Source organism: Amblyomma americanum, chromosome 1, assembly GCF_052857255.1.
Source record: "Amblyomma americanum isolate KBUSLIRL-KWMA chromosome 1, ASM5285725v1, whole genome shotgun sequence".
NCBI classification, from domain to species: Eukaryota; Metazoa; Arthropoda; class Arachnida; order Ixodida; family Ixodidae; genus Amblyomma; species Amblyomma americanum.
Window position 1 is genome coordinate 317,670,882 of NC_135497.1, and position 72,089 is coordinate 317,742,970.

General features: G+C 47.9%; 1 pseudogene across 1 annotated transcript; it reads right to left on the reverse strand.

Annotated features, from left to right (window-relative positions):
* Window positions 1-2,604: 2,604 nt before the first annotated feature.
* On the reverse strand, window positions 2,605-22,664 carry LOC144115383 (glutathione peroxidase-like; annotated as a pseudogene). The gene is made up of 3 exons (XR_013311388.1): window positions 22,329-22,664; window positions 7,649-7,792; window positions 2,605-4,025 (listed from the first exon to the last, which is right to left on the reverse strand). The product of XR_013311388.1 is annotated as a glutathione peroxidase-like (transcript).
* Window positions 22,665-72,089: the final 49,425 nt, after the last annotated feature.

The following is a 72,089-nucleotide window of genomic DNA, read 5'->3' on the forward strand; positions in this document are numbered from 1 at the left end:
TCTGTTTTTCTGCGCTGAATTCATCCCATTACCAGCCCACGGGCTCCTAAGAGCTGACCTTTCATCTGGCACAGAAGGTCCCTCAGCGCTTTCTCCAAGGTACTCGAGACATAGACGAGAACACTTTTGGGATGTTCAGTACCATAACTGTTCGGCCGATTTCAGATTCGCCATGTGTTGAACTTGGATTGCGTGGCTTGCGACCCTCGCCCTGTTCCTGGTTACCGCGCTACGCTGCGGCCAGCCAAGAAACGCATGCTCATGCGTCGCAGGTATTCTTCGCGACTGCACATCTATTATAGCTCGTGCTGTCGGCCGCTTCTGTGGCCTCTGGGGCCCCGTGACGCATAAGTGCAGCGGTTCATCATTTATATGAAACCAAAACCAGTCACCTCGTTCTTGCGTTTCTTGAAACCTTTGCTATCCTTCATGACACCATCCGGCGAGCGCAGCTTCCTGAAATTAAAAGCTGCCACTGGCTGGCCCATTTGGCCTGGAGGAGGAAGGAATGGCACGCTCACGAGCTCGCCTTCCAAAAGGAAGCAATGCTTGGCATAGCGCATATCTATAACTGGCTGGGCGTTGGGAACACTGCATCGAGGAAAAACACTAAGGCGCCCGTGTGCTGTGCGATGTCAGTGCACGTTAAAGATCCCCAGGTGGTCGAAATTATTCCGGAGCCCTCCACTACGGCACCTCTTCTTCCTTTATTTTTCAGTCCCTCCTTTATCCCTTCCCTTACGGCGCGGTTCAGGTGTCCAACGATATATGAGACAGATACTGCGCCATTTCCTTTCCACCAAAAACCAATTAATATTATTATCGCGCCGCGCAGAGCATGGCCCGAAAGTTACCAGTGTGTAATGCCGAGAAGAGGAAAGCCTTAGAGAAGATGGCAGCTATAACGAGAGGTAGTTATGCGCCTCCTCCTAACCCAGCCGTCGGCATTTGCTAAGACATAATGGGTGATTTAAAAAAATGTATTTAGCTCTTTTCGTTTCCGAAACCGTGAGAGATACGTCGGTGCTGTCTGTGCAGGTGGATTCCACAGCAAGGCGGACATTACGTCGTCTAATAATTTTCACGCGTTGCCTAACATGGTATGTGCTTGCTGGTAGTGGACGCTGGTACGCTTTCTCATAAACGAGCAATTATTCTTTATTTCCTATGCACCAGACGTTAATGCAACTGGAACGGAACAGCGTTCTCTGTTTAAGACGATTAATTAGTATACGGGAGGCGCGGGGTTCGATTCCCCAGTGCTTCCGGGTACCCACCGGTGATACAGTGGGCGCAAGCTTTTCCCTGACCTGCTGCTGGGCTTATCTGGGGTTAAATGCTTGGTAAATCGGCCTTTGACCCCCTCTTGTGTAAAGAAAATAACTTGTGTCATCGTGGTCTTTGGCCAAAGCTACCTTTGCGCCATAAAAAATCATCATCGAGTAACTAAAAACATTAATAAACTTTTTTTTTCATTTCTGGTTTTAGGGCGGAACATTTTACCGCGAAATTTAACGCCGTCTACATCGAAGGCGAGCGCAGTTTGCAAATATTCTGAATCGATAGAACGGTTCGAAATATCGAGCGCCAAAAATACGCTTTTGAAAGCTCGTTGAGTTGGCTTTTCCGCGTTACCTGTTTATAAAATGGCGTCGCAATTCGCGATAGTGTCGTCACTTATTCAGAAGTTCTTCTTCTACATAATAAATACGTTGTGTTCGTAAGTGCGCGTGTATTTCTGCGCTAGACATGCGAGCGACCCGAATTTATCAACTTTTTTGTTCACTAATAGTCTTTTATTTGCACTCTATCACGCACATAATGTAGGCTTTGATTTACAATCCACCTGTACATACCATTTGACGTACCTCTGTAGTGGCACGCCTATTTTGAGGTTTCACAACCGTCTGCCCGGTTTTGTTTTTCGAGGACCTGTTTGGGCTTCTATGCTCTCACGGGCATACACCACCTTCCGCTTGCAGTCTTCGGTTCTATCGCGTTCCCGGCACGGACTCTGCAGGGCCCGCCTGTAGGAAGCAATTAGTTTTTTTTTTTCAGTGTTGTCTTGTGCGCAGTCTAAACCCTCCATTGGTTTTGAGGGACGGAAAGGTGCATAACTGGCTCACTGGATAAGTAGACACCTCAATCGCGCTGTGCGGGTGCGGTGGTGTCCTCCCACAAAATGAGGCAGTTATGCGCCTTTCCTTTTCTCAGAACAAACAGAGGGTTTACACTCCGTTGGTTTTGTAGAAGGGAAAGGCGCATAACTGGCTCCCTGAGTCAATGGACACCTCATCGTGTTTTGAGGTACGTGGCGGCAGTGGCCACCTACAAAAACGCACTATGCGTAACGCGCTGGGCGGCTGCCGTTGTAACCCCTAAATTGCTTCTACTAAATGGCTTGTGCAAAGATATTAAAGCTTTCGCTATAAAAGCAGCGAGCGCAGCGCGCTGTCGGTGGCGCGGCCAGGCGCCACACGCCACCGCAGCAGCTGCACAAGGACGGGTCATGCCGCCCGCGGCGGAAGGGCCGAGAAGCCGGTGACCTCTCGGAAGAGGAAAAGTGAGTCGGCAGCGCGACAACACAGAGAAAGGGACGGGGTGTCGTGCCTGCCGTGACAGGCGGCCTTTATTGAAGAGCGCGGCATCCGGACGGCGCGAGGCCGCGCGCTCAGCCGGTGTCCGCCGGTCGCGCACCTCGAATGCACGAAGAGGGGGCGTCGGCGGCGCACCTTCAGGGCTGTCCCGGCGTCCGCTTGAGGGGCAGCTCGTCATATGCTGGCTGCGCGCTGGGGCCCCGCGCCGCGCGGCTGTCGGCAGCCGCAGTCGGCGGCGTCACGTGACGATGGCGAGGTGATGCGGGGTGACGGGGGCGGCGTGCGCATCTCTCCACAGTGATGACGTGGTAGACTGCGGCTAGCACGCAACTGTACAAACCCGGAAGAAAGGAGGAGAGAGCGAGAGAGAGAGAGCGAAAGAAGGACAAAGGCTGTGCAACGGCTTGCGTGTTGGTAGAGGAGAAATTTTGCGCTGCTGAAGGAGATGGCTGTAGCCTCTTTCCTTTTTCCTTACAAGAAACGACGTGGGGTTAGGCGGCGTGACTCTACTGCGGCGAAAAAAGCAGGTACTGAGAAATGCTAGTTAGGCTCTGACTTCGATTATGCGAGGCCACGTATTTTTCCACGCGCGCGTAGAACAAAACGGGACGAGAAAGCCAATCGAAGCCTAGACTGCATTTGCTCGCAGGCGGACAGTTTGTTAGGTGAACATCTCGCTGAGATTCTTTTTTTTTTCCGAATTTGACGCCTGAACTTTGTATTCTTTGTTGCAGCATTAGCTTACCATTTTTCAACCCACTCAGCTCCGATTTTCTCAGGGAACCGTGTGAAGCCCTGGTCAAACATTCACACAACAGGAAAACTTTCGCATCGTACACAACTACGTGGTTCCCGCAGCAAATTCTTGCATGCTACTTTGCGAGGCATGAATAACAAATATTCATAATTCTCTACTAACTGGCTCTTGGCATTCGCCATCGAAGGTTGCGGTCGCACACACACCTGGCAGGCCTAACGAAAAGCTTGCCGGGCCGCGCAATATTTTTGACGAAAGCCCGAATCAAAATGTAAAACGCCGGACCGAATCCTGCCGGACACTGCCGGACCGAATCGGGGAGAACGCTTACACGGAGCACAGCCTATTTTGATAATGGACTCGTCTTGGGCTACATTAGAGAGTTCGAAGAGTCGCTCAGTCGTGATCAGGAGGCAGGTGAACGCGAAGAAAGAACCGCACGAGTGAGATGGCTAGTACTGGATAGGCGGCAGCGATCCAGTGCTGATCAGGGCCTCGACGTCGTCGGTGATGTTGACCGGCAAAAAGCTCGGCTCGTAGCGACGCAGCGGAGTGCCATCACGGCCGACGAGGATCTTCTCGAAGTTCCAGCGGATGTCATGGTTGTCCTGCGGCGTGTAGAATAGCCGGTCCCGCGGGCGGAACTTGGACACCGGCGATGGGCAGCGACTCTGCGGGAACAGAGAAAGAGGACGCACAACAGCCAGGTGATAAGGCGGGCGCATCCAGGATCAGAGCTCTTTGGTTAGAGCAGCTGCGAGGCTCCCCATGTGGCACAAGTGTCAAAATCAGGCGCCCTCACTAGGCAAAAGTTTGACGTTTAGGAGATTGTCACGCCGCTTGTAGCATTCAGATGAACTTCCCAAGGTTGTTCAAAAGCCGTGAAGAAAATCTGTGGGGCGCCACCAACAGCCGGTTCCTCAGTTAACAAGTGGCGCCATAATCTGTTAACTTCCAAGAACTGACCACAAGTTTGTGCCGGATCTTTATTAGGAATCTCTTATCTGGCGATGAGTGAGTGAGTGTGGGGGGGAGGGGCTGGTTAAGGTTACGATCATCTTTCACTTCATCTCTCCCATTAGACAAAACCTTGACTGGCACCCGACTCTACGTGTTGCTATCATCCGAAATGGAATGATAGTCGTGGGTGGCCAGCGTTCAAGATGAAAGCCGAAATGTAATGACACGAAACGGGCCAGTGCACTATTCAGTCTTCAGGATGTTTAAACAGGCAACTTCCGATGCTGGGGCTACTGATGTCGCTGAAAGGATAAAACCATGTGAAAGGAGACGCGACTGACACACTCTGCAAGAGGCTAAACTTTCATGTGCTGCCAAAAGGCTACACTTACACGCTATTCTGGAGCAAATAAAAATCAGTGCTCTTTTCCTCAATAAAAGTGGCTATGACATTTTGTCCGAAGGAAGTTATTTTGCAGTACAAGATGAACTCAAAGTTGAGTGAATGTTAAGCAATACAAGGGGAAAAGATAAGAAACGCTTAACACGTGACGAAGCGAAACAAGGATAATGAAAGATGAGAGCCGGTGACGGTGACAGCTGGTTGCTATTGGTGGAAAATAGAGATGGCCTGTGTATTCGAGTTTCCATTTCATAATTGTACACGTGCTGTTCTCTCTACCGTGCCAGCTCGCCGGGCGGACAAGACAGTAGACTAATAGCAAAACCTAGTCGTCCCATTGAATATGTACATACAATAAAATATCCCAGTGTATTTTTTTTCTCTGTCAGTGGTCTGACTACGCAATATCATTAAGCTTATCTTCGACAGACTGGGTAATTTCGGGTCAGCAGCCGAGCATCATACTAAGCAATTTGGAGGACGCTTAAGATTCGCCTTTAAGAGCAGGACGCGACAGCGTGTTGCAGCATTACCAATTAGGAATCCACGGAACGCCATCGTCCTTGGGTGAGACCCCTTGCCAGGACAATTTAAGGAAAGGAAGCATATCTTGGTGGGCACCTGAACCGCGCCGTAAGGCAAGTAAAATTCGAAATAACTTTTTCAAGGAAAGGAAGGACTCCTGTCTCATAAATCTCGGTGGACACCGGAACCGGGTCGTAAGGGAAGGAAATTAAAATGAAAATTGGTTTTAAGGAAAGGAAATGACGCCTGTGTCACAATTTTCGCTGGACACCTGTACCCCGCCGTAAGGGAAGGAAAATCCCTTCCCTTACGGCGCGGTTCAGGTGTCCACCGAGATGTGCCATTTTTCGCTCACGACCAGTGACGCCGACGACACCGGCTTTTCTGCGACACGAGCTCCTTAACGCTGTCGCGTTAAATGTATGCTAAAGAGCGTTGCTTATAATGCTCCCCTCAGCTCGCTGTGACAGTATTTTTGAGTACTTAGGTTACCAGTCTTTTGAATCTCTATTTAATCAAACAGTGACCTCAAGGCATTTTTCGAATTCTCAATTTAAAACCAGGTGCGCGTTTTTCGAAGTGATATGCAGCAAACAACGTTATGATGTATCCTGGAGTTGAGCCATGATGCGGACAAGCGAGGAGGTGTGCCTACGTACGGAAAACTCGCAATGGCCTTCCAGATGAAATCCTCTCGGTAAACCCTAAATATAAGCCCAGAAAGTTGCTGCAGTCATGTTGGTAGTTTTTTGTCCTATGTTTTTTTTTTGTATTCGTGGTACTATGTTAGTTGTTACTTTACGCGCAATTATGCGTGTTGTGCTTTTTTTCTCTCTATTTCTTATAGTTTACCTTACGTGGATTTTGAGATTCTTGTTTCGTTATATTCGGTGCTTATGATACCCCCTTTGTATTCCATGATGAATATATTTTCCCCTGCATTCCTGCCTTTGGTTTGGCTGCATTTAACCTACTCTTCTGCATACCAACGTAGCTACTAGTTCGCCATTCCTTCTGCTCAAATTAACGTGCAGCACTTATTTCCGATTTTTTTTTTTTTTGCTCTGTGGTTTCTTAAAAGACTGCTGTTTGTTTCTGCTCGTTTTCTCGGTGTCGTTCCGGCAATTTTGCCTGGCATAGTCCCTCAAGCAAATTTAGGCCTATCTCTCAAAATGTAATATGGAAACCGTCAATAAGTATTATTATTTCCATTTTTTCATTGCTGTGCACTCCTTCTTAGATCAATGAGAACGCACATGTGCGGTTTGACAATTTCGGTTTTACGCTCGCTTGCGCCGTTTATTCGTGCGGGGGGTGGGGGGGCTTCGTATGGCGCCCGTCACGCAAGTGCGATTCGCAGCGCCCCGCGCGGGGTCAAGGCTGGATCGTAGACAGCAACAAAAGCAAGGCTATCTTATCCCAGAGAGCGCGATAGAACTGCGGTCAGTTTTCGCGAGTTATTTTGCAAGCATCCACGGATACAGAAAGAGCGAAAGGGAGAGAGGGAATGCACGGCTGAGAGACTTGACAACGATTCTTGGGCTCTGGCCAAAAACTGCAGGTCACATAAAAACTCCGAAGCTTGCGTTCATCTGTTTCTAAATGTCAACGAACTGCACGCGTCGGTATCTAGAGTATGATGGAATCCCGCCCAGCTGGTAAGGACCAGAGGAAAAGAAAGACGCTCAAGTGAAGTTCGCCTGCAAAACCCGACCGCGGCTGCTGCTTTTTTATGGAGGCAAAACGGTAAGACTCTCGTGTGCTGTGCGATGTCAGTGCACGTTAATAATAATAATAATTGGTTTTGGGGGGAAAGGAAATGGCGCAGTATCTTTCTCATATATCGTTGGACACCTGAACCGCGCCGTAAGGGAAGGGTAAAGGAGGGAGTGAAAGAAAAAAGGAAGAGAGAGGTGCCGTAGTGGAGGGCTCCGGAATAATTTCGACAACCCGGGGATCTTTAACGTGCCCTGACATCGCACAGCACACGGGCACCTTAGCGTATTGCCTCCATAAAAACGCAGCCGCCGCGGTCGGGTTCGAACCCGGGAACGCCGGATCAGTAGTAGAGCGCCCTAACCACTGAGCCACCGCGGCGGGGCAAGTGCACGTTAAAGATCACCAGGTGGTCGAAAATACGCCGGAGCCGTCCACTTTGGCACCTATTTCTCTCTTCTTTCACTCCCTCATTCATCCCTTCCCTTATGGCGCGGTTCAGGTGTCCAACGATATATGAGACAGATACTGCGCCATTTCCTTTCCCCAAAAACCAATTATTATTATTATTATTATTATTATTATTATTATTATTATTATTATTATTACTATTATTATTATTCGGCTCCCATCGCGACAGCCTCGGTCGCAGGTGCATGCGCGGCTGCATGCACAGCAGAGCGTCCTCACCTTGAGAAACTCGAAGAGCGGGTGCTGCGCGTCTCCGTTGACGTCCAGCTTCTGGAACAGCGGGAAGTTGGGCTGGAAGTCGTTGCCCGGACGCACGTAGCGGATGCCGTTCACTATCTCCTCGCCCGTTCCGCCCGGCTCTTGCTGCGTCGCAAGGAGAACACCGAAAGCAGGTGTAAGTGGCACGTCAGTGTGCGCACAATCGGTGGCGACGATTCGACAGACCGGCCTGAGTCACCTCTGTTCGTGGGATGTGATTTCATTGTTCAGTGCTTCTGACTGTAGTGAGCTGAATCCAATTAAAATGACGCTCTCTCTCTCTCTCTCTTGGCAGCGTGTATCCCCATGAGCAGAACGGTACCTGTACGGGTGCCGTTCTGGTCGCTGGGTTCGTAGTCGGCCCGTAGGCCCCTTGATTTTAGTGGAAAGCCAGGCTTCACTACGTGCATGCACCGCGATAAAGTTTAACAAAAGCCGGGAGAAACCCGAATTCGTCGGGTTCGAACCCGACCGCGGCTGCTGCGTTTTTATGGAGGAAAAACGCTAAGGCGCCCGTGTGCTGTGCGATGTCAGCGCACGTTAAAGATCCCCAGGTGGTCGAAATCATTCCGGAGCCCTCCACTACGGCACCTCTGTTCTTTCACTCCCTACTTTACCCCTTCCCTTACGGCGCGGTTCAGGTGTCCAACGATATATGAGACAGATACTGCGCCATTTCCTTTCCCCCCAAAACCAATTATTATTATTATTAACCCGATAATGCACCTTCAAGTAAGTGTGATTTGCCACTGCACCAGGCTGAAGGCATCGTATACAGAGACAAGCGAATGTCTTGTATTCAAACCAGAGCGGTGTTCTCCGCTGATGACTGTAAGCCTGTATGAAGGCTGTTATGCAGGGCGGCGATCGATAACAGGATAAGGAAAGTACATTTCAGATGCAAGAGGGCAAAATATACGTACTGACATCAGGCATCATTGCAGCGAGCGCTACCCATGACCGACGTCCTGTTCTAAAGCTCTTGCGCGTTAAAAGTGTCAGCTCTGATGTTGAATGGGTATGGTATTGCAGTGTCTAATAAAGGCAGGCAGGTGCAGCACATACGCGAAAATGTTGGTCATGGGTAACGTACGCGACGACATAATTGTTATAAACGAGGCCAAAGAACAAGTAGCTGATGGGTAAGGTGTCTTTGGCGCTATGATTTCAGACTGTATAAGAAAGTGGCAAGCAGAAAAGCATTTCCTGTCCCACGCAGAAGCAAGCGCTAATAGTCAGTTGTATATAAGCTGGAAAACAACAGTAACACGATTTAACCCGAATTCCTCAACTGAAATAGCGCCCGAATTTACCCCCAAATTCCGAAAATAAACAAAAAATATTCAGAGAGCGAAGGCACCTATGTATGCGTCACAAATACAGTTACCGCAATGCGAAATGAGTTTGTCTCTCGTGCAAACACTTAGAATTATGCACGCCGCGCCTCCTATACAGGCTGCCGGCGTGCTCGACATTTTGGCCGTTGTGCACACGTCTATGGAGAGGGTGAAGGCCAGGATATGCGTGCAGACTTGCGTTTGACTCCGGCGCTTCGGCGTGTTCGATTTTACTTCGTTATCTGAAATATGAAATATACCTGCCAGTAAGAGCGCTTCTATGCAGCCGAGATTACCGTGCGGGGAAGCAGAAATGAACACGGCGCAGAAAAGAAATTTCACGGATGCTGATGTCAGAGAAAAAAAGAAGAAAAAAAAAGCTGGGCAATTTTCTGGCACTGAAGCAATTCCCACGAACCGTTCTCCATGTGGGCAGTACCGCCCTGTATAGCGGCCCCTCATGTCCAAAATTCTCGGAGAAAAAAAATAATTTTAAAAAACTTTAATTGGAAAATTGTAATATACTGTTATATAAATATTGAAGGTGATGGTACATTCTTCCGCAATATACCAAAATCGTTCTTTTAAAGTGTTTCCATCGATCGCATCAAACAATTAAGTCTGCCATAGAAAACCAATGAGGAATGCTGGTGATGATAGCAAAAACGTTAATAGAACAAAAAATTCAAGACTGCCGCCCGGTGATCTGCGGATATATTGAAGGTTATACTGAATTGTCTTACATTCTATGAAAAAACTGCGTTCATCAACGGTTTCCCGCTCGAAAATGTTTTTGTCTAGAATTGTTGGGTATCAGCCGGTAGGAGGGTACTGCTGGAATCGTTGCACTCAGCCCTCGCGTCATGCTTAAGCGCTTGTAGATAAATATTTCATCGAATGGATTCCGGGCCGAGTTGACGTACCACAGAGACCGCCTAGATCGTCCTGGCAGCATACTACAGCGCCACCATGCTCCCGCTGACCGTTGCACGGGTGACCATTGGCGCGGAAAACACTGTTAGCACTCCCGGGGTCCTGGGTAAGGCAGCCGTATAGTTGACTATGGCGCTGTAAGGAAAACGGCAGCTGTACTCCCTTCGCAAACTCACCTGCCGGCATTCCGTTATACCGCTTACTTCCTTGACTGGTGAGAGACGTGGGAGAAGGAAGGTGACGTCAGCTACAGCGTGGCCGACCAGAGAGTTATGGGCGCCGCGTCTTAACAAATCACTAGCATCGCCGCTGCTCGTTTATGCTCGTGCATGTGGCGAAGCGTTTATGCCGCCGTGGACATCGGCAGGCATCCGCTTGCCTAAACCCTTGCTAAGTGCTTGCTTGCCTAAGGCCTTGCTTTGCGCAATGTGGACAAATGGGGTCGGTGCCCGGCGTGAGTACTTGATGCGCCAGGGGCAGAGGAGGCTGCGCTGGCATCGAGAGGCTCAAGGACCGCAAATGAAAAAAAAAAAGATAAATGGTGAGAGGACGAACGGGGTGGGTTACTCGAGTGCTCTTCATTGCAGAACGCTTTTCATGAAGCGCACTTGAGTTTTGCGCTAGACAGAGTAGACGACCAGTGAGACATTCTCTGCCTCCCTGGCATCCGCCACGTAAGAAATCGCAACGCATGCGATTACGAATACCGGTGCCCGTGCTCAAGGTTGCTCTCTTTATCGGATGAATGGTTGCAAACTAAGCGGCGGCTGCATTGCGCGAACGCACACTGGGACAGACAGCGTGCTCCTATAGAGGATCAAGGCATCGGGATGGCAGATAGGAACAATGAGAACACAGGACGAGAAAAGCAACGACACAAGCAAGAACTCATTTATTCTCTAGGGTGGGCCATAGAAAGTGAACTTGTGCTTAGCGCGATGGGGTTGTATATAGCGTAATGTTGCATGGAAGGAAGCCTCTGACGAACATTTGGACAATGGGAGTTGCCTCCGCCTAAGCGAAGTCCCACTGTAGAAACGGTGAGCGGACGGAGGCCGCCCTCCCGTCCCTTGCTCGTGCCCCTCTTCCCGCTATTTTCTTTTACCATAAATCTCTGAAGACATACGAATACTCTGGGTCAATTGTGTCAACATTCGAATTGCAAGCAAGGAACTAGTGGGCTCACACGAACACGCTCGCCCTGGCGCACTAGCGCTTCAAAGAGTCTGGCGAGGAGAACTTGCGTCACGTTTGCTATAGGCCATCACACGGCGCCACTCCGGGAGCAGCATTTTCTCTCTCCCGAACTCTTTTCAGGCCGCGTCTACTTCAAAGTACGCTCTTTCAACCGGCGCGTTTATCGCACTCACTGCCCCGAATATGAAAGGCCCCAGGCGTGTCTGCTCGGCAGCGTACATGAAGAGGCAATCGAGTCTCCTCGCTGGCTCTTCGGCGATCGGCTGTAAAGACACGCGATAGCGCCGGTACTCGTAAGAAGCGATGGCCATGACTTGTGCCCTTGATGCACTGGGAAGTGGGGGAGGGGGGCACAAATGTCACACGAGCACCTCTTGAATTTCACCGGACAGTCGATAGCACGTTTTGGACCCCCAGTGCTTCCAATCGAAGTGCACATCGAAGTGCTTGCAAGGACGGTAACCTCTGATACGGCGCCTTATTCCTTCGATATTTCTATGCGCCACGTGGCATCCGGTACCACTTGGTCTTCCGAAATGAGCCAGAAAGTTTTTCCATCCAGTGGATGCGTGAAATTGTGTAGTAGCATCTATTAAGCGGCGGGAAGGGTTCATCAGCACAGAAAATAATCGACACTGACAGTATTGAACGAAGTGAGTTTTTGATCCACTGAATCAATGCTTCTGCGTTAGGGTCCCAAATATCGAGGAACGGCGGTTGTTCAACTGGATGTTACACGAGAATGTTAGTGGCATGGTTGAGAACGGAATTTTCTTTCAGCCCCACCTTGTTACCTGGCAGCTCCACACGAATTGGACGGCCGTTATATTCGCAGAAAACTCAGTAGTCGCAAATAAACTCGAACTTCGGAACAGGAACTTCTAAAGGAAAATACTCGCATCCCCTCTTTTAACGCCCACCTCGCAGCGCCTCTCAAATCGCGCGCCACATCGGGTAATGGTGTGAAACGCGGGCTTCCCGGCCAGCTGGATACACGTTCAGGGCACTTTTGGCCTCGGAAAACACTCCCTCTGCCCACTCTCTTCCACGTAATTGCATCCTGCGTTCTGGAAACTAATAAGTATGCCAGCTGATTTCGAGAAGAGAAAAAAAATGTTGCCCGGCGTAGAGACTGACGCGTGGAGAACGCATTGCATGTTTTTAAGGGACGCAGCCCATACGTTCCCTTTCGCCTCCAGGAAACGAAGGCGCACGCTTTAACGACTGCCGAGATATTTTATCTCTGACTCACGGCTCAAGTCTCGATTACCAAGAGGAAACGTGCTCTGGACGCCTTGGTAATGAGAAACGCTCGGCTATCTGCTCGGCAGTCACTCCGAGTCGGAGCTACAGCTTTCACCACGCACCTTATTGCGCAAGCTGAGAAGAAGTGGAAGAAAGATCCAGAGACAAGTGCTCGCTCACGTGCGCACCCTAGCCGGCCGAGAACGGGAAGGAGAGAGACAGACGGGAAAAGAAGAAAGTGACGAGGCGTCAGAGGCTCACATGTCGCAATCTGGAACTACTTCGCGCAACAGCCGCCCCAGCCATCGAGCCGCTTCCGGGAAGGACCAGGCCCCCGGCGGCTGGACGCTCAAAGCGAGGATCGCCGACAGACGAAGAATATCTTGACACGATCGTCTGCTAATCGGCCGGCCACGCCGCCCTCTGCCAGTTTGGACAGCTAATTGCTGCCCAAGGGCGCGGCCGCGCTAGCTGTCTTTTCCCTCCTTACAAGGCGAGCCTGCCAGCGTCATCCGGACTGAACTGCCGCATTAATTTTTTTCTTCTTTCTTCACTCTCTCTTTCGTCTTCAATCCTGTCTGACGCCATCGTGGCGTCTAGCTGACGTCTCTTCTCGACCGGACGCATTTCGAATGTAGTCCCCGCGAGCCCGCTGACGCGCGCAGCATTAACCGGCGTGGAAAATCATTAGCAGCTCGGTCAACACCGCAGTCGGCGTCAAACTTCTGCAGAGCGCTCGGGCTGCGCGGAGCAGTCTAAGGAATGAAATGAAGCGGAAGCTGGTGGGTTTTGGGTAACGCATTCGCGCTCATCTGGCATCTCTACTTGCGGCTCTTTTTTTTTTTTTTACGCCCAATCGTTTCCTTTGCCGTGTATCGCTTTGCATGCGGGGCAGGGGGGCGCTCGAGCGCTCTACGCGGGTTTGACGTAGAGTTCGTTTCTTTTCTCGTCATTCATAGCACCCAGACCATTCTATAAACTCTGCGCACCTGCTTCTCAAACTCTGGAGCGCCAAAAGTCTGGCTATATATGTTAAGAGCGGGGAAAGCTTAAAGTAAGCGACAGGGACACCGCGCATCTCTATATGCACTTCAGGATCAAAATGCAACGCTCTCTCGAGCAACTCTATGCTACAACGCTATAGCGACGGCCGATAAGTCTTGCGGCTGAGATCAAGAGCTTCGGTTCAATCCTGGAGGTCGCTGCCGCTAGAATCGCGAACAAGTCGTCCGCCATGAATCGCCTGCCGATTCAGGATCTGTTACGCCCCACAAATGCGAGGTAAAACTAGCGTCGCTGGAGACGCATAAGCAAAAAAAAAAAAAGAAAACGGAGGGTGTACGGGAAGAGCATATACGTCCTGTGCCCATCTATACACCTTGTGCATGCGACTTCTTCGCTGGTTTGCATCACATGCATGCGCCAACTGGCCGGCTCGTAAGCACTGCTACACTTCGCATACCATGCCTCTGCGATTGGTTCACGTGAACAGACAGCAAAAACAGCCCGAGAGGGCGCAGCTGCCACAGCAACCTCCGAGACTGCACATTGCCGCGAGATCGCGATTTGTCACATACGACCCACATTCCGTGGCACAGCAGCAGCCATGAACTGCTTGCCGCATCTGGTCGCCGGGCACAAACTGTGCAGTGGCTGCACTGCATCGTGAGGCTTGCGTTACACTAGCGCTGCTTAATACAGGCGCATAGGTCGACATGTACAGAAGCTGCATATTAGAGCTTGATTTATAATAATAATAATAATTGGTTTTTTGGGGAAAGGAAATGGCGCAGTATCTGTCTCATATATCTTTGGACACCTGAACCGCGCCGTAAGGGAAGGGATAAAGGAGGGAGTGAAAGAAGAAAGGAAGAATGGGTGCCGTAGTGGAGGGCTCCGGCATAATTTAGACCACCTGGGGATCTTTAACGTGCACTGACATCGCACAGCACACGGGCGCCTTAGCGTTTTTCCTCCATAAAAACGCAGCCGCCGCGGTCGGGTTCGAACCCGGGAACTCGGGATCAGTAGTCGAGCGCCCTAACCACTGAGCCACCGCGGCGGGGCAGCTTGATTTCAAGGAACAGAATTTAAAAAAAGGTTCACGCTTGGCACAAAAAGCAGTTTCCCTGCAGCACTAAACCTACGCGGGCAAATAAATTCGAGTGTCAGACGAATAAAGGTGTACAGTCGCAGACAGAATAATATGGGCCACACTTCTGCGTTCCAGTTCTTCCATCGCGTTGCGTAACGGGAAAATTTTGCTGCCTTAATGCGAAAGCGTACAAGCGGCCTTCACGTGGGTAAGTATCAAACATCGATTAATTCACGCTATGCGCGAGTCGTCAGAAGAGTGTCACTGCCGAAACATGGTCCATAGTATAATCTCCGCGAATGTTTAAGTTCAAAACAACGACAAACCAAAAGAAAAGTTTGTCTGAAGCGCAGACAAATTAAGAAGAAATTATGCGAGCCGGCGCAGAACCACTAGTGCGTTCCCAAATAAAAATTAATATTCGCAGCTATAAAACCTGCGCATTGCGCGGTGTCGCTAGCTCCGCGGAAACCCCACGAGTGAAGAAGGATTATCCTATGGAGACGATGAAGCAACGCTTTGCGAGAACCGCGGTAGAGCGTCCTTGGCGCAGAGATCTCCCCCACGTGATGACATAAAATACCTGCACTGGAAAGCCGCGAGAGACGCCGTGGCAGAGAGCTCGGCGATAGCTAAGTCACGCGGAACTTAGCCATCAGAGCAAACATGTGCTCACTGTCCCTTTCCCCGCTCACCCTCGCACCCGTTTTCCAGCCTACTTGATGAGCGCGCTTTGAATGAGCGTGCACTCATTTCGAGCGCGCACTTGCGACTGCATCAGGCGGGTTGTTGGCATAATAGCCCCATTCGCCTCCTCTGTTTTTAGAGTCAGCTGTAGCGCCATTCGCACGAAGGCTATCAAGGAGCGTTCATGCTATTTCGCTCGCGAAATATCCACAGCCGAAGCGCTGCTACCTGCAACTCCAAAAACATCTGCTCGGCAGGATGCGTATGTAGAGTAGAGCTGAAAAAACGAGTCGCGTAGGATTACCACACAGGCGTCCGAAATGCGCTGCGAACATCTTTTCACCAACTCCTTATACCGCATTTACACGGGCGACCTTAACCACAGTTAAGGTAACTACGGTTCCCCGTAACTATAGTTAGCCGCGCTCACACGGCAGACGAAACTGCAGTTACGCCACCTAACCACAGTTACCGAAACCGAGCTTGCTGACCACCGTTTGCTACCTTAACCGACAAGATGGCGGCGCCCGTGGCAGCAGCAACATCGAACGACTCGTTCTCCCAGAGTTGTGTCATCTGGCTTGATTCAACAACCGCGGCCCTGATACGCATCTGATACGGATCTGATACGGTAACACGCGCAATGCTCGGATATACGCTGCGATTGTCGGTCGGTCGCTAGTTGCGGCGCGTCTCACTTCTCGCGCGCTTCGCAGACGTGTGTTGTGACTTGTTTTTCTGCGCCTTCGTAATTGCCGCGGCTCTCTCTCGACACCGTGGGGCCTAATCAAAAACCATCGCTACCAAACCAGCGACAGCAGAGGGCGCTGATTGCTTGCTCGGGTTGCACCGCCCGGCCGAGGCGGTTAAACGCTGATATCTACGCACAAGCTTATGAAGCTTGCGAGCGTGAACTTGCATCGGCGTTGAACTGCAGACGAGAGAACGTTTCCGTGACACTCGATTCTTTATCAAGCCAGAGTTTCTCTCAGCAGAGTTGCGGTATGCATTAAGGAATGATAGCATCAGCGCGGTTCGACTGCGCTTATCATGAAAGAAGGCAAAAAAAAAGTTGAGACGTCAACCAACCATGCAGGGGTAAATGCGTGTAAGGCGGGGTACGTTCCTTCATTAGTGCTGCGCAGTTGAAATGACCCGTCCTTCATAAACACCTCGGAGTGCTTCGATTGCTTCATGCATCAGAAACGGCGGAACGTGTCTGGACGTGCGGGGTCTGTTGCCCCAAGCGCGAAACAAGGTGGCCAGCGGAAGAAAGCCTTTAAAGATGCCGGCGGGGCACCCTGCGTCGTCAGAGAAATTACACGCCTTGACTACCGGTGTAATTTAGCTACGCGATTGCGTCAGAGTGAAGGGCTGAATGTGCTTATGCAATATAGGAGCATGAAGCAACGAGGTCGCAGCGAATCTGATGAACCAGTACAGGGCATCGTTTAGCCGCTTCCGTAGCTGCGAGTCCTGCTGCAGCTAATACAGGTGTAAATGCAGGAGTGACCCGGCGGCCGAGATGGCGCGTAGTGGTTTAGTATTAGGCGCCAGATTACTTTTTTCCCTGCTACTGGTTGCAATACTAACTGAAGCACAGCCCGCGGCTGGTCGCAACTTAGCTCTAAGCGAGGTACAGATGAAGCAGCTTCCCGGCTAAGAGCTTTTTATGTGACGAAGCAACAGCCACTGACCCAGCGCGGCAGGTGAAGCCGTGGCGCCTGGCAATGTGAAAACTTTCGCACGTGTTTCGCTGGAAGGGGGCATGTCGGTAACTGCCTCAGGTGGTATACAGAAAAATCCAACGGTATTTCCGATGCTATATAGCGGCATTATCGGATGGCACACAGCATGTGGAACATATGTTTTATCAGTCCACTAACCTGTCAGCTGACAAAGCAATAGCGACCGGACACCATACTGCACTCCGGAAACGAGTGCTGCCTCGTACGCAATATTTTGCTAACGCTGACAAATAACGTGAAATGCCAGCTGCTGGTTTGACATGCGGGAGCCCATTGTCGAGGCCAGCCCGCATCAGGGATCGATGCGCTGTGCACGCTATGCAAAGACTGTACGTACAGTGAAACGGACACGCGCAGCTTGAAATCAGCGCGACTAGACGGTGACGATCGCACATCACTGGCAGACACTGCAAGTAGCGTATAAACACTCGAGCACCACTTCGCTCTGTGGTTTCGCGACAGACTGCAGCCCTTGTAGTGTCTGCGCCGGCCTTATCGCATGAGTGGGGGCGCGCTTGGTGAAGTGTTTGCATTTGGCGTACACAAGCGGCTGACTTTCATCTCAGCTACGCAGGAGAACGTCGTTGATGATTGGGGCAAAGTTAAGAAACATCAGGGTTTCGAGACAGGTATATTGCTCCTGCCTCAGTGGAACCGATACACCAAGTGCACACGATAGGCGTACCTGATGAGCACGGGCCCCGCAGCTTGTGCAAGCGCGACTGTTGAATATGCACACTTCCTGACCTGTCGCTGCCCCAACAATGGGGCACTGCCGCCCCATTGTGACGGAAATGCCGCACAGAGTAATTCAGTCCCGTGATCTTTCAGCAGATGATACCCCACAGTTCTGGTCAGGAAGAGAAATGAAATTCCCAAGAAGACTGCCGACGGCATGCGGCTAGATGGTGGCTAAAAATTTGAGCGGTAAAGCAAAGCCATTGACAATTCAGAACGCTCAGCAAAGAAACCTGCATTCAAGTTTTCATCGTCTACGAACCTACATCGATACCCAAGTAGTTTCTTTTTTTCTTTTGCCTTTTTGCACTTTTTTTATCCAGCAGTAAGAATTCTCCTCAGGTTCAGCATACTGAACCCACGGCCTCGCTCTCACACGGCTGTACTCTGCCGATCAACGATAGGCAGGGAACCTGTGCAACATTACCAGCTATCACTGCGGTGTTTAGAAACGAAGACAATGAAGGCGTCGTTAGTTTATCATTATTTTAATGCAGAATGTTATGATGCTGCTCCACTAAATAAAGAGAAAACACTGCTTCGTTTTGTTTTTAGCACCACACAAAGCCCTTGTAAAGACGTAACTTTCAGGGAGCATTTTTCTGTGCAGCCTTTTGGCCTCCTGCGATGTGCCTCCTCCGATACGAAGGCGCAAGCTTAGTTGCGTCTTCGCCTCGTGTCCCCGTCTACGTTCTGCGCTGTAAACATCGCGATGGGAAACCAACAAGCCCACGCTGCCATGGCCGACAAGGCCGCATTCCTCATCTGCTCTCCGTGAGTGATAGAGACGGAAGGGCGGGTAGGTGAAGGTTACATGAGAGAAGTTGTAACTACTGCGCATTTAATTACAGGTTCATGTAATGGTCCGTTCAACTATGTTAGGATTCGAACATAAAGGAGATTAAGCTTCGTGAAAACGGGCAGTTCCAGCTTGAGTCACGTGCCGTTAAAGAGTTGCGCAAATCACCTGCCTTGCCTCGCACCCTCTCTGCCAGCGTGGATCTGCGGCTAGATTTAGCAGCACCTGAAGGACGCAGTTTCCGCAGTGCCCTCTGCTCCTTTGCGTTGGCGCCCAGTGAATCAGGGAAGAAGCAAGGTGAGCAAGATGATGCGCGCTGTGCCGCCTCTTGTTTCCATCCTTGGCATCAGCCGCCTAACACCTGTGCACGACGTTACGTTGAGGTGTCAGAGGTCAGCGCAATATAACTTCGTTCGCGCAGCGCCAGCGTTAAACTCTCATCGCTTAGCTCTTGTCAGGTGCTGAGCATCCCGTTTTTCTCCCTGTGCAATCCATCGCAGTTACCGCAGCCCTCCAAGCCTCCGTCTGCAGCACTTCAGGGTGACTTCGAGCGCGTGATTGTCGTCACCGGCCAGCGCCAATTGGCACGTGCCCACTTCTTGGGTCACAGCGCAGGCGTAGCTCGTAATTATACACCGTGAGAGCGCAAAGACCTCGATACTGGTAAGCTTGTGTTGGCGAGGCCCGTTTAGCTTGAGCACAACGTTTTGGTTTGCATGTTGCCGCTACCATTTATGAGAAGTTCCACTGCGGAGACGGTATACAGGACTCTGACAAACCAGGAACAGCACGACGCTCGCAGACTGGCGCGAAACAAGAGCCGACGGTCATTTAGCGCAGATCGAAATGTGAGGGGGTTTAGCGTGCAGCTGCGGGAAAGTTGTACGGTGTTAGCTTTTTTTGGTGTTCTTTGCCGACCGCCGATAGAGGCGCATAGCGGAATCATTTTCGGGTCGACCGACGCGACTATAGCTTGTTGGCAGGGGGCCGCGATATCGTGCGCTAAATTCTAAAACAACGAGGAATGTTCGCGAGGGTGCCTGCGGATCGCCCCGAAAGTTTGTTTCAACGTTTAAAAGAAAGCACGGCCGAGAGACACGCGCATTGTTTTCATGATTCCGATGTCTCTCTCGCTCTCCCCTTTTTTTTCATTTCATTCGTTGTTTATTTGCAGAATATCTTTCAAAATACAAAACAGTTGTTGGACTCATAGCCATTGACTAGTAAAGGGTCAGGTGATGACATGTGATACAAATTCTAACACAGCAGAGGAGGAAAGTTATAAACAAATACAAAAAATAATTCTTGACGCATACATTTTTTTATTTTTTATTTGAACTTCAAGAGTCCCTGGCGGGACATTACATGAGGGGTGGGCGCAAGAACAGCGGTTAACAGTGAATGTTACATGGGAATCATGACGATGACATGGCTTCCTCGATGGCATTCTTGAAATGGGCTGGATCAGGGATTAGTGCTAAGTCGCAAGGAAGGTACATCATAGGCAATGCAATAATATTCAGTCACTGCAAGTGCGCCACATGGACAGTTTGCTTTGGAACGCTTGCCGTCGACACTCATGACGGCTATAACAGCGGAAATAAGATAGGACGACAGAGGCGAAGTTATAGCAGGACTAGCGCTGACCTTCAAATGAAATTTTTATTGAAGGAATGGAGCGTGTAATGGCGGTTTCATATAAAATATGAAACAGGAACCAGCCGTAAAATGATTACACGTCAAATCGAGGGACATGTGTCCTGCGAGAATTCACATGTCAGCGTTTCCGAAAGGACCTTCATATCTGCGTGTGATCGCTGCGAAGATTTAATAAACTGGGCAAAAAACGAAAAACCAAAACTACTGCCTATGACATGTTGGCTGGAAGAGAAGTTTCGCTGTCAACGTTTCACATGCAATGCAAATGTGGAAAGCTTGAAAAAACTAGCGCGTTTAGCTGGCGTCTGTGGCTGAAAACGACGGGAAACCTCTTCCAACAGCGGTAAGATGACAGTGATCGTCCTATCCAAGACCTACGGAACTACAGACCTGCACATTTGGCGGGGTCCTATGGGACTGCGTGCGCCAACTTTCGTTAACTTTTTGGCCGTTGAGGGCGCTCGGTTGACCTGTTCGTCTGTCATCATAATCATCATCGTCTGCTTGCGACAAATTATTTTCTCCTCTCACTCCCTCCGTGTGCATTTGTCCCGTCTTATTATTTTGAAACCTAGTAATGAACAATGCAAATATGACATTTCTTTAAATCCTAGCGGTGAATATTCTGTTTGCTCGCATGCATGCGTGATACTTTTCGGCATCTTTGCAAAGGCAATGGATAAATGATAAATACTCAAAACGTAGACAAATGACAAAACTATTACATCCTTGAAGTAAAATAACCGACGCCGTCTTGTTCAACTCAACAGGTTAATTGTAGCGCCACGCCGCCCGTAGCTGCCATCCCCTAGCGGCAAAAGGTATGAACTAGAAGGTGCGCGCTGGAGCAGAGCCAAATGTGCAGGTCTCTAGTTGAGTAGGTCTTGGTCCTATCTTGTTTGCGCTGCTATATATTGTATAGCCAGTATGAATGTGCACCAACTTAGTAAACTTTCCCTATCGGTTCGTGGTCACCGCAACGTGACACAACACATTGCGCAGGAATATGAGCCCTGGTTACATACGAAAGCTGTGTACATTAGACAAGTCATTCCAGGACACCTCTACAACGCATCACCGCCTGCAGTGTAATCATGCAAACTGCAAAGAACAATTACCGCCTTCTTTCAGGAGATACCTGCACGTACTTCTGTCCGCGCAGACAGCGTCCGGCAGCCAGCGGGAAAGCTGCTCCAACACCTCACAGCAACGGCAAGCGCCTCACAATTACCGACGAACATTGCGCTGTGAACCCCGCGTCCTCCTTCTCGAACTTGTAAGCTATAGTTCCAGTGCATGTTGGGGAACAATAGTGAAGACTACGTGCGATTCTGTCATGCAGTTCATCTCATAACGGTGTTCCTGAGAACTGACGCAATATTTTGAAGCTAAGCGGTGGCAAGGCGCACCAGTACGAGAGACAAAAAGGGAGAAAGTTTCGTGCAGCCTGACCTGAAACCAAATACACCTTCAGACCACAGTACGGGTTGTCGAAGGGCGTGGTATGGACATATTTCGAAAGTCCTCGCGAGAAACTTTATACCGAGGAGCATTTGATGACTTCGTGGTATCGTCAGACGCCGCAGTGTCTAATCCGAAGACGATTTTTCAGCAGGCGACTTAAGAGCGGGCACTCGACACAAGCAGTTTCGCTTCTGTACAGCGCCCCTGCACCAGCATCAGGATTGATACGGCTGAATAAAGCGCAAAAAAAAATTTGCCTGTTTATACGGTGCTCACGTGGGTCTTATTGCATAAGCAGGGTGGCCGCGGTAAAGGCCGAATCATATATGTACACCTCACACACAGAAAAAAAAATAGAGTAGGGGGAGGGCGGAGAAAAACTGGCGAGCGAGCAGGGAGCACGAGAATAACAGGATGGGCATGTGTCCCGTCATGTTTCTCATCGTGTCTTTTGCCGCTTCGCTCTTGTCTTACCCGAAGTTTAGCCGCCCAGGAACGACACTTGACGCGTCCTGATGAAGAAACACGTCAAGTGCGGCGCGAGCCTCAAGCCAGCTCTTTAGAAGTGGTCCTTTCCTGGACTGTGCATGAGAAGCGCGCACACTGATTTCCCGATTAGAGCCCTCCCAGGATGTGCGATCGGCGCAGCAGCCCATTTAGAAAGCCTGCGGCTACACCGTCGGAATTAGTTTTTTTTAAGACACCTCTACTGAGCAACGCCGGTGAACTGCTGACTTACCTTCCCGAACTGGTTGCAGGGGAAGCCGAGGATGGTGAAGTTCCTGGCCCCGAACTTCTCTTGGAGTGCATTCAGTTGTGTGTAGGACCAGGTGAACCCTCAGTAGGTCGCCACGTTCACCACGAGCAGCACGTTGCCCCGGTACTCGCCCAGGGTGACGTTGCGTTTGCCCAGGACATCGGGCACCTGGAAGTTGTACAGCTCGCCGGCGGCCCCACCGCGCCGGTGGCAGTCGGCCTTCCGCGGCGGCGCCCCCGCCGCCCCGGCGGCGGCGCACGTTAGCGCCAACAGGAGTTGCGCCAGCATCTTGTGCCGTCGCCCTCTGCGTCCGGCGGCTCCGGCGCGAGACTGCGGCTTTTATCCGGCCGCGCTTCCTCCCTTTCCTCAGTCGCCGCCACGTCACGATCCCTTCCCGCGCGCTCTGCGCCGCTGCGAGTGCGCGCCGGAGCCTCTCGCGACGGCGGCCGTGCGTGCTACCCATGCCGCGGCCTGCCTCGACATAATGGACGCGGCTGTAACTGGCGGCGTTACGATCAGTCGTGGACGTAAATCTGCGGTATAAGCTAGCTGCACGCAGTGATGTGACTGAGGGTCCGCAGCCGTTCTCCGAGCGACACCTGTAAGCCTTTTAAGGTTCATTATGGAGGCACGCGTAAGCCGAAGCTGATGTTTATTACCGATGTTCGACAGGGCATGTTGGAATGCCGAGAAGAGGGAGTCTGAAAAGCTCGGCTTTTGAAAACGCCTTTCTTTGCTCGCTTTTAATAAAGGCGCTGGTTCTTTCAGCGGATGTTTGCGTGTACGTCTGTCACCGCTTCAGGGCGGGCCACTGTTCAGACGCTCAAATGTGGCTGCTAAGAACGTGAGCGATTATGTGCCTGGAGAGGGGCGCACGCTCCTTGGCAAAAGATATATGCAGGCGGAGAGGCTGTATATGTAAAGATCAGTTATATTTGTCTCTAGTCGAGCGAATATGCTGAAAAGAATGACCCCATAGTTCTTAAGATATTAAATAAATAAACGCAGAAAAGAACCTGAAAAATATGTAAACTTTTGGTTGAAATTCATGACGTCATTAGTCGAAGTGAAAGAAAACACTGGTCAGCAAGAACCTATCCAGAACAAGCTAATAATTCAAATATTAGAAACTCATTACAAACTCATCGTTTTCAGTGGCAACCTTCTTGTTATATTTTGTCACCCTGCCTCGTCCCATGGAGCAAGCCTTTGGTGAGATTCAAGAACGGGGGAAAAGATAACAGAACTAGTGTCGTGAGGTGTTCCTCAAGGGAAAAGTAAAAGGCGGCGTGGCAGACGGCGATTTTGAAAGGTACTACATTCAGGGCAAGACATGATCTGGGTGTTCGAGGAGGGTTCCAAATTTTAGCAAACACTGTGCACCAAAGAAAAACCTGCGCTTATCAATTGGCCATTCATTGTATTCCGCACAGCCACTTGGTCATGTGCAAGACATGCGCTGCTAAGATTGACAAGGACAGAGTTAAAGACAACAAGAGCGGTTAAGCGCAATCTACCAAGTCAGTCTTTATTCCATTTCAGTGGAAGAAAGAAAACAAGAGCACGTGACAAAAACTTGATAAAAGCATAAGAGGGGAAGAGAGAATAACACAGATGTGCACGACGCTGATAGCAAACATGACAGAACAAAAAATTAAGCCTTCAAAGAAAAAGGAAAATAAAACATTATCCCCAAGCAAGTGTTTTCGAAGCTCGGCTGGGAGTTCCGCAGTGTCACCATGTCAACTCTGCCTTACTGATACACATGCGTAGCTGGCAGTCATGTGAATTTTTTTGTCGTTACGCCGCGAAGCAACCTCCCTCCGGGTGAGGGCAACCGATGGGGAACTTACGTATAGTCTCCTTTCATGCCAGAACTATTCGTGTTATCGTTAGCTCTGTCCTTGTCAATATTAGCACCGCACGTCTTGCATATGAGCATGTTCCGACTAGCCCATCCTCAAGCGCTTCAGCTACTTGGAACAGGTGGCGTTTGGAAAGCTCCCGATGATAGTCGGATCCCCTGATGGTGAACTGGATCTAAAACTCTTAGGGTTGTTATCCTTCTCCTTTGCTGGGGAACATATCTATGCACCTGCGGCAGTTTAAGGGTGTGCTTATGGTTTTGCTGTTCTTTCAACTCCCGCAGTCGGTGCTGATGGTTGAGAACCAGACAAGGATTCAACGACGTGCATGGAGCTAAGCGGTGCACAGCAACCCTTCTCCGCACAACCCAATAGAAAACGCGCCGTAGTGCTGCCTCTCAATATTAGCAGAGGGTGAAATGGCGGGCCAATCCCGGTGGAGAGTTAAACGGACTGCTTTTAAGAGCGTGGAACAATAGAGAAAGCAAGCTCGAATTCAATGCACGTCAAAACACTTTCCCTGGAGAGTGGCGGAAAATGGTACGTTTTGTGCAAATAATCAATGTAGTTTACTTCCATTTTTTGGACTAAAAATAAACATGTGAGCTTTTACTAATGCAGAAATGACATTCCAGGGCTTGCAAGCCACATTTTCGCCGACCCAATCTTTTTTCCGCACTGTAGAGCTCATCCGGATATCAATCAGCTCCATGCACACTTGGCTAAAATTACCTTGGGACCCCCCTCGCTATATGCCTGCCAGCCATTGGTATAATTATTGTTTTTTTCGGGGGGAAATGAATTGGCGCAGTATCAGTTTCATATATCGTTGGACACGTGAACCGCGCCGTGAGGAAAGGGATAAAGGAGGGAGTGAAAGAAGAAAGGAAGAGAGAGGTGCCGTAGTGGAGGGCTCCGGAATAATTTCGACCACCTGGGGATCTTTGATATGCACTGACATTGCACAGCACACGGGCGCCTTAGCGTTTTGCCTCCATAAAAACGCAGCCGCCGTGGTCGGGCTCGAACCCTGCAACTCCGGATCAGTAGCCGAGCACTCTAACCACTGAGCCACCGCGGCGGGTGCTTGCCAGCCATAAAAGGGCAATGGCGCATGGCTTGACCTCAGCACCACTGGGCCAGCAGTTGTAGGAAGACTCCCAGGGACCTATGGAGGAAACCAATGAGAAAACCTATGGAGGGACGTATGAATGGAGAGAATGTCCAATTCCACATATATGAACATTAAATCATCACTAAACATTATGAACATTAACATTATGAACATTAACATTATGAACATTAAACCATCAATAAAAATACACGAAAAATGCCATCCGTGAACACGAGCTGAACACCAGAACTGAAGCGAAAATCGAACTGCTGGCGCACCTAATTCCCGTTTGGCCGCTCCCCCTCAAAAACCAATTATTATTATTATTAATATTATTATTATTATTATTATTATTATTATTATTATTATTATTATTATTATTATTATTATTATTATTATTATTATTATTATTATTATTATTATTAACTACACAAATCGGCCATCAGTTTTTTTATTGCGTTTACTTAATTTCACTATTCATTTCATTCCTGCCATTTCACTTGTGCCTTTCTTTAGCTTAGCCGCGCAATCGGGCCAGTTTCAATTTTAGAGCGTTAGTTCCATTAGCTCGTTCCCCAATTTCGCGCCGTTGTCGTGGATGGATGGGTGGATGGGCAAGGCTGAACCCTTAAAATCGGGCGGTGGCTCAAGCCATCTAGCCATGGCCTGTGAAATTTTACTCTTGTCTTGCTTTTAGCCGCCAATCATATAACCTTCGCTTGGTTACTTCTACCCGCTTAAAATCTACTGTCCCTTCACTGTCCTTAAACCCCAATGCCTTGGATAAATCAGCCCCGCTGCTTTCCACTGTTGGGTGAAGCCCTTTACAGAGAAGTATCAAGTGTTCAGCCGTTTCGTCCTCCTCTCCGCACACAATGCACAACGTGTCTATCTCGTGGTACCCGACTCTATATGTCTCAGTTCGCAAAACTCCCGTCCTGGCCTCAAACAACAAAGAGCTTCCCCTACAATTATCATAGATATTTTCATTGGCAATTTCCTGCTTAAGGATCCTGCATGTTCCCAGTGCCGATTTCGTCCGCATCCCTGTCTTCCACAGAGTTCTCTCTGTTTCTTTAACCTTTTTCTTAACGGATAATTGCTGAATTTCCCCCTTACTGCTGCCCTGATATTTGCTTGTCAATTTTCTAGTCCGCTTTCTCCATTTCGTGTCAACATTCCTTATGCACAGGCATCTGAAAACTTTCCTAGCCCACTGCTTTTCCCCCCATTTTTCTGAATCCCTCCTCAAATGCTATCTTACTGCTAGCATCTCTTCTTGTCGTCCCCGTCCGCAGCGCCACCTGCCGCCGGCCTCTTTTGGCAGGTGGCAAAGTGAAGAGAGAGAAATCGGTCCTGCATTCTCACGGGAGAGGAGGAAGAGAGAAAAAATTACAAGATCTAAGCTTACCGGCTTAGCGCATTAATCAGCTTTCGCTCGTTAATGCTGTGTACCAACAGGTCTCGAGTGGCAGGCCCATTTTGGCATCTATTCGCTCACGTGCATACTTGGCCATCTTCCGCTTGCAGTCTTCGGTTCGATGATTGCTTATCAGGAAATGAAAGGCGCAGAAATTGTCTCACATCTCGGTGGACACCACAACAGCTCCGTAAGCAAAGAGATAGAGGAGGGAGGGAAAGAAGGAAGCGAGAAAGAGGTGCCGTAGTGGAGGGCTTCGGAATAATTTCGATCACCTGGGGATCTTTAATGTGCACTGACATCCCACAGCACACAGGCGCCTTTTTGCGTTTCGCCTCCATCGAAACGCGGCCGCCTCATTCTCGGCACAATTCACGGACTCCAGAGGCCGTTTGCACGAACCAAATAGTCTAGTTCCCAGTGCGGTCTTATTCGCAGTCTAAACCCTCAGCTGGTTTTTTACGAAAAGAAAGGTGCATAACTGGCTCCCTGGGTCAGTGGACACCTCGATCGGAGATGGCGGTGGTGTTCACCTACAAATTGAGGAAATTATGCGCCTTTCCTTTACTCAAAACCAACGCAGGGTTTACACTCCGTTGGTGTTGAGGAAAGGAAAGGCACATAATAGGCTCCCTCGGTTAGTGGACATCTCGGTCATGCTTTTAGGTTCTATGGGGGCAAAACTCTCCAGGACGCGCGGCAAGCGGTTTTGGATAATAGCTGCAATGTTTTTTAGCGATCACCTGCTAACACTAGCACTCATCATAGCACGCTAATCTGACTTTTATCTCGACAAGTGTGGTCTCCAGCCAGCGGCTATTCACAGGGCTATCAGCTTCGGCTCCCGATGACGCATCCTGGAGACTTTTGTCCCCGACAGTGCTTGGCGGTGGTGTTTAACTAACCCGTTACACATAACGCGCGACAAGGGTGCTCTTATACCCCCTAAATTGCTTCTACTACAAAGCTTCTGCAAATTTCTTCTACAAAGCTATTGCAGCTTTCGCTGTAAAAGTAGACGAGGGAAGAGAGAGAGAGGGGCGAAGGGGGACTCAGCGGCTTCGGCGTCCGCCTAAGCTGCGGGAGGAGGTTGTCTCGAAACCCACCGGCGGACAAGGGTGGCTATCAGCGTCTCTTTGCCTGGCACCTGGATTCTTTCTACGCTGTCACACCACAGCTAACGCTCAAAGATTCACGTTACACACTCGTAACGTGCTGTGAATTTCTTCCCCTCTTTTTGGCACCGAAAAAAAAGCATTTATTTCAACCCGAAAGACTCGGAAAGGCATCGGAGAGACTGCCGAATTCGTGACAGTCGAGAATGACTTCATGCAGTAGCGCGCCATGATTGGGTGGAACAAATTCTTTTTATTTTTATCCTTTTTGACATCGCCCGCACCTCTTGAAATTTCGCCCTCACTATTCATACAACACAGTCCCCCCCCCAATAATGCAGTTTAGTCTTAAACTTATGATTGTTTTCTTTAAGAGAAGGAATTTACGAGAGGCAGCCAACGAACTTGCCCGTCTCCGATATTGTAACCAGTCTGGGTGACAAACGCACGCACGCACGCACGCACGCACGCACGCACGCACGCACACACGCACACACGCACACACACACACACACACACACACACACACACACACACACACACACACACACACAACACACACACACACACATATATATATATATATATATATATATATATAATATTATATATATATATATATATATATATATATATATATATATTTATTATAATATATATATATATATATATATTAGCAGATAATTTAAGGAAATGAGGGGCCCGTTTGACAACTTATGAAGGGAGCCAACAGTCACCGAAACCAAGGTGCATAGGGGAATGTTTTTTTTTTATATGTTGTGCTTATCAGTGGGATATTACAGTACTTAGATTAATAAATCGCTTAAAGAAAATTACTTATAAAGCAGACAGAAAAAAACAACCTTGCCGCCGGTGGGATCCGAACCCACGACCTCCGAATATCGCGTCCGGTGCTCTTACCAACTGAGCTACGGCGACGGCTGTCCAATCTGCTGCTCTCGTGGGTATTTATGTTCATAGCTATGGTCGAGGGTGTCGCTGGTGAACAGCGCCACCCTCGACCATAGCTATGAACATAAATACCCACGAGAGCAGCAGATTGGACAGCCGTCGCCGTAGCTCAGTTGGTAAGAGCACCGGACGCGATATTCGGAGGTCGTGGGTTCGGATCCCACCGGCGGCAAGGTTGTTTTTTCTGCTGCTTTATAAGTAATTTTCTTTAAGCGATTTATTAATCTAAGTACTGTAATATCCCACTGATAAGCACAACATATAAAAAAAAACATTCCCCTATGCACCTTGGTTTCGGTGACTGTTGGCTCCCTTCATAAGTATATATATATATATATATATATATATATATATATATATATATATATATATATATATATATATATATATATATATATAGTAACTTTATTTGCAGGAAGTAATACAATAAATCCCTGCGGGTGGCGTAAGGCTAAAGGCTCGGAAGCCTGACGAGGCCTTAGCCCCCCCCCCCCCCCCCCCCCCCCATTGTGTACAGCCTGCAGCAGCAGAATCACATTTTCTTTACATAAAACACGCGGTTACAATAGCACAAACATATTCCCGCACTATCAAATACAACACGAGTACAGCAGTTAAACAATACAATAGAGCAATACAACACAAGTACACTTAGGGGATTTTGTTAAGGAAAAAGGGTACAGATACATTCATGTAAAGCCGAAAGTAACAGTTATCAGAAATCAAGGAAATAAAAAAAGTATGTTAGTGAGAGTTTCTAATAATACCATCCGGTAGAATTGAGCCTTGTCCGAAACTTCGACTCAAAATAAATCTATGGCTAAATGAAGTTGAAAACGCTTCATTTACCCAGAGGTGGGCAACCTCATCAGGTTGAGGTGATCACGCCGTGATCCCGTCGTGAGGTGAGGTTGAGGTGAGATCAGCGACGGCTCGAAATTTTGTAGGGGTGAGGTCAGCAAATCAGACCTCAACCTCACGCGTGAGTTTGAGATTGAGTGAGGTCGCCATTCAGTGAGGTCGAAATTTTGACGTCGAGACTTTTTGCAGTTACCACGTCTAACGCCGACGAGTGCCGCTTCCGAATCGGAGTTGCAGCGCACCACTGCAGTGTTCATGCAATGACGCTTGGTGTTCGGTTTCCCCTGTCTAGACAACCGGACGCCACAGTTTTCTTTTAGCTGCCGGTGCTGCACCGTAATGTCCGTTCACCCCGAGCCTACAGGAGGACGCACCCCTCTGGTCTTCCCGGAAGGAGTGCTGCTGTCACGGCACGCCACTCTCCCTCCCCCTTCCTCCGCTGGCGGATCACCCGTAGCTGCCTGCCGGTAGGCTCAAACTCCCAAGTGCGCGCAAAGAACGTAACTCACGTTGAACCGTGGTAGCTTTGTTTGATTCTGCAAACGAAAGTTCAGTCCAACAAGCACACAATAATTTCGTCGCAGCGCGGATGGCCCCAAGCAAGACTGTTTCGTGTTCATGCTCGTTGCCGGCGCTGAAGTCACGGCTCTTACCTAGCAGTCGAGTAAAGGGAATCCTGCTGTACATTACAAACCGACTTAACAGAAACTGGAGTAGTCAGCACAGGCGAGAGAATGTGATTCAGGTGGTTCCTAACAAGGACGCCTGCTGATTTGATTAAAAAAGCACGACGCCCGAAAAACCTGTATATGACCGTCGAAGCTTTTGATCGGTGTCTTCCCCTTTCGAATCTCACACTACTTCTGTATATTCCCGTTCCGTAATTCAAGCAGATGCAAACGTAATTTCACTTTTATATCCTTCCGATTAAGCTCTCTTTTGGTCTCCGGATCCTTGTTCCTTCTAGAAAATTCACTTATTATGCCGAAACACCGCAACACGAGGCGAACGCACCAGCATATCTGTTGTTGCAGCGGCGAAAAAATGCAAAACTATAATGAAAGTATGGTGATGTGGTAGCTGATTCCTTTTCCTTTTTTTAATGAAGATGTGTGAATGGATCTGATTACATGCTCGCGCTGTGCTGCTGAGTCGCTGTTTCAAACCTACTAATATGACGTTTAATGGGACACACTGTTGTTCGCTTATGTTTTAGTGTGCTATTTTTGTTTGCATATTTCTAATAATTTTATTTTTTTTCTCGTATAGGATCAGTTAGGTTGGCGGCTTGCCTTGCAGACGACCAGGCACTACACGTTATCTTTCCTTTAACTATTTTGCAGAGACCCATCGTTGACCTGAAACGGCTTCGCAGAATGCTCGCGCGGTGCTCGTGGGTAAAAAAAAAAAAACGTCGAGGATGCTGGCGTAGCATTGATTAGTTCAATTTTGAAGGAAAACAAGTGATTGACTTAAAGCAGCTTGTTTCAGACTGGTTGACGAAATGGTACCCAGAATTCTGTTGAGGCTTACGGGTACATGGGCGGTTACCCCACCCGGGGTGGGGGGGCTCTGAAAAAGATTTCGCTGCAGGGAAATTTGAGCGGAGACCCATGATGCTCTTTACAGAGAGAGCGGTTCACGCTGCCCACTCTAGGCCAGTTGTTTTGACCCGTGTGATTTTTATAGTTGGTACGTTGTTCAAAGGCGTAATCTAGCCCTCTCTTTCAAAATGCCGTGGGTTCATTGCGTCATCGGAGAATTCCCAGGATTTCGAAACCATTACCATCGCCACCTGGAGGGAAGTAGCGGAAGCGGGGGAGGGTATTGACCTCCCAGGAACATCAACATCATCATCCTTAATTATTAGCTGAAGGTATTCCTATTTTTCCGCACAATAATTGCCTTCGGTTGCTGGGTAATGTAAACTATTTAATTAATATTGCCGCGAATATTTGCAGTGTTTGTTCGTTTTTCAAATCTGCCGCCAAACCACTTTATCGCTTTGTTTCCGACGCAAGACGCGACTAGATTTATCTCGATTGATCGCAGCCAGACAGGGTTGATTCTACGTTGTTCCGGAATGTTCTAGTAACTTTGCATCTTTTATCTCGAAAGTTCGCTATCAGCTTTAAATTGAGCACGGTCGACAGCGGTGGGCATTCTGTTCGACGACCGCCGAGCACGCTTGTCGCTTGGTATATTTAGATGACGTCGTTGTCTTCCCCTCGAACTTTGAAGAACACCTCAAAAGACTTCGAACAGTACTAGACGCCATCAAGTCGTCTGGCCTAGCCTTGAAGGCAGAAAAGTGACACTTTGCCTACGAAGAGCTACTGTTTCTAGGCCACATCGTTAGCAAGGAGGGAGTACGCCCGGACCCGCAGAAAGCAGCTGATATTGAACAGTTTCCACCGCCGGCCGATAAGAAAGCAGTGCGCATATTTCTCGGACAGTGCGCATATTACCGACGATTTGTGAAAAACGTTTTCGCGCATCACCGAGCCCCTGACCCAACTGACGAAAACAGACGTGCCGTTTAAATGGGAAGCGCCGCAAGCAGAAGCCTTCAAGGAACTTCAGCGTCGTTTACAGTCCCCACCGATCCTCGCGCATTTTGATGAAAACGCCGACACTGAAGTTCATACCGACGCAAGCAGCGTGGGCCTAGGGGCCGTTCTCGTTCAAAAAAGCGACGGGCTGGAGAAGGTCATCGCATACGCTAGCCGTTCCCTTTCCAAGGCCGAGGCTAACTATTCGACAACTGAGAAGGAGTGCCTTGCCATCATCTGGGCTACGTCGAAATTCCGCCCCTACTGTACGGACGACCATTCAGGGTGGTCAGCGATCACCACCGCTGTGCTGGCTCGCCAATTTGAAGGACCCCTCTGGCCGACTCGCTCGATGGAGTCTGCGTCTCCAGGAGTTTGACATCACCGTCGTTTACAAGTCGGGATGCAAGCACTCTGACGCCGATTGCCTCTCACGAGCCCCTGCAGATGCACCGCCGCCGGACGACGATGAGGACGCCTTCCTGGGACCCATCAGCCCCAGCTCTTTTGCCCAGCAGCAACGCTCGGACCCCGACCTAAAACGCCTCAACGAGTACCTGGAAGGCAAGGTTTCTTCACCTCCCGCTTCATTCAAGCGAGGACTGTCTTCCTTCTGTGTGCAGAATGAGGTCTTCGTGAAGAAGAACTTTGCAGCGAGAAAAACAGCCTACCTCCCTGTTGCTCCTGCATGTCTCCGCGAAGAAGTTCTACAGGCTTCACACGACGAGCCGACAGCTGGACATCTCGGGTTTACTCGCACCCTCTGCCGCATTCAAGACAAGTATTACTGGACCCGACTGTCTGCCGATGTCGCACGCTATGTGAAATCCTGGAGAGATTGTCAGCGACGAAAGACCCCTTCGTTCATGATTGAACTGCGCGAAAGAAACGGGGACCAAGAAGAAACACGTACACACACACAGCGCTGTGTGTGTGTACGTGTTTCTTCTTGGTCCCCGTTTCTTTCGCGCAGTTCAATCATGAACGAAATCCACCAACTAGCCCGCCTCAAAACCCTTCTTGAAAGACTCCTCCCACACGACCAGCAGGATTTCTGAACCCCACTGAACCTCCCTCAAGTCCCTTTCAGCAGATCGGCATGGACTTGATTGGCCCTTTTCCAACGTCAACATCTGGAAATAAGTGGATCATCATAGCGACCGACTACCTGACCCGCTACGCCGAGGCGAAAGCCCTACCGAACGGAACAGCAGCACACGTCGCCAAATTTTTCGTGAAATGCATTCTTCTTCGACACGGCGCCCCCGATCGATGTGCTCATCACGGACAGAGGAACAGCATTCACGGCGGAACTAACGCAAGCTATCCTGCGTTACAGCCAAACCAGCCACCGGAGGACAACTGAATACCATCCGCAGGCCAATGGACTGATCGAGCGCCTGAACAAAACCATCGCCGATATGCTCGCCATGTATGTCGATACCGAACACAAAACCTGGGATGTCATCCTGTCTTACGTCGTCTTCGCCTACAACACTGCAGTGCAGAAGACCACCCAGATGACGCCTTTTAGGCTCGTCCATGGCAGGGAGGCCACGACCACGCTAGACGCCATGCTGCCCAACGTTACAGAAGAAAACGTCGACGTTGCCGCCTACCTTCAACGCGCAGAAGCTCGAAGGCTTGCCCGATTACGGATCAAAAATCAGCAGCGGTCCGACGCCAGACGCTACAACCTACGAAGACGCAACGCGGAATACAAGCCAGGAGACCCAAGTCTGGGTGTGGACGCCCATTCGCCGCCGTGGATTGAGTGGAAAGCTTTTGCGTCGCTATTTCGGCCCGTACAAGGTTCTTCGTCGGCTAGGTGAACTGGATTATGAAGTCATTCCTGACGCAATGACTGCATCACAGCGACGCCGCGTACGACCAGAAGTTGTACATGTACACCAGAAGTTGTCCATGCGCGCTAAAGGCCGCTGCATTTCCATGTTCTATTTTCGCAAGATCCGTTTTTTTTTCTTACTAGTCGCATTAGTTGTTTTAATGTATCGGGTCGATGCTTCTTTGAGAGGGGAGTAATGCCGCGAATATTTGCAGTGTTTGTTCGTTTTTCAAATCTGCCGCCACACCACTTTATCGCTTTGTTTGCGACTCAAGACGCGACTAGATTTATCTCTATTGATCGCAGCCTGGCAGCGCTGATTCTACGTTGTTCCGGAATGTTCTAGTAACTTTGCAAGCTATATCTCAAAGTTCGCTATCAGCTTTAAATTGAGCATGGCCGACAGCGGCGGGCATTCTGTTCGACGACCGCCGAGCACGCTTGTCGCTGCAGGCAGCGCCGATAAACAACACACCTACACCGGAGCAGTGGGAGGCTGCGCTGTCCAGCTCGAAGCCTGAAGAGCAGCTCAAGCTGATCGACAGGGCTCGCAAGACTGCAAAGGCCGCTGGGGCCCTGGACTGAGGGCTCCACCTACGCTGCGAGAAATAACCCTTATACAATAAAGTTTTTCATTCATTCATTCGCCGCCGCCGAGTGATTCAGTCCATTTTGGGTGCAAGTCGGCCCAATAAACAGTTTTCTTTTAGAAGACCCTTTTGTCCGTCTTCATCGCTGCTTCGATTGCCGTCACCACTACGTGACGATATTCTGGCAACATTTAATTTGGTAGCGGTATATCAGACTTCCCCGGGCTCATAAGAATACATCGGTAGCATCATCGTCATCACCATCTCGAGAGTCAAACGCATGTGTCGTTGCATGATCTTTGCAGTATGTCATACATGACAACTGGCGCGTTTACCTGCTGGACAATCCGAATGTAATTAATGTGGACCGTGTTGTGGGCACTCTGTAATGCGTTATGCGCGCATGTGTAGTAATGTGGGATCCATATGGATCTTGAAATGGGGGGTGGAAGGGGGTTGTATGGGGGCTTGGTATGTCGATAAATTACATCGTTGTCACATGAGTAGGTGTGATGTCATATTACAGCGTCGTCACGTGACTGGGTTTGATGGCACATTACATCACTGTCACGCGACCTGGTATGACGTCACACGCACATGATGGCGTCACTAATTATGCTAATTAATATTAGCCTTTCCTAACTATATTATTTGCCATTAATTAATTACGTGCCGTCATCATCATCGCCGCGTGACTCGCCGGCTCGTGACGTCGCATGGCGCTGTTTCTTGCGGACACTTTTTGCCGGATATGACCTTGAAAGTTAGCCATCTAATTCTTTCGCATCAATAAAAGAAGCCGCTCGCTTCTACACAGACAAATACAACGTGCCTCTGTTGGTGTACTACAGCCGCAGCTTGTTTTCGAAGGCAACGTGCAGAGGACTGAGAACAGCATTCTCGCTATGCCGGATATAGTTTGAAAATCGAAATATACTGATATGGATCTGCATAACCATCGCATTGGAAATTACATCGACGATCACTTTCTTTATATTCGGTAACTATTCTCAAGCCTGAAAAGAGTATCGTGAATACCTCCCCCCTCCTCCCAATTTCTGGTAGATGGTGTAGAACGGCTGTGTTTGTCAATTGTCGGTTCGTGCGTGAATGAGCGATAGGCTTCCAATACGAACAAGTATACACGAAGTAGGTTGCCAGATATTGACGCATATAAAGTACTCACCGACGTGCTGTTGGTAACCGCGTATGGGGAACCCCTCCCCGTAGCCCATAAACTCTCTGAGGGTTCATCCCAGATTATAAGCTTCTCCTATTGCGTGCACATCAAAAGTGTCTGTACACACTTTATATAATGCCATCATCATTTTGGCTTTCCTGTCTCACAGTATTCTCAGAATTGGGTTTAATTGAAAAACTTCTTAATCGCCTTTTGTTTTGTTTTTCGTTTGTTTTCTGAGGTCGAGCAGCCGACCTCAACCTCACAATTTGAGGTTGAGGTGATATTGAGTGATGTCAGCAGTGGCCTCAGGAAAAGGGAGGTGAGGGCGTCTAAGGAGACCTCAACCTCAACTGATGAGGTTGAGTGAGGTCGGCAAATTCTTATTGAGGTCGAGGTGAGGTCCAGATTTTTTTAAGTCACATGCCCACCTCTGCTCCGGACGCGTTTCGCTAACACTATTTTCAGTTTTAAAGAAAGCCACATATGTATCCTTATCTGTATACAACTGACGGTCTTGAACTGTATGCAACGCTATCGATCTGGGCTAGTTTTATTTGAGGGTTTACAGTTCGTTAATTATTCGCCTCCGCGCCCTCCCTTTTGCTTCTACTACACGTCACACAGATTTCACGTGCGCGCTGTGCTTCCTCACCTTGTAGTCACTTAAAATGGGAATAGACTGATCTCAGCTGTGGTCCTTAGAATCGGCTCGAAGGTTTAGAACGTCGAATGATGTCGCCTTTGTAGGAAGTGAGCGTGAACGCTTGCTTCACTCACCACGAGCGGCATTCGCTCATCATCGCTCATTATCCGGCTGTTTTCTCGCGCTGGAATCGCCACTTCCAAGATAAGCCATCGGGGGCGCAATAAAGCCCGGAGCTTTAATAAGTTCCTCCGTATAACCCCGGGATTCCAGGGACACTGGGTGCTTCATTTTATTCAATAATAAGTAACTTGAACAGATAATAAGGAAGTTCATCAGAACACGTTAATTAAGTAATGTTTACAAAAGTTCTTTCACGATGCATCCTCCTAATCAAAGAACCCAAACTCGAGTGCGTAGAAATTTTAAAAAAGTTTGACAAATCTGTCACAAAACAAAATGAAACACCCTGTATAACAGTGACGCGATAATTTGTCTTTCAGTGACCTGAACCGCCTTCCGTGCGCGCAGTAGCGGTTCTCGTCGCCACCTTTAGCGACAGCGGCTGCTTCTCTTCCTTTCCGAGTTCATGAATACATTTTCCGCTGGGTGTGTGCGTCTAGAATAAGCCCGTTCCCACGTTCAGAAGCCCGCGCTAAATGACGTCTCTCCTATTCAGGAGAGGGCGTTGTTCGGCTGCTGTTGTTCCATGCGCTTATATGTTTATAAACGGGGCCAAAAAAAAAACAAGCCGAGAGTCGATCTCGTCATCGAGAGTAGATGTAGATCTCCTCTTTTGCTGCAGCAATCGCTTGGGCGAACGTGGTTGCTTCGCGACGCGCCTGTTTATTCATTCCGACGTTGCGACGAGTTAAGCGACCCCGCGCATGCGCAGTAACGGCGTCCTAGCATACTCCAGAGAAGCTGTTGTTGACGCATGCGCTACTCCAGTGGCAGCGCAGCACTTATGCACCAGAGACGGTGAACTGAAAATTTCTCCAAAGTTCGTTTCGGTTCGCTTCAGTGTTCTCCCTCTGTATGCGGGCGCTCAAATCGCTCCCGCCGGGCCAACAACGGGAGCTAAAAGTATTTAATGCTTTAAAAAGCACACTTCTACAATGCGATGGCACGGAGAAAGTACTGTGAATAAAGCGCTCTCAAAAGCCATGCATACAGCCGGCGCTTCGCGTCCACGCCCCACACATCCATCTCCCTGCATTAGTTTATTTCCCTGTTCTCGATTTGGGCTGGAGAGGTTGTCAGTTATCAGTTTACTTTCTTCCTTTCTTCTCTTCTTTCTGTTTACGCCTTTCGAATAAATGACTCATGTGCGTCGCCACGTACAAGGCCTATCGGATTCAGTGTTTTAAGGAATATATATTGACTTGCGTCCGGTGGAGCGTTTCTCTTTTTTTGCGGTGTATTCGTGCGCAAAGCTCGGTCAATACATTTTGGATGCGTAAAACGAGAAGCACCCCCAAGGTTCACGAAGCTGGCGGCGCGGAAACCCATTCTCAGAGAAGGGCGTGTACGAGTATGCAGCTCTGTGCTCACCGAGGCGTGAATCCGTTTACCGTTCACCTCGATTCACGCCCTCTCCGCTTCTCGTATCGCATTGAGCACGAATCGAGGGCCGGCTTCGTTTCTCTTCACTGTTTCCTCTGCTGCGATCAATCTTAAGGAAACTGTGCCACAACCCACCGACTCATCACTGCAGTGCCGGGGGAATATAAGAAACGCGAACTTCAGAATGTGAAGGTGCCAGTTCAGAGCTATTAAATAGTCGTGTCGTTGGTTGTCGTTTAGGAATTGCGATTACCTACTGTTCAGAAGCGATAAAGAGCGACGTTTGTCACTGTTCTCCTTCGTTGGCTTTGTGCGTTTTTATGCTCAGGTTTGATTTTAGAGGTCGTCTTCCATTTGCGCTCGACATCATGCGATAACGCACGTCAGACTGGGCGATACGTGTCGTGTAGCATGCTGTCTCTACAGTATAGGTTGCCCAGCGGCGTGCGCGGCCGTTCAACCAAATGGATTCCTTCAGAAAAGAGAACAGAATACATCCCATTCCGTCGCTGGAAGTATGTTAGAACTAGTCACGGTAAGGTAATAGAAAATGCATATGATTTCGCCATATGTTGTGCCAATCCAGCACGCGCTAAGCACCTCGCCGTCGTCTTTCCCGCCGTGGAGTCTGCAGGAATGATGCGCTGCGAATACAGCTCATCCGAGCGCCCGCTGGCGCTTCAGAGCTCGTAGCTCGATCGGTACCGCGGGCAAGGTAACAATGACAGTAGGCGGCTGAGCCCGATGTTGCTCTGGTCGAATCCTAGCATCCGCCTTTCGGCGGACGTGGAGTACAAAACATGCTGTCCTCTGCAGTGTCTATTCAAGTTAAATGAGCACCAAACTGGCCTAAATTAATCAGGACCCCTCCCTCAACTACGGCGTGCCTCATAACGTGCAGTTTTTTTGGATCGGTAGAGTGCCTCAGCTTCAAAAGCCACAGCTTAGACTAACCAGCAGTGTTGTTCTTTTTTTATTTTGCTTCATTATTTGATCACTCGTGCTATGCGGGTGGGCCTACACGGTGTCTGATTTTTTTTGTCGGTCCTCTATTTTCAATTGCGTTTGTGCGCACCATTCTTTTTTTAAAAAATAAAAGAGCATATGATCCCCTGCCAGGCCGTCTTCAAGGCGAGACCGTACGAGAGACTGCCTGAATGTTCCTTCGCCACGCAAGTGAGAGTTTCGTGCTCGGAAATGGCATAATTTAGCGAGACAGTGTTGTTGCCAAAACTCCCCAAAGAGACATTGGATCACGAACTCGGGCAGCCTGCGAACATACTCGTTTGACAAAGTGTGTTCACTCACAGGATAGACCGCACATTTTAACTAATGGGCAGAGGCGTTAGCAGGTTATCCTAATGTCGTACGTCGAATGATGGTTATTCGCCTATGCTATCTGCCCCCATAATTCTAGGCAGACTTGGTACAGATTTCTCTCTCTGCCGCCAGTTACAACGAAAGTGACGCAAAGATGGCCTGGAGCCAGACGTTATAACGGTGCTTGCGCCGATTCATTTCTTACCCTTTCTAGCACCCGAATACCTGCAGGCTGTGGCAACAGAGCTGCATGGTAACAAGCAAGCAACGTCAGGCGCCGGCTCTGGTATCGAAGCTTTGATAGCCAATGGCAGAGAGACAAAGGAATCAGTCGGGAAAAGGAATGCTTGAAAATGCGGCAGCAACGACAGGCAACAGCGTGTGTGAACCAAGGTCACAGCGGCGGCCATCTTATGGCGCGTGTAGCACGGCGAAAGGCTGCAAGCATATCTGAACGGCTTATCGTCACCTAATCCGGTTTGCACTGCTGAAGCTGCTCGCTGTACCACAAAACGGCGCCCGTGACGTCACATGAATACCTCGGATACACAAGGCGCAGGTGAAGAACGACGCCGGTGCTTTCTCTTCTTCGTGTAAGTTTTCGTTTTCGTACTCATCAGCGACGAACCAACTCGCTTAAGGTACAACGTACAAATGACCAGCCAAGCGATTAACAGGACACGGGGCAATCTACCCGAGATATACATCCGCACGATACGTACCTTTTTTCCTACGTAAGCACCAGCCCATCTCGTTTTCATCCTGTTGTGAACAAGGCATCCGTAGTGGTGCCGAAACGTCAATGGTTTTACGTTTTTTTGTTCTGTTTAACTTTTGCGAGTGTTTGTCGCTGGATATGTTGAATTTCCCTCGTCAGACGGGTTTCCGTCCAACCCTCAACTATGCCGCCCAAACGAAGATTTAGATTCAACCCTCCGCAGGCCCGCTTCCGATAGCCACTGTATAAGAGCAGTTTCACTGGATGGGATACTTGACGCACGCATTCCTGCGCAGATGTCAACGGCGTCTGCGCAGTACCCGGTGCGGCGCAGTGGCCTCAGTCGTACGCTTGCGCGCCGTTTCGCAACGGGCGTCTGGAGCGGAAGAAGGGTCTAGTTGTCAACAAACGCGATGATGAGCTGCGATATCGAATTCCATCTCTCGTGCCAGACCAGTGACAGCCACGTCGGCTGTGTGCCGCAGCAACAGCTGTTGCTTACGTGAAACGCGTCGTATACGGGTTTAAACGGGCAAGGCTTCTAGTGCGCCTTGCGGCTAAACAACAGCACTACCATAACGGAGAAGAAATAAGACGCATGAACACGGCGCTGGCAATGACGAAAAACGTACGTAACGCCTGTTGCGCAAAACAAAAAGGAAAAAGAGTAATCCTGTAAACGTCAGCACTTTCGAGAATTTCGTGCGTGGCTTGCAGACGGTCAGCGAAAAATTGGAGCGACGCTCGCCCCGTGATGCGAATTTAATGTAGATATTCAAGCGGCTGCGTTTCATTTCGCGTACGCTGAAAGACGGTAGCGTAGCTGCCGCCGTAATTAACATGCCTGTATGCAAATAAGCATAGATATTATCTCGAGGGATTTACTCGCACTTTAACATAGTGCCCACCGGTATAGTTATCGGCCGCCTCAACCCGGCGATTTCCTTTTTTTTAATTTCGCTGCAATGGCGAGCAGAGGTGGGCAAACTCATGAAGTCAAAACCTCATGAGGTCGACCTCAACCTCAACATGATCTCAACCTCACGTCGTGAGGTGAGGTTGAGGTGAGGTCGGCGACGGCTCGAAATTTTGCGAGTGAGGTCAGCAAATCAGACCTCAACCTCACGCGTGAGTTTGAGGTTGAGTGAGGTCGTCATTCAGTGAGGTCGAAATTTTGACGTCGAGACTTTTTTGCAGTTGCCACGTCTTACTCCGACGAGTGCCGCTTCCGAATCAGAGTTGCAACGCACCACCGCAGTGTTCATGCAATGACGCTTTGTGTTCGGTTTCCCCTGTTTGGACGACCGGATGCCGCGGTCCGCTCTTAGCTTTCAGTGCTGCGCCATAATGTCCGTTCAGCCCGAGCCTACAGGAGGACGCACCCCTCTGGTCTTCCTCCTGGAAGGAGTGCTGCTGTCACAGCACACCACACTCCCTCCCCCTTGCCCCGCTGGCGCAGCACCCGGCTGCCTGCCGGTCGGCTCAAACTCCCGGGAGCACGCAAAGTACGTAACTCACGTTGACCCACGGTAGCTTCGTTTGATGCCGCAAACAAATAAGTTCAGTCCAACAAGCACGCAATAAATTCGTCGCAGCGCGGATGGCCCCAAGCAAGACTGCTTCGTCTTCATGCTCGTTGTCGGCGCTGACGTCACGACTCTTGCCGTGCAGTCGAATAAAGGGGATCTTGCTGTACATTACAAGCCGACTTTAGTGCAACGTTCAGTGCCTCGTCGTAATGCCGTACATTACGACGAGGCACTAAACGCTATTCTTCCTTTTACTATTTTGCAGAGACCCATCGTTCACCTTCAACGGCTTCGCAGAATGCTCGCGCGGTGCTCGCGGGTAAAAAAACTTCGTGGATGCCTGCGTACGATTGATTACTTCAGTTTTGAAAGAAAACAACTGATTTACTTAAAGGAGCTTGTTTCAGACTGGTTGACGAAATCTTACCCACAATTCTGTGGAGGCGTATGAGTACTTAGGCGTTTTTTTCCCCCTGGGGGAAGGAGGGGGGGGCGGGGGGGGGGGGGGGGGGGGCTCGGAAAAAGATTTCTCTGCGGGGAAATTTGAGCGGAGAGCCATGGTACTCAATAGAGAAAGCGATTCACGCTGCCCACTCTAGGCCAGTTGTTTTGACCCGTGTGATTTTAATAGTTGGTACGTTGTTCGAAGACGTAATCTAGTCCCCTCTTTCAAAATGCCGGGGGTTCACCGAGTCATCGGAGAATTCCCAGGATTTCGAAACCATTACCACCGCCCCCTGGAGGGAAGCAGCGGAAACGGGGGAGGGTCTTGACCTCCCAGGAACATCAACATCAGCATCCTTAATTAATAGCTGCAGGTATTCCTATTTTTCTCGCACAATAATTGTCTTCGGTTGCTGGGTAATGTACAGTACTTAATCAATATTCTGGCAACTTTTAATTTGGTAGTGGTATATCAGACTTCCCCGGGCTCATAAGAATACATTGTTAGCATCATCATCATCGCCATCATCTCGAGAGTTAAAGGCATGTGTCGTTGCATGATCTTTGCAGTATGTCATACATGAGAACTGGCGCGTTTAACTGCTGGACAATCCGAATGTCATTAATGTGGACCGAGTTGTGGGCATTCTTTGTAATGCGTCATGCGCGCATGTGTAGTAATGTGGGATCCATATGGATCTTGAAATGGGGGTGGAAGGGGGGTGGATGGGGGCCTGGTATGACGAGAAATTAAACCGTTGTCACGTGAATAGGTGTGATGTCATATTACAGCGTCGTCAGGGGACTAGATTTGATGGCACATTACATAGCGGTCACATGACCTGGTATGACGCCACACTCACATGATGACAACACTAATTATACTAATTAAGCTTAGCGTTACCTAACTATATTACTTAGAATTAATTAATTATGCAACGCCATCATCTTCGTCGCGTGACTCGTCGGCTCGTGGCGTCGCATGACGCCATTTCTTGCGGACACTTTTGTGCGGATATGACCTTGAAAGTGAGCCATCTAATGTTTTCGCATTAATAAAAGAAGCCGCTCGCTTCTACACAGACATAAATACAATGCGCCTCTGTTTGTGCACTACAGTCGCAGCTTGTTAAGTGTTTTCGAAGGCAACATACAGAGGACTGAAAAGAGCATTCTCGCTATGCCGGACAGAGCTAGAAAATCGAAATATACTGATATGCTTCTGCATAACCGTCGCGTTGGAAAGTACATCGACGATCAGTTTCTTTGCATTCAGTAACTATTCTCAAGCCTGAAAAGAGTATCGTGAATACCTCCCCCCTCCTCCCAATTTCCGGTAGATGGTGTAGAAGGGCTGTGTTTGTCAATTGTCGGTTCGTGCGTGAATGAGCGAGAGGCTTCCAATACGAACAAGTATACACGAAGCAGGTTGCAAAATATTGACACTGATAAAGTACTCACCGACGTACTGGTGGTAACCGCGTGAGGGACACCCCTGCCCGCAGGCCATAAACTCTCTGAGGGTTCATCCCAGATTATAGGCTTCTCCTAATGCGTGCACATCAATAGTGTCTGTACACACCTAATTAAGTAATACCATCATCATTTTTGGCTTCCCTGTCTCACATTATTCTCAGAATTGGCTTTAACTGAAAACTTCCTCATCGCTTTTTTTTTGTTTTTCGCTTGTTTTCTGAGGTCGAGCAGCCGACCTCAACCTCACAATTTGAGGTTGGGGTCAGGTTGAGTGAGGTCAGCAGTGGCCTCAGGAAAAGGGAGGTGAGGGCGTCAAAGGAGACCTCAACCTCAATTGATGAGGTTGAGGTTGAGCGAGGTCGGCAAATTCTTTTTGAGGTTGAGGTGAGGTCCAGATTTTTGAGGTCAAATGCCCATCCCTGCTGGCGAGAAGGTAAGTAGAGGAAGGAGAGGCTTACGCCTGGCTGCCTGCCCTGGCTACTCTGACAGAAGGAAGATAGTGAAGCGAAAAGATTGGATCGAAGCTCAAGAAGACATCAGATAGCGCGCGTACAAAGCAGGTAACAGGAATTTCGCAATCGGGCCCTCGAGTCTATGGACTATAAAGGTGCGGCTACAGCAGTCTAAGGGTTTATTGCGTCATGGAATGATGGCGAAACGGTGCAAGGACCTTCGTTTCCGATAATGGTCTGGCGTCCAGCTGGCACTAAGCCATGCACTATCGTAAACGAGGCACATAGTATAGCGAGGACAGAGGCAGAGGATATGCCCGATGGTTTCACCACTTCCACAAATGTCGCAAACCGCGGAGCGTGTCCCATTCCAAATACGAATCATCATCATCATCATCATCATCATCATCATCAGCCCTACTACACCCACTGCAGGGCAAAGGCCTCTCCCATGTCTCTCCAATTAACCCTATCCTTTGCCAGCTGCATCCACCCTTTGCCTGCAAACTTCTTAATCTCATCCGCCCATCTAACCTTCTGCCGCCCCCTGCTACGCTTACTTTCTCTTGGAACCCACTCCGTTACCCTTGAAGACCAGCGGTTATCTTGCCTTCGCATTACATGCCCTGCCCAAGCCCATTTCTTTCCAAATACGAATAACCACACGCAAATGGGACACATAGCCAGAGACGGCGCAATAATGTTGTGTGGCGTAAAATACCACCAATTACTACTATACAGATGCGAGAGGTCATTCATTGCGCCTAAATCTCTCGCGAACACCTAGGTAGTACTATTTCTAATGTCCCGCTGGGCAGAAGCTCAGTGCCGGTGAGCTTTCAGAATTAAGCAGTACGTGTACAGTAAACATCAGTCACAAAGACAAGCTTTACTAGTTAACACTGTGCTCAGAGTGTATGCCGTTGCTGTCTTTTTATCTCGTTTGCTCCCACTGAAATATCACTTGCACACGCGCATATCAGCGCTTCTCGGCATATCGCTCACGTGGTTATAACGTGGAGTTGTAGCTAGATACTGATATATGACAGCTGCAAAGGCGGGACGTCATCTCGCATGCCAAGGCAGCTCTGCGGATACACTTGCGATGCGCGCCGAAGTCAGATAGTCACCACCCCTTTTTGTTTTGTTTTTTTTTGTTTTAGTTTTTCTTCTACGTCTATAACTACATGGGGTAACGAGCGTAGAAAACGTCGCCGCCCGAAATGTGCAGTTGTGACGCGTTGGCCGAAGGGAATGCTATCGCTGGGGAAGTATTTTGTAACCTTCCATCTCGTTCCCCGTTTCGTTTGGTCGTGACGTCAATTGGGATGAAGCAACGTCACACGGTGCGGCAGCAAACGACAAATCACAATGTTTTCGCTCCAATTTATTGTTTTTCTTTCTGGGGCATTCCAGGCGCGTATGCTCCACAACAGAACGCAGCAAAGAGTACAAAAAGAGAACGCTATACAGCGACTGAAGCCCGTCAACGGCGCCACAGTTTTCACTCTTTTTATAGTGAAGTTACCGGTCATCAACCGAGAAAATGTCCTTTGGTGAACACAACCGCGGTTTTATAAAAAAAAAAAACGGCATGGGCGTGTTTACGGAAATGCAAGCATGACGTCGTCCACCAGGGAAAGCCGCGGCCAATGACAGATGGCGAAGAGAAACGTAACAAAATTAGGCCAGATACAGGGGGTGAACCACAACAGACGCTCTCTGGTCTTTCCTGGGAAGTCACGTGTTCAAAGTGGTCTTGGCACTGCAAGCCCTTCCAGGGCGCGCAGTGTCTCGCTTCCTGTCGCCTTTCTAATCCACGCCATATATCTGACCAAACGGCGCGCCAAGAGACAGACCTTCTCAGGATGACATTCAAAGTAAGCAATCCCAATATGAATTAAACTATTATAAGCTATTATACGTAATAAGTAGTAGCAAGAAGAAAAGACATGCGCTAGGAAAAAAATAGGGAAAGGCAGAAGGGCGTGCCCCTCGGTCCTTCCACACAATATGGAAACCCATGCCTCAACAAAGACCGAGCATGAGTCGACGTATGGGTACAGTTCGAAGGCGAACTAATGCGAGTTTCCTTGTATATGTTCTCAGGCGAAAAATAAGCGGCAAAATAAACACAAGCTAAGCTTTGTACTGCATGTGCTTGGTTTCAGCGAAGGAGGCAGGCCTAACCGGATATATGTTGCCGGATGTTGGCGGTATGCATCTCTAACTGCGTTCCTGACAGCCACAGCTCCTCCGCGTGCGCTTTACGGCTGGGCCAACCATCCCGCGCGCTGTGCCGACATCGCGCACGTAGGGGTGTCTAATATGTCACTCGTCTTGCCTTTTCTGCAGTGGTCATGTGCAGGCGCTCAAGCGGCGTGCTCCACAGTGCATCAGTGACACCTGGCGTTGGCATCTGCCTGCGTTCAGTTTGCGGTATACTGTCTGCAACCGGTGTACAGAGCACACGACTCAAATTTGGCTGAAAAAAAAATGTTCACTAGGTTGTCCTAACCCGGTGCATAAAATCGGGTTGGACATTTCATGATATACTGGGGAGATATTTAAAATGAAAATGCTGCATAGTCCACACCTATATAAAGGGTTTTTCACGGTTTCACCCTAGACTCTACACAGTTTTAAAAAATAGGCTTTTTTAGATAGAAGAGGGCTTTTTTCGACATAGCATTATCAGTGGTGTACTCAGATACTGTAGAAGCTTGGGCAAGTTGGTGTAACACTGTTAACTGCAGCGCAAGGGTCAAAGGACGAGACAAGTGCACAGACAGCGCCGTCTCTGTGCACTTGTCTCGTCCTCTGTCCCTTGCGCTGCGGTTAACAGTGGTGTTTTACATCGGAATACAGCTAAGATTTGCTAACTAGCAGGCTGGTGAACTAATATTGAATAGTTCACTTTTTTTACTGTTAGGCTACTTAATTATTTAGAGGCGTGTATAAAGCCCATCGCAAGTAATATCGATATCAGTTTTAGAATTTCGAAAACAGTTACCCTCGGTGCTGTGGCCCAACAAATTTTGGCTTCATGGCGCCAAAATGCATGAGCTTTCGAGAAGCTTGCAGGCAAAGCAACCTCTCCAGAGCGCGTAACTCGTCGAAACAGCCAACATTTGTTGGGCCGCAGCGCCGAGAGTAACCGCGTTTTTTAAATTCTAAAAACTGATATGAATATTTATTTCGGCGGGCTACACGCCTCTCAACAATTAAAGAGTCTAACAGTAAGAGTTAAAAAATTAGCTATTATATATTAGTTACCAACCTGCTATATAGCACGTCTTAGTTTTATTCCGATGTGTTATACTGCTGACAATGCTATAAAAAAAGCGCTCTTCTAACTCGAAAAGCTTATTTTTAATAATTGTGTAAAGTCTTGGGTGAAAAGACCTGTAATAGATGATCCACAAAACCCAAAGTTTTAACTATTAAACATGTATAGCCCCCAGGCTGTATACTGAAATTTACGGCACCTTGTGTGTGAGCGCATGCTGAATCTGCTAACTTATTGTCCTGCATCCCGTTTGTCGCCAGTGTCTGTGCACTCCGTCCGCTGCCGCAGACTGTGCTTCCAGCGACGGCCAGAAGCGGCGACGTGCCATGCATCGCGCAACAGCACGCCGTGATGGACGCAGCAGTCACCGCTGTCACTCAAACGCTCTTGACAGGTGTGGGCGCACCTGTGCGTCGACTTCTGAAGATGAATTAACATTTCTCTCTGCTGCCGCTGATCGTGTTCGCCGTGTTCCAGGTGCGTAGAATTTCCATTCTGACGGCTCCAAGCTGGGACGATTTCATATTCGATGACTGTGGGCACGGGTGTGGTGTTAAGCAGAACGTATTAAGCGTTGGCGTGTTTTTGCGCCGCAAGTGACTCATTGAAACAAACCCGTTCCTAACACCATCAGTTGCCAAGTATATCCTCTTGCGCAGAGTTGTGCCCGAAGCCGTCAACGTGTTTACTGTACCAAAAAAACGAGTCATACGCCCCACGTGTGCACCAGTTCCCGTCTAGAACAACCCTATTGCACGGCCCAGCACGTTTGAAGTCGGGGCTATTCAACCCACGTGCCCAGATCACAATGATGCCACCAATTCCAGACCAGAAATAGAGAAATCAGTTCGCGAAGAGTAAATCAATTAAGTAAGTATTGAAACATAATACTCTGTGAAAGCATATATCGTCGTTCTGATATTACTTCTTGCCGTACTACAGACGCATATGGCGTGTACAGATAGTTGCTTCGCGAAAACACTTGCAATTAATCTTTCTAATGACGCCTTGGCTGTGTGGCTGCGTAATTATTAGGTGTATAGCATAGCAACTAGTACTGGCATGATTTTTGGGAAGGGAAAAATGACCTCTTAAAAGAATTCGTCCAGATTTATTCGTAGTGCACGAACACATAGATGCTGCAAGGTTAATTCGCTTATTCCCGTCTTTTGTTGCGTTGCAGTCAGAGGTAATCATAATTTTGTGTCGCTCAGTTTCGGAGGACTTGAAAATCATGAAGGTAGAAAGCGCGACGTAATGCGCATTGCCTTCGCAAGCCAAGCTCTCCTGAAGCTGTTACCATTCCTCATCCTGAATGGCTAAACTCAGACCCCCCCCCCCCCCGCCCCCCCGCCCTTGACGCCGCGACTCTGCCCTGCCTAATAGAGCCCACCACACACAGTCACGCGGGGACAGCTTTTTACCCATTAGTTGTATGAATGGGCTTCGAAACTGCGACGTGACGCCCCCTCCTCCATTTCTCCCCTCCGTGCTGAAAGGCAAATTGTTCACATATAAGTGATTTTTCTGCCAGATATAGCGGATCTAGGACTTTTCTGGTAGCAGAAATGCGTTTGCACAGACTAGCAGTTTTAATGACTCAACGAGTTATTCTTGGTAAATAACGCAACTTTTTACAGTGGTCATTGCGAATTTCAAGCGGATTAAAAAAAAATCAAGACATTCCTTGTCAAAACTGCGCGAAGATAAAACGCATGCGCCAGAGAGCACTCAGAGAGAGAGAGGGGGGGGGGGGGTGCAGATTCTGCATTTCTCAAGCACCTGGATAGAGCCAGTGCAGGTTGCAGATTCGATAGGGCAGCTGATACATTCGCCTAGCTCTTACCTTGGGGTCCCGACCAGCACGTGCTATGGATGCTTTTTTCCGTTCACCGCCGTCGCTCGTCAGGCATATTTGTATCTCCACAGCGGCTAGATATCACCCCGCTCTTCAGACGAGGTTGCAACGCGCAGAGACGATCGGATGAAAAACCTTGCAGTGCGATAAGTGCGGTCGTGCGAGCTAAGGTCGAGGTGAAACGTCTCCGCGAGATCACGGGGCAATCACTGCGCGTACGACATGTAGCCACCGCTCAGCGCATTTTCCGTTAGATACAGAGCACTCTTCAAAATATTGAGCTCATTTTCGGCGAGATGGACAACTTCTGCACTACAATGATTTCCCGCATCTCAGAATTAAGGGCTCTCTATTGCTCGATGTTTCTACAGGCGGCGTCGCTGTCGCAACACTTATGCCGTCTTGAGATGCCTGCCTGCGGCAGCTGACCTGATTTGCCTTTGGGGTCACCTTTAGCGTGTTCCCAAGAAGCCTATATAACAGGCATTAGCGGACACTGAACGGTACATGAACAGATTTTTCAGATAGAACTTATACCGAGCAGTTCGGGACAAAAGCATTTTTCAACGTGAAAGAGGTAATAAAACAATTTTTTCATATATTGTAAGGTTTCATTGTAACAATCGATATATCTAGGGATCTCCTGTCGGCAGGCTTGCTTTTTTTTGTTAACTTCTTCGCTGTCATCAAAAACGTTCTTATCGGTTTCCTATGGCAGTCCTAACTGCTCGATGTGAGCGATGGAAAAACTTTAGAAGATCTTTCTACGCATCGGAAGAATGGAGCATTATCTTCATTTTTTCCATAACAGTGCATTATAATATTTAAATATTCAAAATTTTTGTCCAAAAATGCTGAACATGAAAAGTCACCGGACGTTTACCCTTGTGGTAGTGCGAATTTCAGCGACGGCTAATGTGATGCCAATGCTGATGGCAGTCGGAACTGCGGGTATATGGGGTGCGGGACGCAGAAGTTCGTTTGTTCCGCTACAGTCGCGTTAGTGCCACGGGTAAGCTGCAGTGAATGCCTTTTGCTGTGTGGGAGCAGCCGGATGCAGTGATCATGGGGAAAGGATCACGGCGAGCAGGTTTTCGCCGGGCTCGGTTGCGTTCCCGGGACCGCAACCGGCCCAACACCTCTGCATCGGCATCAGAAGGTTCCGGCTGATGCATGGCGTCCGACACACTATAAATCTTCGCGCTTCGCGGCGGTTCCCAGCGATGCCGGGGCTGAATAACCAGCTCCTCTGTGCGAATTTTGACACACGTGTGACGCTCGGTTGCTATCCCCCGTCGCCCGTTTTCCTTGCTGCGCCTTATTCTGCTTAATCCCGCCGGTGGCGGATTGCCTATTGTCATATAAATTGGGCGTCTGGCGTGCGCGCCAGCAACGACAACCCGATTTCCCCCAAACGTGCCACATACAGATGTCGCTGTAAAATGGCAACACTGGCCACTTTACGTTGACAGCAGTTCTGTTCGAGTCGTGCCTGTTAGTTCGCCATTAACACAAAATAAGAAATACACCTATAATGGAAAGGTAAACTGCAAGCTATACCGACTTTTTCCTATTAAGCGCGAGCCTCGTGGCAAAGACTGCCCTTGGTGCTGAGGGTACAATTGCTATGGTTTTTGTGAGTATTATTGCCGCCGTTGTTCACGAATAATCCATGGCAAATCTATCGTGCTAGTGGAAGTCACGGCACCAACACGACATAAAAAAGGAGAGGCATCTGTAAGGCAGTTTGAAACCCAGACGAAGAATGCGCGACGTGGCATGCGCGTACATCTCTAAGCAAATGTAACACCGATAAGCATTAGCACAGAACAAAATATAGCAAACGTGAGAACTCTACAGAGGTACTGAACGGTATAAAATTGAATGTCTGTGTAGGCAAAGCAAGAAACCAGAGTGCCTTTTTTTTGTGTGTGTCCATCTCCGGCACCGTACCGTAAAAAGCGTTATATGCTGGAGGCTATAATAGTAAAAAACAAAGCGGGCAAAGAATTATGGCAGTGCTCGGTTATTTGCGTTTTAATGTAACATAACATTCACTCGCAACATGTGCAACGCTCATAAACTTGCGTTTCACGTTCGTTTAATGCGTGCCTAAAGAAGTGTTTTCTCACCACCTCGTGCGGTACGCAGAGAAAGGCATGAATGTCGTTACGTTTACGTGAATTATATTGTTAGCATGCTGCAGGTAAGGTCAATCGGTGTGACTATAGAACAAAAAGATAAGGCTCTCTTTATTGTGCCCACAGTTTAAAGACTCCTGAAGAGATGTAGCAATAACGCAGGACAGATGTCGATGCCAATGAAGCGCGAATACTTCGTCACATGCAGTTCAAGATAAATTTTATCTGTGCTCTGTTCATTCGTTCCCTGGGCAGTATGTGCACGTCATTTTTGCGCAACTCATGTAAAACGTAGTAATTGGGGGGGGGGGGGGGGGGACGCAAAGAAAACATATCGGATCGTAGGTTATTTCAATGCGCCACCGCACCCGATTAGTATGTGAGCATAAGATTGGTACCTCCCCTCCGGTTCCCTTATGCGCCAGTTTCCTCATACGTTCGCTGCAAGAAACGTTATGGGAAGATGAGGAATAGCCTGAACATGAAGCATCGAAATAAAGCCGTAGATTTAAATCTACGCCCGAAGAAGCAAATGTGCGAGAGATTTATAATAAAAATTCAGCGTTATTGAAATGCAAATTGGGTGCCCCTTTAAAGTGCCTAAAGCGGGCTAAAATTCGGTAATTGTCCGCGCTCAAGCGGTTCGAAAAATTTTAGAGGGGAATTTTGTTGACCTAAAGTGCGGGGAGGCGAAAGCCTTTAGCGCGGTGCTTGCTGCTTGTGTCACTGATGTGTGGTTAAGATGTTAATCAAGTACAAAACTGTTTGCGAATCTTAAATGTTGGAGACACTGGAGGGCGTTTGGGAGGCATCCGTCTGATTCAACGCCTTCCCGCAAACACTCTCCAGCGCCATAGACAAGGAGAACTGCATATGCATTGGCAGGAAGTAGCGTAGTTGTTGCCACGCTCCGTTGCGGAACGGAAGGATGGTGGTTCGAATCCCATCGTGCAAAAAGTTTTTTTTTTCTTATCGAGTTGCTGGATGTAACGGACGCCGGACGGATGGGAGAATTAGCCATTAAAGGCTTTCGCCTTAATATACGACTTCTTGGCTGTAAAGGGGACTTCTCTTGGCGTTGAAACATTCCTTTGTCGACTGACACCACGAAGGAAGGCATACGAATCATGTTTTGTCTTGGCTGCGCTGAGTCGTTGAATAGGGTGCCCCACCGCGTGGGGGGAAAGTTCTTTATCCCAGAGCGCTGATATTGCTCCTTTTCTTCTTGCCTCTTCACTCCTTTAGTGCTTGAATAAGTAAGACTTTTCTTTTCGCTCCAAATGGCATATTTGATGTGAAACTAACGGACACCTCTTGGCGGCTGTGTTGTTGTTCTAAAATTGTTACTATGGGGAACAAAGCTGGAGTTGACGTAGTTTGACGTGGTCTGACGTAGTTTTAAAGCAGGAGTTGACTTAGCTTACTTAATACACGCTTGGCGTGTGGCGCAATAGCCACGGTGTATGGATCTGCCATGGCGGTGGGTTGCTTTGCGGAATGCACTACTATTGTTATGTGAAGAAGGCATCCGCTCATTTTCGCCCCTACAGACAAAGAAATGGTCGACAAATGCGTTCAGAGCTTAGAGGGAAAATTAGCGTCATCTAGGAAAACCGGGCAGAATTGGCAGCACTTACTCAGTCAGCGGCAAGCGAGATGTCGTTGCGTACAGGAGTTCTGTACAGCCATTTCCTTTTAGTAAAGAAGCAGTCATCCCTATAGACTCTTTTTTTTCTCATCCTTGTTTTTTTTTTCCTTCTGTGGCCGAAACGACGAGGAAAGTCGGGAGCCATGAAGAAACTAACGCGCTTACCTACACGCTCGGAAATATTTAGCAAAGCGGACGCGGCCGAAGTGCTTGCGATGGACGGACTTGTTTGACGAACGTGCAGCGAGTTCATGTTCGGCTCGCGCGGTAAAGGATGGCAGTTCTCAAAAACAGCACCGGCCCCACCTCGTGCAGCCAAGAGCAGCCAAACAAAGCCGGCTGCTCTCCGACTATACTCGTGCAGGTGGCGATGGAAACGCTCCTACATGTTTATAAGCAGCTGCTAGCCGAGCGGTGAAACAGCTCAATCGATATAGTATAAGCCGTTGTTTCGCTTTCCATTCTACTCCGTCCATCGCACGCACGACGCCTGTCAAAATATACCGCGGGGTGAGGGCCAGAATAGAGTGGAATCTTAATTGAAATGCTCCATCATCCCATGCCTGGTATCGGTTCCGAGGAGATGTTATCGAAATGCTCCTTCCTTGTACACAGCTCCTCGCTGAAACGTCGTAAATGAGAAAATGCAGTTTCTGTGGCTTTCCTCCCACTCCAGAGTTTATAGCATTTATCAACTGATCCGGCAATTTCGTGAACCCGCGGGTTGTTGATGTAGCCTTCCTTGGACTGCACTGCCTACGCGGCGATCCTTCGAGAAAGCATGGAGTTTCAGTTTTCGAAAGCACGTGAGTAACAAGATCATCAACAAAATCAGGATGACCCGATTTTTCGGATAATCCACAATGCATCCTGGGCAATTGGAAATGCCTTCTGACACACGTTCTGGGCGGTGCAGATGCATTCAGTCCTATTTTATCCGGAGTTAATGAGCTGAGCGTGAATTAGAACTTTCGTTAAAGACCCAGTGTTTACATCTGCTTACACAGAACACGGTAGTAGTGGAGATCCCTGGAGACTTTGTCACCGCTCGCGTAAACTGTATACTTCTAGAGCGGCGTGACAGTTTGCACGTCATTTCTGCATTCTAGGTTGAGTACGCTGGCGTAATCAGTGGTCAGCGCCGTTAGCTAAGCTTTTTATCCACGCACTATCGAGCAATGGAACAAGCTGCCTTTTGATGTTATCATGTCCATTGATTCCATTGACAAATTGTTGCCGTCTACCTCATAGTCGTGTTTCGTATTTACGCATGTTTTATTGTAAGAGTTGAACATGTCTCAGTGTATTTTACTTACTTATGTTTCGCGCCATGAATTGATATTCAAAATGCTGTATTTTTTTTTCGCCCCTCCTGCTAGGGCCCACTTAGGGCCTGCAGTATCTGTTAAATAAATAAAACAAAAAAAATGACCTAGCCGAGCCAACTAATGGCTTCTGTCGCAGTGAGCACCAGTTGAAAATTGATAATAAGGGTTTTCATATAACAGGTATGGCACGGAGACAGAGGGAGAGAGGCCGAAGCAGCGTGTTTAAAATGGCCTGCGTGCCTCTTCGGTGAGAAAGGCGCTGAGAAGGAAGGACCGTGGAAAAATGAAAAGGTTTGGTTGGTTTATGGGGGTTTAACGTCCCAAAGCGACTCAGGCTATGAGAGACGCCGTAGTGAAGGGCTCCGGAAATTTCGACCACCTGGGGTTCTCTAACGTGCACTGACATCGCACAGCACACGGGCCTCTAGAATTTCGCCTCCGTCGAAATTCGACTGCCGCGGCCGGGATCGAACCCGCGTCTTTCGGGCCAGCAACCGATCGCCATAACCACTGAGCCACCGCGCCGGCTGAAAATCAGGAGAAAAATGGCTAAAAGAAAGTGTTCACAACATTTCAAAGTAAAACATTTCAGAGCGTGAATCAAGAATGATCGTGTTTCTAAAGGAGGCCAGTGTCACCAAGTTATAGAAAGAAAAAAAAAGTTATAAGTTATAAAAGATTTTGATAAATTGGGGGAGCAGGACAAGAGATCCAGTGTGCTTCCTGCCATCAGCAAAGTTGGTGAACCTGCTTTAATCTACTGAGAGATCTCGCCTCTGTATTAGTGCCCTGGGCGCCAGAAGTAAAATCTTCACTGTTTGCATCGAAACAGCTTGTTACAGTAGGAATCACTGACATCCCCTAAATGACGCCGGCCGCTGCTCGTAAATGCGGCAACCAGATATAGAGTTGAAGCCAGAAGGCCTATGAGGAGGAAGGGGATGCGGAAGCCGATTTTAGTACATTGAATGCAGGAATAGCGTGAGAACAAGGAGGTAAACCCCCGAGGCGTTTCCATTTAGAACGACATCTGCATGAGAGACAGGTCACAGTTTTTATGACAACGCTGTTAGCGTAACGCAGATTGGAATGATATGCAGCAAAATAAATATATAAATGGATAAAAATGGCAGTCTGTCTCGGTCGTCGAGAGTAAGTGCAAGCCTGAAATCCTTGCACGTGTCCGAGTTCACGCATGCAGAAAGCCACGGCCACCGAAACCCAGCGACTATTAAACCATGAAATGTTTTCACGCAATGCTTCTCAGTGGAGGAGAAGCGAAGATCCCGAGGCGTCCAGCGGGCCATAATGCTAAGCAACGCTTTCTGGCGCTACCGCTGGGTGGTGTGGCGTGAATTAGACACGACCGAAATGCAAATTCCGTGAACAAGTGTCATGTTGAACAACAAATCTTCCCCTTAAGCACGCTTTTGTCAATAGGATAAAGCGATGTTGGGCTGTTTGCAGTGCTCATAAAAAAAAAAAAGCTTCCTTGCCTTTATCCATGCATACCACTTTCCTCGCAAGCCGAGTGATTCGAGAGCATCGGGTGTCACCTCATGCAAAACTTGAGACAGCTTTTATCACGGGTGTCGCTTGCATTTGCAAGATCGCCGCTTTTTTTTATAAGATATTAAACCCTTATAGACTCTACGGTTAGCTGGGTATGTATCAAGGAAAGTAGAAGGGGAGACCGACACCGCCTCGCATCAGTTATTGGAGCCTCACGCATACATTTGGAGGCCGTGGGTTCGGTTCCTTCAGGCAGCACACTTTGTCTTTTTCTTACTTCTGTCGAATTATCTGCTATCTAAGGGATTCCTCAATTGCACCCCTCGTCCGGTTGAAAATAAGAGGATGTTCATCTGAACTTTCCTTCGTTTTAAAGTTTGGTGGCTTCTTTCTCTGCGCACATGCACAACGACAAGTAACAACGACAGGCTCCCCGTTCAAGCCGTGTCAACGCAAAAGCACAACGCCAGCGTTCGATGCGTTACAGATGGTAGGCTTAGGAGACGACAGAAATTCGCGTCCTATGCTGGGATGGTTTCGAACTTCATATAGTAGGATACAACTTAAAAAAAACAGCAGTTGTTAACACTGGGCCACGGTCCGCGGCGTACTGTATTACTCCGCTAGCCAGTCACAAAAGTGAACGAAATGAGCTTTTTAATATTTGACTTTATTAAACAAGCCAGGTATCAAAATTCTAGAGCTTATAACTTTTTCTCATGGTTAGCTTCTTGTTTAGGTGACAAGAGAAGTTTTAACAACGGCCTACATTTTTGTCGTGAAGGAATTCTGTGCGCCGGTCCTGAATGTGGGCGGAGCTTCACTGGAGACTTAAGTTGTATCCGACTATAGGTGAACTTACTCTACACGATTCGCTGAGGGACCTCCGTGGCTGCTAAAGCAACATCCTATTTGGTCCACGAGGAATTGTGAGCTCTCCGGGCGAGGTATAAGACTGATGCTCACAATAAAAAGCAGAAAAAAAAGACATGCGCAGACATTAGAAGGGCACAGGGCAGCATCGCGTTTCCTTGGGCTGATGGTGTGGTGTGAAGTTGCGAACAACAAGAACTAAAGAAGTACTATTTACAGCTAGGAGAAATTTTGCAAACTTAACGAAATATTCACGATATATAAATGTTTCAGATATGCTTGCGCTTAGTCAATTAGATCGTGAGCCATATGGCCTCTAATATGCGGAATTTTTGTCGTCCTTGGTCTTTTTTATAGCACCGATTCCAAATATCTAGCCACTGGAGCCAAAAAGCGCAGGTGGGATCACGAGATTAGCCTCTCTTCTAAATGCTGCTGGAGCAGCTCTCTTTTTTAGAGCAGCCATTTTTCTTAAATAACCGGATAAAGGCAAGCAAGTGAAACAAAAGTACCGTCTTATGCCCTCCATATTTTGCTCACTCCACACGTGCCAACATTAATTGACATTTAAAAAACATTTCTCGTTCAAAAGAGTTCAAATTTGTTTTTTTATATCGCAAGCGGAAGGGCCACAGCGATTGTGCCAACATTGTGAAAAAAGGCCAATATGTCCGCCGCCAGTGCGGGCGTCTGTTATAGAAGTAACTTCTACTTCCTCTCTCCTCGTCGCTATTGTGTATGCGTCTTCTTCGAGGATTTCCCATTTGGCAATCGTACATCAACTGCTCAAATATTCAGCTCTCTTCCAACGTCGCCCAGAAAAAGATGTAAGCGTCACAGTTCTAAGAATCTTTAAATAGCTAAGGTACAGTAATTTTACGCTGATAAGTAGCAAGAGGCGTAACGGTGGCGCTCCAACTGTCGCCCATAGAGGCGCGATGTGAGTAAGGAGAGTAACTGAAGGAGAGGAATAAAGGGAGCAAAGAATGCAAGGTGGGCATCGATTAAGACACTCGCGTGTCCACTCCCTGTGATAGATGGAAACAGCATTCTACTGGTGTTTCCACTTATTCAATACAATTTTTTTTTAAAAGGCGTGAGAGATACCGCAATCCGGTTTGTGCAGATAAATTCTGCGGCATGGCGAATATTACGTACCTGATATATGGCTCTATAATATGCAAGTGATTAACTAAGTTTAACTAATTGACGTCTTTTTTTTTCAGGGGCCAATATTATATTGCGAAATTCAGGGCTGGCAAGGTCGAAGACGAGCCCAGTGTTTTAATTTTCTTAATAGGCTATGTGGTTGGAAATAGTGGACGTCAAAACATTTATTTCAAACCTCGTTGTGGGGGTTTGCTGCTTCACATATTTATAAAATTGTGTCGCTGCGTGTAGTATCATCGTGGAAATAACTGTTTTTTTTACTTCGTAAGATACACAAACAGTTTTATTATTTGCTGCATTAGAAATCCGAGCGAAGCCGTTTTATAAATATGCAACGCGGGAAAGCTAACTCGACGAGCATTGAAATGCGTTTTTTTAACGTTTGATATATCGAACCACATTGCCAGTTAAGAAAATTTAAAATCTGTGCTCACCTTCGATGATGACGGCCTTCAATTTCGCAACACAATCTTGACTCGAAAGTGAAATATCCGGAGTTATTGAGTTAAATTTAGTTAATTCATCGTTTAATTGTAGGGCTCTAGCCGGCACATAATGCCCGCCATGCTGTAGAATCCACCTGCACAAACCGCATGGTCGAATGTCTCATGGGTTTTCAAATAAGACTTTGTATTGAATAATTTGCAACACATGGTATACCTGGCGGTAGGCGCAGAACGATGGTTCGTATTTCGGGCATTCACAGAAAGGAGGGCGCCTTCCTACCTTCTGCATTGTTCGGTGCATGCGTCGCTCTATACACGGAGGATACTCAGCGGTTCCCGTTACACCACCTTTGCCGGCCCGTAATCGCGGACGGAAGCATGCGCGGCAGGCTGAAGTGAAGTAATGAGTCTGGCGTAAGCGGGACTTAGCGGCGTGCGCACGCGTAATCTTGGCGCGATTCGTCGACAGCTCAACCTGCCGCTTGTACACTTGTACGGCTGTTAGGGAATATTGTTTTAGCACAATGAAACTGGGGTGGTAGCGCTTCGAGAAGCTGAGCTGCCTTAGATTTCAGTGTCTTAGTTTCGACGCGCTGGTCCGAACAGCACGAAGGGGAACCCTTAGTTCGCACTTATGAAGCAGATTTTAATTGTATTTAGCCATCGAACTTAACAAAGACAATGAAGAGATCATGAATCTGTAGGATAAGTAACCAAAAAAAAAAACTCGCTGCCCCTTAAGCGTGTCGTTCCGAGGAGTTCTAAATACTCAGCATTTATGAAAAAACTGCACAATTTTACAAATTTTACTCAAGAGAACTATGTTATGAGCCTATGTAGGTGACAGTGGTGAAAATGTTTCAGAAATAAATAACTGTCACAGTGCTTCCTTCGACACGCGCTTCCCGCACCGTTGTCTTATGTCCCTTATAATACTGCTACTCTAAGGCAGCGAGCGATCCGTTCGTTTCCTTCTACTGCTACTTCTTTCTTGCCAACTCTCCTTCCTAAGCAGGCCTCTTTGATGGCGGCATGTCGGTAGCAGTCATCAAGCACGCACGCGACGCCGTTTTAAGGCGAAAGCCTTTAATGGCTCATTCTCCCGGTCGAGATCCTGTCCGTCCGTTACATCGCCAACCGGAAGTCACGACAACAGAAGTGACGTCGTACCGTCCGTCCGTTCGTTACGCTCTTCAACTCTATAAGAAAAAAAAAACATTTGTGCACGACTGGATTCGAACCACCACCCTTCCGTTCCGCAACTGAGCGTGCTAACGACTACGCTACTTCCTGCCAACGCATATGCACTTGTCCTCGTGTAGGACGCTGGAGAGTGTTTGCGGAAAGGCGTCTAACCAGACGGATGTCTCCCAAATGCCCTCCAGTGTCTCCAGCATTTAAGATTCACAAACAATTGTGTACTTAATTAACATCTTAACCACACATCAGTGACACAAGCAGCAACACCGCGCTAAAGGCTTTCGCCTCACCGCACTTTAGGTCAACACAGTGCCCCCCTGAATTTTTATATTGCATGTTCCTATGCACGAGTGATGGCGATGGCATGCATTTGATGGGCAGCACAGGCCTGGAGTAGTGATGCAATTTCTCCACCAATAAATTCACACGGTCAAGAACATTATGAGACGCGTGTCTGGAAGACGACGCGGATTGGGAGAGACAGCTAGACGTCCCTCGATTGACACAAGCATTAGACCATTTGCGCCTCACCTACCTCCTCCCGTGCCACAATTTCATCAATGAAGGGTACAGCAAAATGAAGGCGGCTATACGAAACAAAACGAAGAGCGTGTTAGAGCTACCTATTCTAACACGCACGACTGCACTCCTTTCTCTCGGCATGGGCAACGCGCTCGACGAAACGTTCGACACGCAGCGGGAAAGCCAAGTACAGCGTCAGCGTGAAAACCGGCAAGGATGTGATGTCTTCGCGCACATCGGCTGCGCGGTGCCCGAGACTACCATTAACCACACAGTACACAACTCATTCATGACGAGTGCGCCCGGATCCGCGTCTCACCTATACCACACACATCAAGCCGGAAGGACGCTTGATTCCGAAGCGCTACGGCCAATGAGACGGGTCCGAGTACTGGTCATGCCCAGACGCTTTCCCGCAGTCAAGATACGGGCCGGGAATCACTGCAGTAGCCGAAACCGACGGCTCTCCGGTACCCTTCGCAACCTCCGTCTGTATAGTTTTGGCTCATGTTGTGTTGTACTTTGTATAAAAAGAAACCTGATTCTGATAGACCATGCCCAGCACACTACACAAAGACCAATAATACTCAACAATCAGCTATAATCCTTAAAGGCTCGCAGGACTCGGATAGGCGCTTAAAACATGCTACCGCATCGTCTGGGTGCCGGGGCACTCGTCTGTCCCTGACAATGAGCGCGCACAACTGAACTAGATTGCCTAGTGGACAGTTAGGAGTTCAGCCCAGAATACCGGGCAGGTTATGAGCGGGCATTTCTCCTACGCAGAGTATTTACGCGGGTGGCGTGAGGTCCGCTGCTTGTGCCCCCCCCCCCCCCCCCAACTCACCGCAACTCTCTCTAGAGGAATAAGCTGTCCTTATATCGGCAGCTTCCATTCGCCTCTAAACCCTACATGCCCGCCACACCATGCACTGACACCCTTCCTAAATGTAGCTTTGTACAGGCCTCTAGCACAAGGTCTGGGAATGTGCTTGCACCCCCCGACCGCCCATTCACCTCCCCTCAAGGGCCTCGTGGGACCCCTTTGGCTATCCCACACCTTGCCCGGACCCCAGCCGCCGTGCGCGGGGAGGTCGCACCTAGTGCTGGGCTTTTGTAAAGAAAGGCCCTCCCTCGCCGGCAAAAATTACATTTTTGTCCCTTTTTCAAGTTTCCTTTCTCTTTTTCTCCTTCACTTTCTCCCTCTCTCTCCATTTCGAGCCACTAGCCTGCGTCGTAGGGATCAATTACTCCTTTTTCAGGCATACCTAGACAACTTCGCATTCTACTTTCATCTTCTTTTGATTCATCTTTTCCGACCGCCTAAGTAACGGTGTACTCTACAGAAGCTACGCCGCCGCGGTGGCTGAGTGGTTACGGCGCTCGGCTGCCGGCCCGAAAGACACGGGTTCGATCCCGGCCGCGGCGGTCGAATTTCGATGGAGGCGAAATTCTAGAGGCCCGTGTACTGTGCGATGTCAGTGCACGTTAAAGAACCCCAGGTGGTCGAAATTTCCGGAGCTCTTCACTACGGCGTCTCTCATAGCCTGAGTCGCTTTGGGACGTTAAATCCCCATAAACCAAACCATCTACAGAAGCTGCAAGTTTTCGCTCTTGAAAAGAAGAAGAGTGTGCCTCTCACTCATACCAGAGCAATAATCGTTGACTGCATGCAACGAAGTGCAGCTTTCATGCAGTTTCGAAATACATGCCTTCGGTGGCGTACACTCGCCAAGCTGTTCTCCCCGCCTGCCTGTACATTAGATCTATCCGTGATTGCCTGGTATCTTAGGCACTGTTTCATTTTGTCATCGGGACAGGCAACGACAGAATGCAAAATATGTTGAGATTTAGGTTGTTATTAAAAATATCGCGCGATTTTAGTTTTGCCGCTATTCTCATTAGCTTCAGAGATGATTATCAAAAGGAAACGAGGATGTCTTCAATGAACACTCTTTAATAACTTATCCTCAGTTCGGATTTCGTGAAAGGAGGTCCAGTGAATGTGCCCTAGTGTTAGAAAGGAAGATTACTTCAGGAGGTAACGAAAATAAGAACATTTAATAGGGTTTATTTGTTGCTTTATGTATTTAAGCATTTGCTTTAAGAGAAGCGCAAATGCGCCGAACATTCACGTACCGACGTTGCGTACACGAAGATGTATCCGAATCCGAACAGGTTTGCGGACAAGGCTCGCAAGCTTCGCTATTTCCGTCCTCTGAATCTATTAAGTTACCCCGGAACAAAGGCCGAGGCCTCGAAGGGTAGATGCGAAGTCAAGGATGACCCTGGTTTGCATGCAAACGCTTGGAGAAAGCAAAGCAGAAAACGATCCGCGGCTTATATTCGAGCTGTTTTTTGTTTTGTTTTTTGCGCTGACAAATAGGTTATTCGGTATGGGTCAGTCTGTTTGCAAAGGGAGTCCCCCGCCGTCTGAGAGGGACGTACTATCCAGTTCGCTTTTTCTTTTTAGTTACTCTGATAAGAATGCGAAGCGTTTCCGAGTATCTGGCAGCAAGTTTCGTCACTCATATCACTCTGTCTTGGTTGGGCGTCTGGGGTTGTTTTTTAGACGCTGTCAGCAAGCGCGAAATCGGCAGTCCGCTCCCGCCCGTTGTCATACGAGACACCATGACGCGATACATGGCCTAAAGAGAGGGAGAAAAAAAGGGAGAGAGGCAAGCAACAGGGGTCAAGGGCAACAACATACAACAGGCCTTAGCGGCCAAGAGACAGCGAAACGTTGATGGAAACCACCGAGACGTAAAAATAGTGATAAGACGCACGCAACTCGGCCCTGTCACTGCTGAGCTGCGCAGTAAGCTATCATATGAGGAGCCAGAGGCAATAAACAGTTGCGATGGCTCAGTGGTAGTGGTATGCTGCTGCTGAGCACTAGATCGAAGCCCCGTGTTTGACAGCCGGTTTTAGAGGCCACATTTTTAATCAACGCGACATCAAGCTTGGCGCGGAGCCCTTTATTTCGGCCCCGCTTACAAAAGGAATCTTCGAAGCGTAAAACTTGTGAAGTGCTGTCTCGGCTACAGCAAGCGCAATAAGCGGCATTATTTGTCTCAGTGTTAGTCCTGAGCGCTCATCTTGTCCTCTTCTATGTCTGTGACCTAGTTATATGCGCTAGTCTTTTAATTAATGATGACACCCCAACTAGCCCAGCTTTCCGCCTTGATCCTTATAAAAGCATTCACTTCGCGCTTGAGCATCGGCCCTTCCTTTTACAGCGACAGCTGTTAAGGGCACGTTTCCCGGGTCTGCTTCACCGGGGCAACGTCGCTCCACGCTGATTGGTCAGCATACAGTGACGTCAGTCATGACGTCATTGCAACGCGACACGCTGATTGGTCCGAACGCGGCACCGTCACTAGTCACAGAACAGGGACGTCACGCGCACACTAGCTAAGAGAGAAGACGAATTATGAGTTTTTTTTTTCGAAATGATCCAAATCTAGTAACCGAAACAAAAACAAAATTTTGCGAACAAGGAAAACAACACACAACAAATTTTGCTCTAATGGAAGGCTTATTCATAAATGCTACTTTTGTAAAATCTATGAGGACGGAAGATGCCTAGTAGCGCCTAGAAAACCTGAGCACAAATCATGTGACAAATAAAAAATGAGTGAGATCATGCTGATTTACGAATCAAAATAAGCCAAATCCACTTGTCTTTTTCAGCTTGAGCCTCGTACGCCGGAATGGTTCGAGCGCGAGTTCATTTATTCCTTCCCCAGCACTACTTTCCCGCCGACTGCGAAGGAGTTAGAGATCGGCGGGAGATCTGAGCCCAGGAAACGACGAAATGGATGGAATCATTAGCCCCGTCGCCGATGAAGCAAGGGTGCGCATCTTTAACAGTGAAGGTTGAAGCGTTTAGTTGGGCTAGTTGGCAGTGGCTCTTTTAATTCAATATTACAAGGGAAATTGCAGAGGCAGACAGGAAACGGCAATGCTAGCCGCTGCCCTGTCACTTTCCGTCTGTACGCGTCTGCCATTTCGCTACTACCCATGAAGTTTGAACGCTGCATTGAAGTAAAAGATATTTTAGATCCCATACATTCTACCTAGTGTGAGGAAAACAAAAGAGTGGGAACAATAGAAAAGAAGGCTGTCAAGTCAGTGCTTTTGACAGAAGCCTGCATCGGTTGAAGCGCAGCAGCGCCCCTTGATTGCACGCAATGAATGTTATAATTGTTTTTCTTCTGTATGTAAAGCACAACCATTCTTAAGCATTAATTTCGTAGCAGAGCTTGAAAACAAATGTATAAATTGAGTTTTTGAACTAAACTGGGTCAAATTCACTGTTTCACATCGAAGAGAGTCAAAACGAAGTTTGCATGCTGATATTGTGCAAATTATTTCCGTAATTTTTCGTTAACCGCCCTTCAGTTTTCTGCTGTACTTCTGTAAGCGCACACTAAAGGACCACTCTACTTGATTTCAAGTTTTTTTTTTCGCGAGTTGGGCAATCCACGATACTCTAGATGACGCCACTCACACACCTTAACCTGGTCAGCCTGGCCCCCCTCTCTTGGTGTCCAGCATTTTAACCACCTCTGTGGCTGCTACTATTTCGAATGTCACGTATACTGTGCTCGGTTTATTTCTCTTAGTCAGCAGTGACTCCATCATTTTCCTAGCACTGGTGATTCATTAAGCAGGGAAAACATGGCCCTCAAATCTCCAAACAGATGGTCACATCACAATGACTCATCGTCAGTATGAAGAAATAAAATTCTATTTCCTTCCTTCCATTTCATTTTGAAGTTATTTCACCTCCGATGAGTTTACAAAATAGTGATAACTTTCACTCTCTAGGAGTCATCTTTAATGCATGAATGAAATGGAAAGAGCGTACAACGCACGTGTATACCGTAAAGAAACTGTTTGTTGGGTTCTTTTCCGGATGCCAATCAGAATGCCCTCCAAATCTAAAGCAACCAATTTATTTCGATCATATAGTCCCTACTGCCATTTGGTTTGGGCCATCAAAGAGAAACATCAATAAGCTGTTACTGCTTTTAAAAAAGCTATAATTCATGGGGCCAGTTAACTCGGCTCACACGCAGGATCTTTTTCTGCGATAAAAAATCATTCGTATTAATGTACTCATACAAAATTGATTATTACAGGATCTTAGGTTCTCTATTTGCGTTGCAGTTTATTTTATTATGCTCCTTGAAAGAAAAAAAAATATGATTTTATCTTATGCATAGGATCCTACCAAGCACCTGAACAAACTATAGAAAACAGGGACTAGAGTTTTGTTTTTGTGCCAAAACTCGTTATTAAATACAACGCTGTTAAAAGCTAAGTTTCTGCTTTACCTTCTATAAGGATTTCAAGTTACATAGTTTGTTCGGAAAACCAAATAACCTAGACTCGTGTTTTTCATGTATGTATGACTTTTATACTTTGAATTTCTTTTCTGTTTTGCAGATGTGTTCCTTCGTTGTGCTGGACTTCAGTTGTCATTTGAACTATGCTTTTCTCGCTGTTATTTTTACTTAAAAAGCATGTATGCCCACGCACTCTCCTGTGGGCTACTTTTTTTTAGCATTCGCGTTTGTACTTAGCCATAGATACGCTTCAAGTTACATGCTATAAGTAGCTTTCGTTCGGTGGTCAATCCCTTTATTACAAATGGAGAATCAATGCTCATAAATTCAGTCATACCGCAATATTTGGTATCATGTTATACCACACACGGTTTTGCTAGCCGCGACTTGATTTGAAGAATTCAAAGATATGACCGTTTGTCAAGAGGTAACGAAAACCGGCTGAGTAAGTCTGGATCTCCTGGCATTGCAAGCGGTCACCCAGTTTGACATTACGTTAACACCAGGAAGTAAATGCAAGAATAAACGCTTGCAAAGCGGAATCACCGAGTAAAAGCCCTAAAAAGTGTTACACTGTCAATTAATGTTTGTCTCACATTTTACTGTGAAAAGTTGACAACCTAGACATGGCCGGAACTGCGCGATCGCTCACACTGGTACGTGCTGTGGGCTGCAAGTAGTTTAGTGTTGATCAGGCAAGCACTCATCACCTCATTAGGAAAGGCCTGTCAGGTGCAGAATGTAGTTGTTACCATCATAATTTATTAACATTTAAAAATAAACTGCGTTCTGCAAAGCCCATTTGTTGGAGAATGGAAATCATGTAGACATCAAGAACGTTTTACAGCACTTATTTTATGTCAACTACGGACTGAACACACACACACACATCTTACGCACAACTTCTTACTGTGAAAACAAGACGAAACTCTCTGCGAAATGTGTAGTGGTGAACTCACAGTAAACAACATTTTAATTTCGTGTACAAAACTTTAAGACCAAGAAAAATATTTTACAACACTTTACAATGAATACATCCCATTACGCCCCATATTGCTTTTAGGTGATCAAGCTCTTGTTGATTTTTCATGCATTTTTAAGTTTCTAAAGGAAGAAAGCGTTTTAAACAAGCTATGTGTCAAAAGCTTCACCTTTAACAGAGCACGCTCTAACCCTGTGTCTGGCGCATTAGCCTTAGTTGCTTTTGGGTCATTTAACTCATTGAAACTAACTATTTATTAACACTAGGCTAGGGCCCCCAGGCGGGGTATTACAGTAGGGAAAAGCGAGAAACGTGAGTACAATATGGGCATTCGGCATATATTACAATGAGTAAGAAGGCGAACAAAATTTTGACAGGATATTACACTAGGGCAACGCGAAAAAACATTGATCAGCACACTGTAGTCATTCGGCAATAATCTGAAGAACAGAAAACGTGCACATTACTACGGGTAAGGTGACAACCAGCCAAACAACCAAATTATATAAGTACAGCTAATTCAATTCTAAACGCCCGTGTACAGTGCGATGTCAGTGCATGTTAAAGAACCCCAGGTGGTTGAAATTTCCGGAGCCCTACACTAAAACGTCCCTCATAGCATGAGTCGGTCTGGGACGTTAAACTCCCATAAACCATAAACTAGAAAAACTAGGCGATGAGCATAAATTGCGGCATGGCCCCATGTACACATCTAGGTGCCTTGCGCAAACTCAGCCGAGGGCTTGATGAGCATCAAGCAGATAATGCGTGAATGAAAATTAATACATACAGCTGCCGCTCGAGTAGTGAGCATTCTTCACTTATTACTAGCATAATTAGGTAGTTAAAATAATTACTGAGCTTTTAAAACGCTGGACATTAGTGAAAAGCTTCATTCAGACAGGAACCACGAACGGTGCAGTTTCTGAAGAGGTTTTTTTACTTTTTCTTTGGCACTTGGACCCGAATGCGCGAAATGCCCGAGGAGCAAAACGTGACGGACGTGGGCCGTGCAGTGAAAGGTTTCACTCACTCACCCACCCACTCACTTTCACTCTATCACTCACTCATTCAGTCACTCACTTACTCACTCACTTTCACTCGATCACTCACTCATTCACTCACTCACTCACTTACTCACTCACTCACTCATTCGCTCACTCACTTTCACTCGATCACTCACTCATTCACTCACTTACTCACTTTCACTCGATCACTCACTCATTCACTCACTCACTCACTTACTCACTTTCACTCGATCGCTCACTCACTTACTCACGTTCACTCGATCACTCACTCATTCACTCACTCACTTTCACTCGATCACTCACTCATTCACTCACTCACTCACTTACTCACTCACTTTCACTCGATCACTCACTCATTCACTCACTCACTTTCACTCGATCACTCACTCATTCACTCACTCTCTTACTCACTTTCACTCGATCACTCACTCATTCACTCACTCACTTACTCACTCACTTTCACTCGATCACTCACTCACCCACTCACTCACTCACTTTCACTCGATCACTCACTCACTCACTCAGCATGTGATGACAGCTACTGCGGCGGCATGAATGTGGGCTTGTCATGTCAACGGCGAATAGGGGACGCTGCAGGCGCAATGTGTTCAGAACACATGGTCATACCGGGGCAGTTCACATTTCGCGGGCTTTATTCGCAGCGTGGTAAGTACGTGCGCAGTTACGATTAGATAATTGTCATTAAAACTTTTCTCGTACTTACGGAGATTTGGAAGTTCGATTAGTCAATTTAACTAATTTGGCAAGTATGGAGCAAAGAGTACCTCCGCATGTTGTTGACTATCGGCAACAATACTACTTCAGTTGAATAGATGAAAAATGTTGTCGGCTTTGTTTTTTTTTTAACCTTTGGTTACGTGCCTCAGGAGCATTGACTATAATCCGAACCCGCACGGCTTCCCAAGTGGGCAAAAATTTAAATTAATCAAATGGACGTAAATGTGCATAAAACGCGAATCATTTTTATTTTTTTATTCGTGAATACCTCTATGTTAATATATGATCGTACCAGGTGAGAATATAGGTCTGCCAAAGGACAAAAATACATGCACGTTCAAAGCAAAACAAATGCATACATACAGGCTCAGCAAAGACGATACCGCAGCAAGCTAATTACATCAGTTTAAATTATCTTCAAGTAAATACAATGACTTCTGCATCGCAACATCATCAGTCAGACTGTTCCAGTCAGTGGTGACCCTTAGAAAAAAGAGATTTTAAAACAATTAACACAAGAATTTAATAGTGTTATTGCAAAAGAATGGCGATTTCTAGTTTAACACCCGAGAATATGTATAGCATTTCCAGCATTCTTGGACAAAAAAAAACTGAATATTAGAATATTGTAATCTACTGTTATGGAAATATTGACGCTAATGATTCCTTGTTCCGATGCGTAGCAAAATCTTTCTTTTCAATTTTTTCCATCGCTCACATCGAGCAGTTAAGAATCCCATTTAAAACCAACGGGGAACGTTTTTCACAATAGCAAAAACAATGCAAGCCTACCGACAGGAGATCTGCGGATATATTGATTGTTACAGCGAAATCTTACAGTATGTGAAAAAAACTGCATTCATAAACTTTTTCTCGTTGAAAAATGCTTATGTTCAGAATTGCTGGGTACGATATTGGAAGTGTCCACATTAGAATGATTATTAAATAACTGAAAGAAAAATTTAATCCGACATGTACGATTTCTGTTGACAACAGACGGTAAGCCGCTCTTTTAAAGGTCACTGACAGATGTGCACCCATATGGCAGAGGAGGAGGAGAAGGAAAGGCAGTGAGGTTAATCGGAAGAATAAACCGGTTTGCCAACCTGCAATTGGGGAAAGAGATGAGGGGATATAAAGGTGAAGGAGAAAGGAAGTAACAGGAAAATAAAGTCAGTATGCAAAGTATGCAAGAGTTCGGTAAAATCCCAGCCTATCGTGCAGGCCTGAAGTTCTCAAGAAGCGGAGCACTGCATTGGAGGCCTTCCCCGCCGGCGGTCGCCGTGGCCAATGGCCGAAACTCTTCCTTTCCGTCAGTGGGCGAGAATCTAGACGCTCCAGCGTCCGGGAGAGAAGCTAACTTTCTAGTTTTTGTGTGTGTGTATGTGTTTAAAAGGATCCCAAGTGACTGCTGCGTATTATAAGTAGGCTGTAATAATAGTGTTATTTGAAGAAAATAACGTATTTAATATACTTTGTTTAGGACTCAAGTTTCTCCTAGAAGTTAGGCCAGCGGTCGATAATAGCTACAATAGGAGTAAAAAGAAGCAAGCTTCATTTTGTTGGTCCGTTAAGATTGAGAGGCACTCAGACGTTTCTCAACGTTTTTTATCGGGTAATGCTTTTATTCTCTGGAAATTTGACTCCTACGAGGAACACACAAAAGCATTCACTGGGGAAAGAGCAACTGCAGTCGTGCAATGGTGGTTGTACTGCGATACAGAACAATGCATTTTACACATGTTCGGAATTGTAGGAGAACTAATGCAGAACCTCGTTACTTAAACTTTGTTCAAAGTAGCAACTCGTGCACGTAGGTGCTGCTGGGCAACAACACAACTGGGGCGCTTGCAGCAACCAATAAACTTTCTCCTGGTCACTGGCATAGCTAAAAAGTTTTGCTTGGATATATGAAGTTCTAAAATTGCGGCAATCTCTTTTTTCCAGGAAACTGGTAAGAACCTAGAATGAGAACGTGGATAAAGGTGAAGTCAGTGATGTTTCATTCGGGAAACTTCCCCTTCTTGGGAAATTTTAGTACCAAAATTTGGCGGAAATGATATCTTTAGGTGTTTTCAGGGAAATCTAGTAACCGATTTTTTTTACTATTTTGCCGAACTGGTGTATTTTCTGAACTTCGACAAGGTAACTTTCCAAACTGCTGCAAGGAAAAGTAAAAGGGTCAGAAACAAGGATTTCTTGGTCTAATTTAGGGAATTTTCTGTTACGGCATAGAGCATCACTGGGTGAAGCGTGTGTTTATTCACAGACTGCGACATATTACTAGCGTTAAAATACAAAGGACAAAGAGCAGAAACACACAGGACAGACGCTAGACTTCAACTGCCGTTTATTGCACACGTAGGAGAAGAAATCACTATGCGCATCTGCGCATGCCCGATATACATGACAAATTTGATTAACACGATCGCTGGTTATCGCCGACATACAGAGTACTAAAGAAGAAAGAAAAGAAAAGTAAATTCACAATAGATTGAAGCGCGTGCTTTTTGCCAGGTGTGCAATCTCTTTACTCGTGAGGGCTATTGAAGGGGAGCTCACGCATTTCTCGCCTGCTTTATCGATACAGAAATCCTCAAATATTTCCCTATCAATCTGCTTGTCGAACCGCCTCAGCACGCGAGTGCTGCGAAAAAGAGGGGTGCACTCTTTTTCCTGTATTTCGCCATCTTTCGTCGTTTTGCACTTGCTGCAATGGGCCGCCAAATGGCCACCTCCCACAAGCGCTGCGACTGTTGTTCTATGCTTCTGCAATCTTTCATTCAGGCACTGGCCCGTCTGGCCTATGTAGCACTTGCCACAAGACAGTGGTATCAGGTAGACCACTCCAATGATGCAGTTAACAAACCGCGTGGCGTGCTTGGTTCCACAGACTCTAGCCTCTTTGGTGGTGTTCACCATGCGGCACATCCTGGACATTTTGAACGGCGCCGAGAAAACAACGCGTACGCCACACTTTCCCGCCACCTTTTTGAGGCAATGGGACAGGCCATGCATGTATGGCGCACACACAGGATGTCCCTGGGAACCATCACTGCTGAGGTGTGCTGACTTACCTCCATGCCTTACCTCTTTGACAAGGCTCTCGGCGACGGACGTGAGAGTGCTGTCTGGGAAGCCAGCACTGCTCAGACGGAGAGCCTGTTGTTGAACACTGAAGTTCACCTTGTGTTCGCATGATTTCTGAAGGGCGGCTCTCAAGCAGTTCAAAGCTATCCCTCTCTTAACAATTTTTTGAATGGGCCGAGTAATAGCCTAGGATTGGCTTTTCTGACCGAGGACAATATGTCCAACAGACCGAATGATCATTAAAGCTAATGTTTAAATCAAGGTACTGCAAGCATCCCTCAATCGGAACCTCACGAGTTAATATCAGTCCCTTTGCACAATCTTTAAAAACGTTAAAAACGCCCTCCACAATGCAATCTCTTTTCTCAGGTGCCATTTATTATGTTTATTATGTCTACATGCTCGTGTATACAAGTTGTTTCAAAGAAGGTGAACGTTAATTTTTAAATACAGGCTTTTCGAACAAAAATTCAGGGGGCACTTTGTTGACCTGAAGTGCGGTGAGGCTAAAGTCTTTAGCGTGGTGTGGCTGCTTGTGTCACTGATGTGTGGTAAAGATGATAATTAAGTACACAATTGTTTGTGAATTTTAAATGCTGGAGACACTGTAGGGCATTTGGGAGGCATACATCTGATTAGACGCCTTTCTGCAAACACTCTCCAGCGTCCTAGACATATAGTAGAGTGGGCCATAAAAAAGAATTAAAAATAATAGTGGCCAAGCGTCCTAGACAAGGAGAACTACATGCGCATTGGCAGGCAGCAGCGTAATCGTTAGCAAGCTTAGCTGCGGAACAGAAGGATGGTGGTTCGAATCCCACCGTGCCCAAAGATTCTTTTTCTTATCGAGTTGAATGTCACGGATGGGCGGACACCGCGAGTATGAGCCATTAAACGC